Source organism: Coregonus clupeaformis, chromosome 9 (assembly GCF_020615455.1).
Source record: "Coregonus clupeaformis isolate EN_2021a chromosome 9, ASM2061545v1, whole genome shotgun sequence".
Taxonomy (NCBI): Eukaryota; Metazoa; Chordata; class Actinopteri; order Salmoniformes; family Salmonidae; genus Coregonus; species Coregonus clupeaformis.
This window is the reverse complement of record NC_059200.1, coordinates 3,741,666-3,813,754: the sequence shown is the minus strand read 5'-3', so window position 1 is coordinate 3,813,754 and position 72,089 is coordinate 3,741,666. Positions and strand designations below refer to the sequence as shown.

Below are 72,089 nucleotides of genomic sequence, written 5' to 3'. Positions count from 1 at the left end.
GGAGAGAAAAGAAAGAAGGGATACTGGTCTGTAGTTGTTGACATCAGAAGGATCGAGTGTTGGTTTTTTGAGAAGGGGTGCAACTCTCGCTCTCTTGAAGACGGAAGGGACATAGCCAGCGGTCAAGGATGAGTTGATCAGCGAGGTGAGGTAAGGGAGAAGGTCACCGGAGATGGTCTGGAGAAGAGAGGAGGGGATAGGGTCAAGCGGGCAAGATTTTATCTGGAGAGAGAGGGGAGAAAGAAGTCAAAGCATAGGGTAGGGCAGTGTGAGCAGGACCAGCAGTGTCATTTGACTTAACAAACGAGGATCGGATGTCGTCAACCTTCTTTTCAAAATGGTTGACGAAGTCATCCACAGAGAGGGAGGAGGGGGGTGATTCAGCAGGGAGGAGGTGGCAAAGAGCTTCCTAGGGTTAGAGGCAGATGCTTGGAATTTAGAGTGGTAGAAAGTGGCCTTAGCAGCAGAAACAGATTAATAAAATGTAGAGAGGAGGGAGTGAAAAGATGCCAGGTCCGCAGGGAGTCTAGTTTTCCTCCATTTCCGCTCGGCTGCCCGGAGCCCTGTTCTGTGAGCTCGCAATGAGTCATCAAGCCACGGAGCTGGAGGGGAGGACCGAGCCGGCCGGGAGGATAGGGGACACAGAGAGTCAAAGGATGCAGAAAGGGAGGAGAGGAGGGTTGAGGAGGCAGAATCAGGAGATTGGAGGGAGAAGGATTGAGCAGAGGGAAGAGATGATAGGATGGAAGAGGAGAGAGTAGCGGGAGAGAGAGAGCGAAGGTTGCGACGGCGCATTACCATCTGAGTAGGGGCAGAGTGAGTAGTGTTGGAGGAGAGCGAGAGAGAAAAGGATACAAAGTAGTGGTCGGAGACATGGAGGGAGTTGCAGTGAGATTAGTAGAAGAACAGCATCTAGTAAAGATGAGGTCAAGCGTATTGCCTGCCTTGTGAGTAGGGGGGGATGGTGAGAGGGTGAGGTCAAAAGAGGAGAGGAGTGGAAAGAAGGAGGCAGAGAGAAATTAGTCAAAGGTAGACGTAGGGAGGTTGAAGTCCCCCAGAACTGTGAGGGGTGAGCCATCCTCAGGAAAGGAACTTATCAAGGCGTCAAGCTCATTGATGAACTCTCCAAGGGAACCTGGAGGGCGATAGATGACAAGGATATTAAGCTTAAATGGGCTAGTGACTGTGACAGCATGGAATTCAAATGAGGAGATAGACAGATGGGTCAGGGGAAAAATAGAGAATGTCCATTTGGGAGAGATGAGGATTCCTGTGCCACCACCCCGCTGACCAGATGCTCTCGGGGTATGCGAGAACACATGGTCAGACGAGGAGAGAGCAGTAGGAGTAGCAGTGTTTTCAGTGGTAATCCATGTATTCGTCAGCGCCAAGAAGTCGAGGGACTGGAGGGTAGCATAGGCTGAGATGAACTCTGCCTTGTTGGCAGCAGAACGGCAGTTCAGAGGCTGCCTGAGACCTGGAACTCCACGTGGGTGGTGCGTGCAGGGACCACCAGGTTAGAGAGGCAGCAGCCACGCGGTGTGAGGCGTTTGTATAGCCTGTGCGGAGAGGAGAGAACAGGGATAGACAGAGGCATAGTTGACAGGCTGCAGAAAATGGCTACAATAATGCAAAGGAGATCGGAATGAAATGAACTAAACATCTGGGAAAGGAGAGAGCGGGGCCTCCCTCACCACAACACCCAAATATAACTCTCCCAACTTCCACCTCAGAAACTATAATTGTTGTAAACTACAGCGGTTCAATGTTTTCTAGGAATAGACTAACTTAGTTTATTCAGCTAGCTAACTAGGTACAGTATTCTTCCGTGAAAATCGTCCAGGGCACCTAGTCATAAGATGCCACAGCCAGCTAGCATGCCAGACTCCAACAACACGGTTTAGCACCAATACTCGGCCACAACAAACCACCAGTGTGTCAACACGCCAAGCAGATCGTTCGTGTCCGTGTCTAACGTTGTGTGTTAGTCCCGACAGCTTGAGCGAGTCCGCCGTCAACTTATTCAGCCAGTTAGTTAGCTAGAATAGTTAGCATACTAGCTAGCCATTGCTTTCAGACAAAGAAGAAACCCCTCCTTTCACGGCACGAACACACAGAGAGAGCAAAACTAACGTTAACTAGTCACCCATGTCCCGAATTCCTTGAACGACTCTAGCTACCAATATGTAAAAATAAAACACAAATGTAGGTTATGACTTACCCCTAGCAGCTACTGTTAGCTAGCCAAGTGCAAAGCTAGCCACTGAATTGCAACGGGAAGTAATAGTTGTACATTTTGATTAGGAAATGCTTAGCCTAATGTTTTTGTATTCTTATGATTGGGACCTACTGGCTTATTATGTCAGAGTGAATGGACTGCTTATCTTTAACATCATGCTGTGTGTAACTGCTTTCTTTCCATCGGCCCTATGCAGCGGTGTAGTGGTGCCTGTAGAAGTGGGTATACTTCAGTAGAAGCTCCTCAGAGTAGGAAGGGGAAGACCATCCTCCTCAGTGAATTTCATAAAAAATGTAATTGTAAAACAGTTAGAAAGTTATCCTTTTTAGATAAAACTATACTAAATATAATCACGTCACCAAATAACTGATAAAAACACACTATTATGCAAAGAAGGTCTACAGTAGCCTCAACAGCACTCTGTAGGGTAGCACATTGATGTAACTGGAGGACAGCTAGCTTCCGTGCTACTCTGGGCACATTGACTTCAATATAAAACCTAGGAGGCTCATGGTTCTCACCCCCTTCCATAGACTTACACAGTAGTTATGACAATTTCCTGAGGACGTCCTCCAGCCTATCAGAGCTCTTGCAGCATGAACTGACATGTTGTCCACCCAATCAAAGGATTAATCTAGTACTTAAAGCATAAGCTACAGCTAGCTAGCACTGCATTGTATAAAATGTCGTGAGTAGTTGTCTCAAAGAGAGAGAAAGACAATAGTTGAACAGTTTGAACAAATTAATTTCTTCCAAAATGAAGGAGAAGCTAGAGAGAAATAGAGACATTTCCTCATTCTTTTTACTTTCAGTTTCACTTACTTAGCTAGCAAATACAGCAAGCTAGTTTAGCCTACTGAAACACCCTGCTCAAACAGAGGGATGCTATGTTAGCTAGCTGGCTATGACTTTCCAACACAACACTGGAACTATTTCCAAGTCAAGGTAAGCGTTTGGCATTACTAATTTATTGCCACTGGGGCCCGCCGGTGTAACTGCTTACTGACTGTACACTAACGTTAATGCATGATTATAGCGGGTTTACTAACGCGTAAGTAATGCTGACTATGACGTTACTTTAGCTAATATGGTGACAACAATGTAGGCTGTGTGTAGCGGTTTGGTTTGGAAAGGTTATTTCGCTGGTCGCATACAGCTGATGTGTTGTGCATTGAAGTCCACAAGCGAAGGGAAGAGGTGAGAGGAGGAGAGTGCATGGATGCGAGAAGGAATACAACGTGGCTGCTATGAAAGTGAACTGTGTTTACGCGTGACCAGGGGTGTATTCATTCCGCTTCTTCTTAAACGGAAGCAAACGGAACAAAACGGGGATAAACATGCCTGATTTTTCGAATAGAAATTCTCGTTTGCAACTGTTGGACTATTGATTACACCCTATATCAGCTAGATGCAGGCAAGTGTGTGCAAGGCGGTACTGAATGTCACTGTCTGTCCATGTGTCACTGTCTGTCGCCTCAAATTTGTCTCTCGACCTGTGTGCACCTACGTTGTAAACTTTCATTCATAGGCTAGGTTGTAGCAACCTCATGATGGGTATAGGGAAAATTTGAGTATCATGTAGTAGCCTAAACCTATCGCTGTTACATTGAACTGGGTGAATGGAATATGAATGAGAGTCAACCAATATGCTGTAATAGAAATAAGGCCATGCTCATGAAAAAAGAAATGGTCCTCCCTCATCTTAAACGGCACTGACCGCCACTGGTATACTCAGATTTTGCCAAAGATTTCCCAAACAGCCTGCCCAGCGAAGGAAAGGTACCCTGTGTGAAAAATCCTATTTTTTCTATGTTTTTCATATTAGTTGTCCTATATCTTTTTCAGATTTGTACTCTCAAAATCAAACTTTTTTTTAAATAGAAAAACAACAAAAATGTAATGTACCAAGTCCACAACAATGCTTAAACCACATCAGGAGACCATTTTGGAGGTCTGGGAAAAATCCCCAAAATACATTTTTTGGGGGGTGGGGGGTGCTGAGTATTTTTGTAATATTATTGTATAAAAACAATTATTGGGTGGGCCTGTGTCCACCCAGGCCCACCCATTCTTACTCCCTTGATGCAAATGGGGCATGATTATTGAATTGTGCATCACAAATAACGTACTAACCAAGACTTCGGACGAAACATTTTAAATACCTGGTTTGCATACCCATTGTTGCCTTAGGTAGCATTTACTGGTAGATATCATAAGTTGAAACGCCTTTCCTACATACCTTACCGGCTCTTCTGTGAGCTGCTCCATGCCAAAACCCGTTGAGAGCTGTGTGCTCTTGCTGCCTGCAGATAATATTCTGCTGAAACTAGGCTATGTGGGCGGCGCCCGTGTGAATATATTTAACATGCTTTGCGATTGTGTAGGCTACTTTGTGCATGATTTCTGTAGTGTCTTAGCTCTTATTACTAATTTATATAATAAGAAAGACTCCGAATACAAGGAAGTGAACTGGAGCTTCACATTTACTAAAGCAAGTTAGTACAAGAATAACATAGAGCAACACTGCACATGACCAAGGGCGCTCCATTCTTAAAGGGGACATCAGTAATTAAAATAACATAATATTCCTTCTCTTTAACCAAATCTTTCTCAGAACTTGTTGTAGTTGCATCTTTGATTTGAACTTGAACAGTCTTAGTTTTTGGTTGTATTTGTTTGTTTAGTCTGTCTGGTGGACGGTGCCTTCGTTCCGGGTAGCGCCTTGGATTGTCTGGAGGCTCCTGCACATCCTCAGTGTGTGCTTGCTCCATTATCGCTTCTGCTATAACAGCACCTTCATCCACACGTTCCCTTGTTTCAGCCTGGGGTCTCTGTCCTCTACAGTTCCCTGTGTGTCACTCACAGGAGCTCTCTGTGCCTGTTCTCTCTCGATTGTTGTGCTGTTTTCCGTGGAATGCATTTGGTTAATGTGACGCCGCCACATTATGTCTGGGCTCACTTGAACCTGGTAAGTTCTGGGTCCCGTTTGTGCGTGTACGGTCCCTCTTGTCCATTTCCCTCCCCTTCTGTAGTCTCGCACCATTACTTCCTGTCCTGTTCGGAGATGGCGCTCCCGGCCACAGGAGAGCATCTTGGCTTGTTTGTTCAGCACTTCATTACGCCTGTTTGGCTTCATGATGTCCAGCTGTGTGCGGAAAGGCCGCCTGAACATCAGTGCTGCTGGGCTTTTATTTGTCATGGCATGTGGGGTGTTTCGGTAGGAGGCCAGGAACTTGGCCAGTTTTGTTTGCAAAGTCCCTTTGCCTCATTTTGCTGCACGGAGTCCTTACTTTACGATTTGCACAAAGCGTTCTGCCAGTTCATCGGTGGCATGGTGGTACGGAGCTGAGGTTGAGTGTTTGATTCCGTTTACTGACATGAATCTTGTAAACTCGTCACTTACAAAAGCTTGCGCGTTGTCGCTTACCAGCTGCAGAGGCAATCCGAAGAGTGCAAACGTTGTTCTGAGACGCTCTATAATCTGTGCTGAGGTGGAGGAGTCAGTGCAAAACACCTCTGTCCATTTGGAATTGACATCAACTATAACCAGAAACATGTGCTTTTCAAAGGGGCCGGCGTAGTCCACATGAATTCTCTGCCATGGCTCTGTGGGCCATTCCCATAGGTGGACTGGGGCAGAAGCAGGCATGTGAAGGGTTTCCAAACATCCGCTACAGATTTTGCCATGTTTTCTATCTTGATCCAGACCTGGCCACCAGAAGTGGCTCCTCGTGAGTAACTTCATTTTCAAATCAAATCAAATCAAATTTTATTTGCCACATGCGCCGAATACAACAGGTGTAGACATTACCGTGAAATGCTTACTTACTGCCCTTAACCAACAATGCATTTATTTCTTAATAAAAAAGTAAAATAAAACAACAACAACAAAAAGTGTTGAGAAAAAAAGAGCAGAAGTAAAATAAAATAACAGTAGGGAGCAGTGGCGGCTCCTGAAAAAATTCTCAGGAGGGGCAATTTTTCTGATGATTTAGGTGACCTACACACATTTAAAAAAAGATATGTCCAGCAACAACATGAAGACAGGGGCAGCATATAAGTCAATACCAGAAGCATTTATTGACTGATCTGGGGAGATGGATTCCAGTTTCTGTGACAGATTATAAATAATCTCTGATGCCTTTGTTATATTAGCTTTTGGTTGAATGTACTGTCGTAGTAAATATATAATGTTATAGCTTGGTCTGACTAAAATCTTGTGCATGACCCATTTTGTGTTGGGCGTTTGTTTTCAATCAATGCTGTTCCTATCCTATAACAATGGACAAAAGAGTCCTATCTTGTCAGCCTTGTCAGCAGGTGGCCAAGGACAACACCCACGCCATAGGTCTCTCAGTTCTTCCAACTCACGAGTTCTTGCTCTGAGGACACACACACACACACACACACACACACACACACACACACACACACACACACATCATCACTGATAACACACACACACACACACATCATCACTGTTAAACACACACACACACACACACAAAAATCCCCTCTCTTTAGGCTGAACATTTGAAGACAGAGAACCCGACTCAGAGCCAATGCAACAGTGGAGGGGACCTCGCCCAACTCATCAGGACCAATCAGAAGATCAGAACTACTAGATTCAACCTACATCATTTATTGTATAAAATGTCTGCACACAATGTTTTCGGGGCTCTCTTCAGATAGCTCCCTAAGAGTTTGACGAACGAGTCCGTGCACGCGATTCCAGATATCTTTACCTCTGAATAAACTGCCTTTATTATACCATATCCACCCTGTCCAAAGTCTCTACTTGGTCTCAGTTCTCCAGTAAACTTGTGATTATCAACAGTACACAACGGTAACAAACAATTGGGGGAACTCACGGGGCAGATAGTAAGGTCGCAGTGACACAGAAAGCAGTTCAATGTCGGGGGTACAGAGTCGCTCTCTTACCAGGATCGATTTTCCCTGTGACTCAGATCGCGGTCCGCTCTGACCAGGGTGAAGCCGGCCGGCTCCACTTCTCTGTCCGGGACTCTGTCATCCAGCCAAGTCTCCCAGCTGTATTGGATTCCGCTGCCAGCAGCGTTTTCATTATTTAGTCCGTTCGTAGCGGGTATGTACACGATCAACAAGATCAGTCCAAAACCCACCACTGGAAATCCATGGTTGGCAGAATGTTTGTAAACTAAGTGTACAAATTAAAAACATAAAATAACGCCACTAAGTGTACAAATTAAAAACATAAGATAACGCCACACTGCAGGTCGCAACAGAGACGCTGCTAGCCGCTATTTTCTTAGTTACGTTCATGGTTACGTCACGTATGACGAAAGCGCGTAAGTGCAAGCCCTCAGAAACACATAGAGATTGTATTGAAAGCTTTGAAATTTGAAAAAAATAGATTTTACATCAGAGTCTATGACAGACTTCTGGGCGATTTTCAACTTGACTGAAATCGCCCCAAAAATGGGCGGGGCCATTTGAAGCACGACTTTAGCCTGATTTGACATTTAGTGGCAGTCAGATCAGATTAGAACACTGATAACTACTGTTGCGTGATATAATTGATTAGAAAAAAAATCCCTTCCTTTTCCCGTTTGGCAGTGCGTCGCCCATATCGCCCTATTGAACACACCGCCCCTGGTAGGGAGGCTATATACAGGGGGGTACCGGTGCAGAGTCAATGTGCGGGGGCACCGGCTAGTTGAGGTAATATGTACATGTGGGTAGAGTTAAAGTGACTATGCATAAATAATTAACAGAGTAGCAGCAGCGTAAAAAGATGGGGTGGGGTTGCAAATAGTCCGGGTAGCCATGATTAGCTGTTCAGGAGTCTTATGGTTTGGGAGTAGAAGCTGTTGAGAAGCCTTTTGGACCTAGACTTGGCGCTCCGGTACCGCTTGCCGTGCGGTAGCAGAGAGAACAGTCTATGACTAGGGTGGCTGGAGTCTTTTGAGGGCCTTCCTCTGACACCGCCTGGTATAGAGGTCCTGGATGGCAGGAAGCTTGGCCCCAGTGATGTACTGGGCTGTACGCACTACCCTCTGTAGTGCCTTGCGGTCAGAGGCCAATCAGTTGCCATACCAGGCGGTGATGCAACCAGTCAGGATGCTCTTGATGGTGCAGCTGTATAACTTTTTGAGGATCTGAGGACCCATGCCAAATCTTTTCGTCTCCTGAGGGGGAATAGGCTTTGTCATGCCCTCTTCACGACTGTCTTGGTATGTTTGGACCATGATAATTCGTTGGTGATGTGGACACCAAGGAACTTGAAGCTCTCAACCTGTTCCACTTCAGCCCCATCGATGAGAATGGGGGCGTGCTCAGTCCTCTTTTTTTTCCTGTAGTCCACAATCATCTCCTTTGTCTTGGTCACGTTGAGCGAGAGGTTGTTATCCTGGCACCACACGGCCAGGTCTCTGACCTCCTCCCTATAGGCTGTCTCATCGTTGTCGGTGATCAGGCCTACCACTGTTGTGTCGTCTGCAAACTTAATGATGGTGTTGGAGTCGTGCCTGGCCATGCAGTCATGGGTGAACAGGGAGTACAGGAGGGGACTGAGCACGCACCCCTGAGGGGCCCCCGTGTTGAGGATTAGCGTGGCAGATGTGTTGTTACCTACCCTTACCACCTGGGGGCGGTCCGTCAGGAAGTCCAGGATCCAGTTGCAGAGGGAGGTGTTTAGTCCCAGGATCCTTAGCTTAGTGATGAGCTTTGAGGGCACTATGACGCTGAGCTGTAGTCAATGAATAGCATTCTCACGTAGGTGTTCCTCTTGTCCAGGTGGGAAAGGGCAGTGTGGAGTGCAATAGAGATTGCATCATCTGTGGATCTGTTGGGGCGGTATGCAAATTGGAGTGGGTCTAGGGTTTCTGGGATAATGGTGTTGATGTGAGCCACCACCAGCCTTTCAAAGCACTTCATGGCTACAGACATCAGTGCTACGGGTCGGTAGTCATTTAGGCAGGTTATCTTAGTGTCCTTGGGCACAGGGACTATGGTGGTCTGCTTGAAACATGTTTGTATTACAGACTCAGTCAGGGACATATTGAAAATGTCGGTGAAGACACTTGCCAGTTGGTCAGCACATGCTCGGAGTACACGTCCTGGTAATCCGTCTGGCCCTGCGGCTTTGTGAATGTTGACCTGCTTAAAAGTCTTACTCACATCGGCTACGGAGAGCGTGATCACATAGTCATCCGAAACAGCTGGTGCTCTCATGCATGCTTCAGTGTTGCTTGCCTCGAAGCGAATATAGAAGTGGTTTAGCTTGTCTGGTAGGCTTGTGTCACTGGGCAGCTCGCTTCCCTTTGTAGTCTGTAATAGTTTTCAAGCCCTGCCACATCCGACGAGCGTCAGAGCCGGTGTAGTACGATTCAATCTTTGCCTGTTTGATGGTTCGTCGGAGGGCATAGCGGGATTTCTTATAAGCATCTGGGTTAGAGTCCCGCTCCTTGAAAGCGGCAGCTCTACCCTTTAGCTCAGTGTGGATGTTGCCTGTAATCCATGGCTTCTGGTTGGGGTATGTACGTACAGTCACTGTGGGGACGACGTCATCGATGCAATTATTGATAGAGCCAGTGACTGATGTGGTGTACTCCTCAATGCTATCTGAAGAATCCCGGAAAATGTTCCAGTCTGTGCTAGCAAAACAGTCCTGTAGTTTAGCATCTGCGTCATCTGACCACTTTTTTATTAACCGAGTCACTGGTGCTTCCTGCTTTAGTTTTTGCTTATAAGCAGGAGTCAGGAGGATAGAGTTATGGTCAGATTTGCCAAATGGAGGGCGAGGGAGAGCTTTGTATGCGTCTCTGTGTGTGGAGTAAAGTTGATCTAGAGTTTTTTTTCCTCTGGTTGCACATTTTACATGCTGGTAGAAATGAGGTAGAACGGATTTAAGTTTCCCTGCATTAAAGTCCCCGGCCACTAGGAGCACTTTTTAGTTATGGCCTTATACAGCTGATTGTGCAATCTTAATGCCAGCATTGGTTTGGGGTGGTAAATAGACAGCTATGAAAAATATAGATGAAAACTCTCTTGGTAAATAGTGTGGTCTACAGCTTATCATAAGGTACTCTACCTCAGGTGAGCAGAACCTCGAGACTTCCTTAGTATTTGATTTTGTGCACCAGCTGTTGTTTACAAATATACACAGACCGCCACCCCTTGTCTTACCGGAGTCAGCCGTTCTATCCTGCCGAGGTAGCGTGTAGCCCGCTAGCTGTATGTTGTCCATGTCGTCGTTCAGCCATGACTCGGTGAAACAAAAGATATTACAGTTTTTAATGTGCCGTTGGTAGGATAAGCGTAATCGTAGGTAATCTAATGTATTTTCCAATGATTGAAGATTGGCTAATAGGATTGATGGAAGAGATCACCGTCGGATCCTTACGAGGCAACCCGACCTACGTCCACAATATCTCTGTCTCTTTCTCCTGCGAATGACGGGGATTTGGGCCTTGTCGTGTGTCTGTAGGATATCCTTCGCGGCCGCCTCATTGAAGAAAAAATCTTTGTCCAGTACGAGGTGAGTAATCGCTGTCCTGATATCCAGAAGCTATTTTTGGTTATAAGAGACGATGGCAGAAATATTATGTTCAGAATAAATTACAAATAACACGAAAAAACACACATAATATTACAATTGGTTAGAGGGCTGTAAACGGCAGCCATCTTCTCCGGCGCCATCATCCATGTTGACAATTCCAACATGCCCTTCATGTAGTTGCTCCAAAACCTGATGTTGGCATTTCTGGGGTATCGTGACTCTAATTTCCCACATCAAACATCCTTGGTACATTGTAATTTAGTTTCTCTGCTGGAAATACGGTGTCAGCTCCTTTCTGCCTGTAGCTGGCCATCCTGACATGGTGTAGGTGTATACTTTTGACAATGTCACATCTTTCCTTGTCTCCCTTTTGATAACTGTGCATGTGACAGGTAATGCCTCGATCTGAGAGGTATGGAAAATGTCCACTGCATCCACACTCCTTTGTCTTTCTCTTGTACAGGGCAGTCTGGATAATCCTTCTGCATTTGTGTGGAGGGACGACGGCTTAAACTCAATGTCATACATATGACCGGCAAGGAATAAGGCATATCGCTGTAACCTGGCCGCTGTCATTGCCAGAATGCCTTTCTTTGGACTGAAAATGGAAAGCAATGGCTGATGATCCGTAACCAGTGTGAAACGCTTGCCATATAGGTATGCGTGGAATGTCTTGATGCCCAACACTAGCGCCAGTGCTTCTTTGTCGATTTGTAAGTAGTTCTTCTCTGCATCATTCAAGTTCGTGACACAAAGGCCTCTGGCCTCTCTGACCCATCTTTCAGTGTGTGTGAAGGGACACATCACAAGCCATAAGGGGACGCATCACAAGCAAACTTCACTGGCAGTTTGGGGTTGTAATGCATCAGGACCTGTTCAGATGTGATGAGCCATTTTGCCTCAAGAAATGCATTTTCACACTGTAATGTCCACTGCCATGTCCTATTATTTTCCAGGAGCTGATTGAGAGGCTGGAGTACTGCTGAAAGGTTTGGGAGGAATCTTCTGTAGTAATTGATCAGTCCCGTGAAAGATCTCACTTCTGTCACATTTTGCAGTCGTGGTGCCTGTACCACTGCATCGATTTTGTCCTGAGTTTTGTGCAATCCATTGCGGTCGATTTCATGTCCACAGAAGACAATCTTGTCTTTGAAGAACTCACACTTCCTTAAGTTTGCCTGTAGTCCATACTCTTTCAGTCTTCTCAGGACCTCTTCCAGGTTAGCCAGGTGCTCTTTGTCTGTGCGTCCTGTTATGATCATGTCATCCAGGATACACTGGGTTCCTGGGATTCCTTGCAAAATATGGTCAATAGTTCGTTGCCAAATGGCTGGGGCAGATGCAATGACAAAAACCAGGCGGTTATACCTGTATAGACCTTTGTGTGTGTTTATTGTCAGGTACTGTTTGGAGCTCTCTTCAACCGGTAGCTGCAGGTAAGCCTGTTTCAGGTCGATTTTACTGAAGTGTTCACCACCAGCTAGTGCAGCAAAGATGTCATCCAGACGTGGCAGGGCCACTTGCAACATTGAATTCACAGTTACCTTGAAGTCCCCACACATTCGAACAGACCCGTCTTTCTTTACAATAGGAACAATGGGTGTGGCCCATTCCCTTCTGTCCACTTTCGTCAGGATCCCTGTATCCTGCAAGCGATCGATTTCCGCTTCCACCTTTGGTCTCAGGGAGCATGGAACAGATCTGCTTTTGCAGAAATTTGGGGTTGCCATCTGATTATTATTATTATTATTATCATTGAAAACGGTGTCGTATTTCTTCAGCAAGTGTTCCAATGTTTGGTCTGTGCCTTTCTCTTTAGGCTGGGACGTGTGGAGCATTTTCAAGTCACACCAGTTCAGCTTTATTTTGGACAGGGGGGAGGGGCAGTTCCCGGCACCACATACAGCTGTAACGGCTGTGTTTGCTCCACATAACTCACTCTGACCTGCAACACCCCCATTGGGCTCAATCTTTCTCCTGAGTATGTCTTCAGCAACACATGTGTTTTCTTCAGCTTGATAGCCTTGTAGTGCTTATTGTAGAAAGTCGTGGAAATTATAGACACTGCAGATCCTATGTCCAGCTCCATTTTGAGGGGTTTGCTGTCGATTTCTGGTGTCACCCATATTATGCTACTGCTGGGAGAAGTCACTGTGTTTAACTCCATTGTATCAATTATTTTTTCATCTGAATCACTGCCCCTGCATGTGTGCAAATCTGTCATCAAGGCAAAGGGTGGCTATTTGAAGATTCTCAAATATAAAATATACCTTTATTTGTTTAACACTTTTTTGTTTACTACATGATTCCATATGTGTTATTTCATAGTTTTGATGTCTTCTACAATGTAAAAAATAGCACAAGTAAAGAAAAACCCTTGAATGAGTAGGTGTGTCCAAACTTTTGACTGGTAGTGTATACTGTAAATATGGTTCATGATGAGAGCACTACAGAAAGGTTTGTTAAAATCTGTAAGAGATAAAATGAAGTAATAATGGCTCATTCAACAACATGAAATGGCATTTTAAAGAAATGTCTACATGATAGTTAGAGGGGGAAATATGATTAGCATGTTGTACTGTTAATAAATGTGTCACGCCATAGCGTGTAAGTAAGCAATTAAGTTCTCAGCAATTGGGGGAGGGGAGGGGGTGTAAATGACATGCATTTAACGTTGTGAGGGCATACCATTAATTTCCAATTAACTAACAAATCATTCTAAAGTAAGTTCTTATCTATGGCGAAGCAATTGAAATACATTTAACTTTGTGTGGGTCTGGTGTTTGAGTTAGGCCTACAGGGAGGCTACTTTCTCACAGATCCAGAAGAACAAATTGCTACATGTTTCATAATTCCAGCTCTGTAAGGGATCATTGAAGGTAGCAGGGTGCAATATAATCCTTAGTTCCATGCATGTTACTATGCTATCCAGAACCTAAAAACACACAATACAATCAGATTGTCAATGTTGCACCAGTTCTGTAATAGGCAAATGTGACACTAAAATAATTTTCTTACGTTATGGTCAGTGGTGTGCCGTCCACCCATGTCACGGTCGATTCAATTTCTATGTCAGCCAGACCAATCCAGTACCTCATCTTTTTGAATCCATGGATATATTCCTAGCATATTAGCAGAAAAATATATTGGCATACTGGCATCAACAGTACCACACTAGTTTCCCCCTTTTCTTTCTCTTCTTTCACTCTCACCTGTTCCTCTTTGCTGTTTATGATCACTAGGTCTACTCCTCTCCCCTTGCAGTCCTTTCTACTCTCCTCCCAGGATTTAGTCTCAGTTGAGATGTAATACCATCTGAAGCTGAAATACATCCATCCCTGTCTTGACATCTCTGTTGAAGAGCAGCATAACAGACCATTGGAAAAGTAGCACTCATGTCCATATTGACACAATAATCTCTTAGTGAATTATCCATTTATATATCAAAAAGAACATAATGGTAGTTTTTTAAGGATTCCAAGATGGTGAATCCATGACTGTTTACTCTCTCGCTCTCATTTTTCAGATACAGTACAACTCAACTAGAGCACAGAGTTAAACCTGGTCTCTCTTTAATCATGGCATCATTATTTGTCTTCAACTGGTCTATAGCTTTAATTAACTGGTCTCTCTCATTAGTTAACTGGTCTCTCTCTTTAGTCATGGCATTGAAACTGGTCTGTAGCTGGTCTCTCTCTGTCACGCCCTGGCTCTGGGACTCTGTTATGTTGAGCCAGGGTGTGTAGTTTCTATGTATTTGTGTTCTAGGTTCTTTATCTAGCTCATGTGTTTCTGTGTTGGCCGGGGTGGTTCTCAATCAGAGGCAACGAGTGTCAGCTGTTGCTTGTTGTCTCTGATTGGGAACCATACTTAGGCAGCCTGTTTTCCACAGTGTTTTGTGGGATCTTGTTCCGTGTATGGTTTGTGTCTGTTACCTAGGACTTCACGTATCGTTTTGTTGTTTTGTTTCGTGTGGTGAATCAAATTAAAAGTATGTTCACTCATCACGCTGCGCATTGGTCCACTTCCTCCAACGATCGTGACAGAAGATCCCACCAATACTGGACCAAGCAGCGTGTCCAGGAGTACACGCCGGAGGTAACTTTAGCGGATGTACACCTCGACTGGGTCAAGCAGCGTGAGGAGGAGATAGGTTGGATTTGGGAGCAGAGGATGGAGAGCCTGGCGAGAGCCATGGAGGCCATATCCACAGGGGAGAGACAAGCCCAATAAATTTTTAGGGGGGGGCTCACACCGTGGACGACGGGGCTGCTGGAGGCAGATAAGGGGCGAGTTAGTGGACGAGGAGAGAAGGCCACCGGGTTACAGGAGCCATTGGCGAGTAGAGGGAAGGAAAATGTAGAGGCACGGCGAGAGGTACTGAGGTGTGTTGCCAGTCCGGTCCGGCCCGTTCCTGATCCCCGGGTAAGGCCAGTGGTGTGTGTTCCCAGTGCGGTCTGGCCTGCTCCTGTCCCTCGCACCAAGCCTGTGATGCGCGTCGCCAGCCCGGTCCGGCCTGTTCCTGCTTCCCGCACCAAGCCAATGGTGCGCGTCGCCAGCCCAGCCCGGCCTGTTCCTGCTCCCCGCACCAAGCCAATGGTGCGCGTCGCCAGCCCGGCCCGGCCTGTTCCTGCTCCCCGCACCAAGCCAATGGTGCGCGTCGCCAGCCGGACCGGCCTGTTCCTGCTCCCCGCACCAAGCCAGTGGTGCGCGTCGCCACCCGGCCCGGCCTGTTCCTGCTCCCCGCACCAAGCCTGTGGTGCGCATCATCAGCCGGTCCGGCTCGTTTCCTGCTCCCCGCACCAAGCCAAGGGTGCGGCGTCGTCAGCCTGGTCCGGCCCGTTCCTGCTCCCCGCACCAAGCCTGTGGTGCGCCCGTCAGCCCGGTTCGGCCCGTCCCTGCTCCCCGCACCAAGCCTGTGGTGCGCGTCGTCAGCCGGTCCGGCTCGTTCCTACTCCCGCACCAAGCCTGTGGTGCGCGTCGTCAGTCCGGCACAGCCCGTGCCTGGGTCACCGGTGCCTGGTCAGGTACCGGTCAGCTGCTCCACATCGGAGCCTAAGCAATCCGCTCCACCGATGTCCAGTCCAGCTCCAGCCAGCGGGGCCAGACCGGACCAGGGGGCGCTACGGGGGATTGTTGGAGGGTGGTGGTCAAGCCCGGAGCCGGAACCGCCTCCGAGGAGGAATGCCCACCCGGCCCTCCCCTGTTCGGTTTATGTTCGGTCGCAGTCCGCGCCTTTGGGGGGGTACTGTCACGCCCTGGCTCTGGGACTCTGTTATGTTGAGCCAGGGTGTGTAGTTTCTATGTATTTGTGTTCTAGGTTCTTTATCTAGCTCATGTGTTTCTGTTTTGGCCGGGGTGGTTCTCAATCAGAGGCAACGAGTGTCAGCTGTTGCTTGTTGTCTCTGATTGGGAACCATACTTAGGCAGCCTGTTTTCCACAGTGTTTTGTGGGATCTTGTTCCGTGTATGGTTTGTGTCTGTTACCTAGGACTTCACGTATCGTTTTGTTGTTTTGTTTCGTGTGGTGAATCAAATTAAAAGTATGTTCACTCATCACGCTGCGCATTGGTCCACTTCCTCCAACGATCGTGACACTCTCTTTAGTCACAACATTGAAACGGGTCTGTAGCTGGACTCTCTCTTTAGTCACAACAATGAAACTGGTCTGTGCCTGGTCTCTCTCGTTAGTCACGGCAGTGAAACTGGTCTGTAGTTGGTTTCTCTCTTTTAAAGTGACATTGAAAAGGGTCCGTAGATGTTCAGCCTCTTCAGTTAGGTTATTGTAACTGATCTGTAACCAGTGCATCTGTGCAGAGTTGGCTGTAAGAAGAGATAAGCTATGGTTTAGATTGCAGAAAGAGGCTATGATTCATGAGCTGTTTGTTATTCTCAGCATTATATGTACTCCTTTATCTTTGGAGAATCTTAAACTGCATGTTTTTCACAGTTACAAGCATGCCATTACTGTAGTTTGTATAATTTTCCAGATTTTGCTCTCTAACTAGATTTCAAAGATTTTGTCAGAAATAATTTCACTCACAGAAAAAGAGGCGTAGGGAGACATTGAGTGTTACTTGTACAATGCACAGCAGACCAAAGCTCACAGCGACCAGTCTGTAGACTCTTCTCCCTGGCCCGGTATTCTCAGCTCCTGAGAAGGTCAGGAAACAGCAGAGGAAGGCACTGAATAACGCCTGTCTATTTCTTGACAATGACATTGACTGCACAACTAGCAAGGAAGTAACCTAATTGATATTTGTGTGGTCCCTAAAAATACAACGCATCCTCATGATGACACATTATAACAGGTTATAACATCCATTTGTCCAACAGGTGGAAGAGGAATTTATCCTTACAGGATGTTAGGATGTTGGTTTGAATCCAATTGCATCCTCTGCATTTAACAGAATACAATGTAATTTGGATAAGCTTACCCGTTTTTGCTGCCTCCTCTGAATAATTTGCTGCAGTGATAGTATTCATGTGTATATCCTTTGTTGTATCCTCAGAAAGGTTTCCATGATTCACATTGATTTCAGTGACAATGTCTGCCATCTCTTGTGATGAAGTATGCGTGGTGACAGTGTGGTTCTCCACAATGGACAAGCTCTGTGACAGAGGAACCTTTTTAATCCACTTGAAGATGGGAAGCTGGTATATCAGGGACAACATTTAAATTGTATCTTTTTTCTTATCATTATTCAGCTTCTTCCTCCTTCTATATATTGCCCTAGCTTTCAGGTCTCAACTTCTGTCAAAGTTTTCATGTGGTTTTGGCACAGAGGAAAAGATAGACAGTGACTTTGTTCAAATTTTCTTCATTCATATCCTGGAAAAGTGGTGGACTCTCTATTGATGTTATACTTTATTGGTACCATTGCTTCCCAGCATGATAATTATAAAAGTGTCAATAAACCCGTCATTCAAAGTAGTGGTAGATAGGAATGGGGAAATTATGTTGGCCTACTACAGTGTTAAATTGTTTTAAATCCATGAGTGGTGATTCATTGGAAGATGGTATTTACAAAACTAATCCATTTACACCAATAGTTGTCACAAGTGATGAAAACAGGTTTTTAGAATCTTTGGTAAGTTAATAAAAAATTAAAAACAGAAATACCTTATTTACATAATTATTCAGACCCTTTGCTATTAGACTCGAAATTGAGCTCTGGTGCATCTTGCTTCCATTGATCATCCTTGAGCTGTTTCTACAACTTGATTGGAGTCCACCTGTGGTAGATTCAATTGATTGGACATGATTTGGAAAGGCACACACCTATCTATATAAGGTCCCACAGTTGACAGTGCATGTCAGAGCAAAAACCAAGCCATGAGGTCGAAGGAGTTGTCCGTAGAGCTCCGAGACAGGATTGTGTCGAGGCATAGATCTGGGGAAGGGTACCAAAACATTTCTGCAGCATTGAAGGTCCCCAAGAACACAGTGGCCATAATTCTTAAAACAACTTAATCCATTTTAGAATAAGGCTGTAACGTAACAGAATGTGGAAAAAGTCAAGGGGTCTGAATACTTTGCGAATGAGTGTACAAAACATTAAGGACACCTGCTCTTTCCATGACACAGACTTATCAGGTGAATCCAGGTGAAAGCTATGATCCCTTATTGACGTTGCTTGTTAAATCCACTTCAAACTGGTGTATATGAAAGGGAGGAGACAGGTTAAAGAAGGATTTTTAAGCCTTGAGATAATTGAGATATGGATTGTGTATGTATGCCATTGGCAAGACAAAATATTTAAGTGCCTTTGAACGGGGTATGTTAGTAGGTGCCAGGCGCATCGGTTTGTGTCAAGAACTACAACGATGCTGGGTTTTTCACGCTCAACAGTTTCACGTGTGTATGAAGAATGGGCCACCACTCAAAGCACATCCTGCCGACAGTGGGAAGCATTGGTCAACATGGGCCAACATCCCTATGAAACGCTTTCGAAACCTTGTAGAGTCCATGTCCAGACGAATTGAGGCTGTTCTGAGGGCAACTCAATATTAGGAAGGTGTTCTTAATGTTTTTGATTATCGTCTTTATTTCACATGAATAGTGGAAGTGAAGTGAAGTCACTCTGACGAAGTTTAACTTCAGCGGACACAACTTTTAGCCATTCCACACCACATTCCACCTCCCACAATCCCATGGCGCAAGTGGAAACATGAATAATTGATGATGTGGTGCTGAGGAGTATTTCTGTCTGTAATTAAGCCCTTTTGTGGGGAAAAACTCATTTTGATTGGCTGGGCCTGGCTCCCCAGTGGGTGGGCCTGGCTCCCAAGTGAATGGACCTATGTCCACCCATGGCTGCGCCCCTGCCCAGTCATGTGAAATCCATAGATTAGGGCCTAATTAATTTATTTCAAATGACTGATTTCCTTATATGAACTGTAACTCAGGAAAATATTTTATGTGTTTATTTTTGTTCAGTATAGAAATAATGATACTCAAATTGAAAATAATTAGGCTAAACACTGAAGATCCAAACTATAACGCGATTTAAATTTAAAGTCAATGTTCCCGCTGGTAGAGACTGCATTTACAGTAGGCTAAACACTGCATATGTTGGCTCAATCGGAATTTACCTTTCAAATTAAATAATGCTAAAGAGCAGTTCTTCAACGCTACGGATTGAATCGAGCCACTAATCAAGTTGTAGATTACATCACACATTCCAGTGTTCAAACTTGTAATGCGGCTGCATTGGATTTCTACTAATGCAACTTGGTGCATCCAATGTCTGCGATAGGTATAACGCTGGGAGGAGCTTGTGGATTTGACAGCTCCAATGAAGTTACATCTCTGACACCGCCTAAACAAAAGCAATGATAAGTATGCGTTTGTTACCGTTGTTACCACCAATTTGATTGAATCCTGATCTAAAACACTAGTGATGACTTATGGTCTATAAGAAATATAGCCTACATGTATACAGTATTGCACAAAGTGTGCACAACTCAATGTAGCTGTCTTTTAAGAATGTACATTTTAATTCTGATTTGTTTATTAAATAGACTGGAGTAACATTTGCCAATATCTGTCTGTTGAAATATGAAATATGTAATCTCAAACTCTGTTCATCCCTTAATCTTGGCACTGTCACTTTTATTACTCTATATTGTTTGACTGGCCCCCATTTACATGAAAATCACATTATTTATTATACAATGCACAAGAACTTCATCTGTATTGTGTTGTTTTAACCTCAAATCTAATTATTGACTTTGATCATTTGTCCATTTGCAATAATATGAGCAGACCAATTCTATATAGCTTCTATATGATATGATACTGTATCATTATTTACTGAGCGGTGTTCTCTTCTATACTGTAGGTCTATGTTTCATGCTGTGCCAGTTTCAGAAGATTCCTTTCTATTTGAGTTCACAGATTAGTAGTCTCAGATTAGTAATTTACATGCATTTAACTTTGTGTGGGTTTGTTGTTTGAGTTAGGCCTAGGGGCAGGCTACTTTCTCACAGATCCAGAAGTCACATGTTCCATCATTCCAGATCTGTAATGGATCATCATCAAAATCAGGGTGCATCATCTCAGTAATGTCCTCATATCCATGAATGTCATTTGGCTCACCAATCTCCCAGAACCTTCGTTTTCAGAGGAAAATATAGACAGACTTATTGTTATTCATTCATATCCTGGAAAAGTGGTTGATTCTCCATTGATGTCATACTTTACTGAGAGGTATTCTCTGCTATAATACTGTAGGTCTATGTTGATCTTTGTGCTGCACCAACCTCCAGATTTCTTTCTCTATGTTATCACTGTATCTCTGTAAAGGATGCCATATTAGACATAACCACAGGCTGATTTGACATTATTTGGAAAGGCACAGACCTGTCTATATAAGGTCCCACAGTTGACAGTGCATGTCAGAGCAAAAACCAAGCCATGAGGTCGAAGGAATTGTCCGTAGAGCTCCGAGACAGGATTGTGTCGAGGCACAGATCTGAGGAAGGGCACCAAAACATTTCTGCAGCATTGAAGGTCCCCAAGAACACAGTGGCCTCCATCATTCTTAAATGGAAGAAGTTTGGAACCACCAAGACTCTTCCTAGAGCTGGCCGTCCGCCCAAACTGAGCAATCAGGGGAGAAGGGCCTTGGTCAGGAAGGTGACCAAGAACCCGATGGTCACTCAGAGCTCCAGAGTTCCTCTGTGGAGATGGGAGAACCTTCCAGAAGGACAACAATCTCTGCAGCACTCCACCAATCAGGCCTTTATGGTAGAGTGGCCAGACGAAAGCTACTCCTCAGTAAAAGGCACATGACAGCCCGCTTGGAGTTTGCCAAAAGGCACCTAAAGGACTCTCAGACCATGAGAAACAAGATTCTCTGGTCTGATGAAACCAAGATTGAACTCTTTGGCCTGAATGCCAAGCGTCACGTCTGGAGGAAACCTGGCACCATCCCTACGGTGAAGCATGGTGGTGGCAGCATCATGCTGTGGGGATGTTTTTCAGCGGCAGGGACTGGGAGACTAGTCAGGATCGAGGGAAAGATGAACGGAGCAAAGTACAGAGATCCTTGATGAAAACCTGCTCCAGAGAGCTCAGGACCTCAGACTGGGGTAAAGGTTTACCTTCCAACAGGACAACGACCCTAAGCACACAGCCAAGACAACGCAGGAGTGCCTTCGGGACAAGTCTCTGAATGTCCTTGAGTGGCCCAGCCAGAGCCCGGACTTGAACATGATCGAACATCTCTGGAGAGAACTTAAAATAGCTGTACAGCGACGCTCCCCATTCAACCTGACAGAGCTTGAGAGGATCTGCAGAGAAGAATGGGAGAAACTCCCCAAATAAAGGTGTGTCAAGCTTGTAGCGACATACCCAAGAAGACCCGAGGCTGTATTCGCTGCCAAATGTGCTTCAGCAAAGTAGTAAGTAAAGTGTCTGAATACTTATGTAAATGTTATCCCTTTTTTTATATAAATATATATTTGCAAACATTTCTAAAAACCTGTTTTTTTGTCATTATGGGGTATTGTGTATAGATTGATGAGGGGAAAAATGTAATCCATCTTAGAATAAGGCTATAACGTAACAAAATGTGGAAAAAGTGAAGGGGTCTGAATACTTTCCGAATGTACTCTATAATCATTTCCTTACCACATGGTCAGTGGTTTGCCGTCCACCCATTTCATGGTCATTTTCTTATCATGGTCAGACAGACCAATCCAGTATCTCTTATTTTCAATTCCATGGATAAATTCTCAGCATATTGGCAGAAAAATATACTGGCAAGAAAATAGGGCCCATCAACAGTACCACACTAGTTCCAGATCCCATCTCCCCCCTTCGTTTATTTTCTTTCACTCTCCTGCTCCTCTTTGCAGTTTATGATCACTAGGTCTGCTTCTCTTCCCTTGCAGTCTCAGTAGAGATGTAATACCAACTGGAGCTGAAAAACCTCCATGTGTTGACCCTGTTGAATGCTCATTCCCTGTTGAAGAGCACAGCAGAACACTGGAAACGTAGCACTCACGTCCACAGTAGCCCCGTTTATACCTGGTTCCAACATACATTCTTTGTCCTGATCTTGTCCACATTCTGATTGTGCCCATATTTTTAGACAGGTGTAGACAATTAAAAGACTCATTGTGATCCGATCTTTCTGACCACCTCCGGAGGTAGTCCGACACGCATTGTGTCTGGATAGTGTAGACGGATCTACAGTGAAACCATTTAAATCATTAATTGACAGATGATGCCATTGACTTATGGTATCAATAGTCTTAAAATAAATATACATTTTGAAAGAATAGCTGTCAAATAATATTCATACAGGGAGGGACCAGGATATCTGGTCACAGTGCAGACATATTTTACTACCACGTGTAGATGCAACGGCAACAATGTGGGCACAATCAGGATGTGGATAAGATCAGGACAAAGGACACATGTTAGTGTCGAGCAGAGTTCTAAGATCCCACAGCAAACACAATCAGAGGCAGGCCAGAGTAAAGGTTCTTTATTATAAATTGAGCTTTTACCATAATGACAACACAGTATCACCACGGCCCGATCAGAAACATAAAAGGGCTAGGATTTAGGGATATAGGCCAACTATGAGCTCCGGAGCAAACTAACACAGCAGTTCATTCACTCACGTAGCGGTGGCCAATGTTCGTTCGGCTCTACCCAAGCAGGGTTTCTTAGTTCGTTTAGTTCTACCCAAGCAGGGTTTCTTAGTTCGTTTAGTTCTACCCGAGTAGGGTTTCTTCGTTCGTTTAGCTCTTCCCGAGCAGGGTTTCTTCGTTCGGCTCTACCCAAGCAGGGTTTCTTAGTTCGTTCAGCTCTACCCGAGCAGGGTTTCTTCGTTCGGCTCTACCCGAGCAGGGTTCGTTCATTCGGCTCAACCTGAGGAGGGTTCGGCTCTTCCTCCGAACAGGGGTCGTTAGTCGATGGCTGGTTCGGTTGTCAATGGCAGGTCGCCGGCTGTCCCTAACTCCGCACAGGCCCGGCTATGTGGTAGCGTTGGGTGTAGTCTCTCGCAGCTGCGTCAGACGTGTCCCCAGTTTCTGTAGTCGCGGGGGACACAACATACAATTAGAGCATGTATTGGCGAACAGTTGGAGTCACACTCACACATTCGAAACAAGCACTTTCTTTTAGTAGTGCTATAGAGAGTGTTGTGATTTGTCTTTTTCCCACAGCAGGTGAACAGCGGCGAGAAGCAGCAGCAATGAGGTGGACGTCCGTCAGTCGAGAAGTCCCCGGTCCAAATGGTGCCCTGAAGGTAAGTTCCTTTTAACCTTTTAACTCGAGTTCTGGGGCGGGAGAAGGTGCTAGGGATTTGGCAACAGCTGTCTCAATGTCACTTAAGTCCATGTCAATCTGTGGAATCACAGCATACCATGCAAGCAAGCAAAATAGTCCATGCAATTCAATTCGATTTCACACGTGGGAATGTAAGGATGTAGTGAAAGGCAATCGTTGTAAACCGCACACGTGATTAAAAGGCATTCATAAATAGGCATGATATCAAATAATAAAACATGGTGATATGTAATATAAAGAGAATGGTAGTCTCTAGTTTAATAAAAGTAGAACCAGGTATAAATGAGGCTAGTGACACAAACCTGTTAGTGAATTATCCAGTCATATCAAAATGAACAATTATGTTTTTTAAGGATTACAAGATGGTATTTCAAAATGACTGTTTACTTTTTCGCCGTCTCATTTCTCAAGTACAGTACAACTCACGTAGCACACAGAGATAACCCTGAAACTGGTCTCTCTCTTTAGTCATGGCATTGAAACTGGTCTTCAACTGGTCGCTCTTGTTAGTTAACTGGTCTCTCTCTTTAGTCATGTCACTGAAACTGCTCTGTAGGTGGTCTACCGTTAGTCACAACATTGAAACTGATCTGTAGCTGGTCTCTCTTTAGCAATGACATTGAAAATGGTCTGTAGCTGGTCAGCCTCTGAAGTTAGATTGTTGTAACTGGTTCTCTAACCAGTATCTATGCAGAGTTGGCTGTAAGAGGAGAGAAGCTGGTTGAGTTGGCAGAAAGAAGCTTTGATTCATGGAAAATATTAACACTGCATGTTCACACGGCACTAACTGTCCTTCAGTGCGAAAGAGTTACAAGCATGTAATTAGTGTAATTGCTCTAACTATATTTCAAATACACTACATGACCAAAAATATATGGACAACTGCTTGTCTAATATCTCATTCCAAAATAATTACATTTACGTTTACGTCATTTAGCAGACGCTCTTATCCAGAGCAACTTACAAATTGGTGCATTCACCTTATAGCCAGTGGGATAACCACTTTACAATATGTTATTTATTTATTTATTTTTTTGGGGGGGTGGGGTAAGGGGGGGTAGAATGATTACTTTATCCTATCCCAGCATATCCTATCATGAGCATTATTATGCAGTTGGTCCCCCGTTTGCTGCTATAACAGCCTCCACTCTTCTGGGAAGGCTTTCCACTAGATGTTGGAACATTGCTGCGGAGACTTGCTTCCATTCATCCACAAGAGCATTAGTGAGGTTGGGCACTGATGTTGGGCGATTAGGCCTGGCTCACAGTCAGAGTTCCAATTCATCCTAAAGGTGTTCGATGGGGTTGAGGTCAGGGCTCTGTGCAAGCCAGTCAAGTTCTTCCACACAGGTCTCGACAAACCATTTCTATATGGACCTCGCTTTGTGGACGGGGAATTGTCATGCTGAAACAGGAAAGGGCCTTCCCCACACTGTTTCCACAAAGTTGGAAGCACAGAATCGTCTAGAATGTCATCATATACTGCTCCGTTAAGATTCCCCCTCACTGGAACTAAGGGGCCAAGCCCAAACCATGAAAAACAGCCCCAGACCGTTATTCCTCCTCCACCAAACTTTACAATTGGCACTATGCATTGGGGCAGGAAGCCTTCTCATGGCATCCGCCAAACCCAGATTAGTCCGTCGGACTGCCAGATGGTGAAGTGTGATTCATCACTCCAGAGAACACGTTTCCACAGCTCTAGAGTTCAATGGCAGCGAGCTTTACACCACTCCAGCCGACGCTTGGCATTGTGCGTGGTGATCTTAGGCTTGTGTGCGGCTGCTCGGCCATGGAAACCCATTTCATGAAGGTCCCGACGAACAGTTATTGTGCTGACGTTGCTTCCAGAGGCAGTTTGGAACTCGGTAGTGAGTGTTGCAACTGAGGACAGATGAGGTGTATACGCTTCAGCACTCGGTGGTCCCGTTCTGTTCTGTTTCCACTTCACAATAACAGCACTTACAGTTGACCGTGGCAGCTCTAGCAGGGCAGAAATGTAACAAACTGACTTGTTGGAAGGGTGGCATCCTATGACGGTGCCACGTTGAAAGGTATTGAGCTCTTTAGTAAGGCCATTCTACTGCCAAATATTTGTCTATGGAGATTGCATTGCTGTGTACTCGATTTTATACACCTGTCAGCAACGGGTGTGGCTGAAATAGCCGAATCCACCAATTTGAAGGGGTGTCCACATACTTTTGTATATATAGTGTATGTAGAAAACTACATAGAATTAAGCATAATGATTATGGCTCTAGATTGCAGGAAAAGGCTGTTTCAGTGTTTGAAAAATGCAAATATCGCCAGAGCCCCACTCCTCATTGATCATTTATCTCTTGGATTCACAGCATCTCTCAGTATGTATATAATATACCTATGACTGACTATGTAATGCTCTAGAACAACCCAAGCAGTGGTGAAATGTCTCACAATAGTTTGAAAAATCTTTTTTTCTGAAGCAATATACTTTTTTATTTCTTCTCTTTCTTTGAGAGAGAGGGAAAGGAGACTAGAAACAGTTACTTATTATTAATTCAATAATTGGTCACATTCATCATCAGCTTGTTTCTAGCAGGTCAGCAGCACCTTAAACACTTTCAACATAACTGTGTATACTCAGCATATTGACATTTTAAACCCACCTCATCTCTATATCTGAGTAATGTTGCCATTATGGAATGCTGGTATTACCGATGTGTGTTAATAATGGAATTGATCAACACACGTGTTTCTCTTCTGAACTTTTGGATTAATCGTGTACAGGCCCATGGCATGCCAGGAGTAAAGGTGAACTAGGGTTGCCAACTTGAGCAAAACTCAATCACCCCCAAGAGTCTATTTGAGGAGGCAATGCCAAACACTTGTAGTGCCTGGCCTGTGTCTACATGTCACTTATTAAATCTAACCATCCATGGCATGACATAGTATAGTGCACCTTTTACTTGAATGAAAAGTAATGTTCTTCATGGTCTTGAAGTTGACCAGTTCTGAAATGAATTTGGCTGTGCAATAATTCCATCTGAAGGGAAGTACTGTGTAAAACGCTAACATCATGGTATACTTCTGGAATCCTGAGGAAAGTTCAAAGGATTCTTTTCACGGATCTTAAACTATCCCCACATGAAGTATGGTGATAGGAAGATATGTTTTAATGACAGAGCAGAGAAAGTTCTCCACATTACAAGCCCAAGCCAGACATCCTTCATGCTTCTTACGAATGCTATTTGATCTGAGACTGGAAGCATTATAACCTCATTGCTGTTTTTATTGTACTACTGCAATATATTTGATAAGGATTGTAATTGTTTCACTAGTGAAAATACAATAGTAACATCAATATTAGATGAACCCCAGAATATATTATTAACTACTTCTCCCTCCCTGTTTTCTTTCACTGAGTTGAAACCAATATAAAATTATTGTCAGTCAGAGGGGATTTATCTAGTCATAAAATTGTATATACGCTACATGGCCAAAACTATGTGGACAACTGCTCGTCGAACATCTCATTCCAAAATCATGAGCATTTATATGGAGTTGGTCCCCCCTTTGCTGCTATAACAGCCTCCGCTCTTCTGAGAAAGCTTTTAACTAGATGTTGGAACATTGCTGCAGGGACTTGCTTCCTTTCAGCTACAAGAGCATTTGTGAGGTCGGGCACTGATGTTGGGCGATTAGGCCTGGCTCGCAGTCAGAGTTCCAATTCATCCCAAATGTGTTTGATGGGATTGAGGTCAGGGCTCTGTGCAGGCCAGTCAAGTTCTTCCACACCGATATCGACAAACAATTTCTGTATGGACCTTGCTTTGTGCACGGGGGCATTATCATGCTGAAATAGGAAAGGGCCTTCCCCAAACAATTGCCACAAGGTTGGAAGCACAGAATCATCTTGAATGTCATTGTACGCTGTAGCGTTAAGATTTCCCTTCACTAGAACTAAGAGGCCTATCCCGAACCATGAAAAACAGCCCCAGACCGTTATTCCTCCTCCACCAAACTTTACAGTTGGCACTATGCATTGGGACAGGTAGCGTTCTCCTGACATCCGCCAAACCCAGATTCGTCCGTCGGACTGCCAGATGGTCACTCCAGAGAACGAGTTTCCACTGCTCCAGAATCCAATGGCGGCGAACTTTACACCACTCCAGCTGACGCTTGGTATTGCGTATGGTGATCTTAGGCTTGTGTGCAGCTGCTCGGCTGCTCGGCTATGGAAACCCATTTAATGAAGCTCCTGACGAACAGTTCTTGTGCTGACGTTGCTTCCAGACGCAGTTTGGAAGTGTTGCAACCGAGGACAGACGATCTTTACACGCTTCAGCATTCGACAGTCCCATTCTGTGAGCTTGTGTGGCCTACCACTTCGCGTCTGAGCCGTTGTTGCTCCTAGACGTTTCCACTTCACAATAACAGCACTTACAGTTTACTGGGGCAACTATAGCAGGGCAAACATTTTACGAACTGACTTGTTGGAAAGGTGGCATCCTATGACGGTGCCACGTTGAAAGTCACTGAGCTCTTCAGTAAGGTCATTCTACTGCCAATGTTTGTCTATGGAGATTGCTTAGCTGTGTGCTCGATTTTATACACCTGTCAGCAACGAGTGTTGCTGAAATAGCCGAATCCACTAATTTTCAAGGGGTGTCCAGTGTCCACATACCTTTGGCTATATAGTGTATCGTTGTATGTATTCCAATACATTCTATGCTGTTCTAATACATTCTATGCTGCCACCCTTCTAAGGACTGAAATCGGTTAAGATTAAAACATTTCTCTTAACTCTACACAAATTAAATGGGGAAAAAACATTATTAATTATGATATTACTGTTTATTCCATTTAAATTAAAAATATGCAAATTAGGCGTCACTTTCAAAGGATATATATATACCAATATCTAGTTACATTTTACAAGGGAAAAGAGTGCTGGACATAGGTACATTTGTTGTGTATTTATAAATGTGTGTATTTCATTTAGTTGATCATACGGACTTGATACTGACAGTTTTTTCTATTAGTAGCTGAATCCGGTCAGTCAACTTAAATATTATAAGAACAGTCCTGTTGCGAGTGATTGGCCTACAGACCATTTACTTGAACTGGTTAAATGGCTTGAATGATAACAAAGAACCTGGTAGCCTGAATGCTACTGTAGTTTTTTGGCAACTCTGGAGCTGATCAGACTGGTATACAGGCTACACATGTTTTAGCTGTGATGATATTGGATGATTAATTATAAACATATTGATAAGAACATTTATGAACACAAAGAAAATGTACGTTTAGTTAGTACTGTACAACTCATGAATTTCAATAGTCAGTATAGTTAGAAACTTGGTCAGCTGTGTTTATTTATGTCACTCTAAAATTCAATTTTCAAATGGGCCACTTTTTATTATGTTTACAGTTATGTTTTATCCGATTCCCAAATGCCCAATGTCATGTACCTGCCAAATCAAACATTACTGCTTAAACTGGTCTGTGTGTAATGTTGTATTAGTTGTAACCAAATCTATCAAATCTATAACAAATTTAACCTTATTAAGCCTTATCCCCAAAACAATGGAAACCAGTATTTTGAAAATGAATTAATTTCACAAAAGACACAATACACACTGTTCGATTTGACTTAGGATGCAAATACTGGCGCTTGTTGACTTTGGCATTAAAGTATTATGACACATGCAACAGTCAGGAGTCTAACTGCAGCTTGTTGAATAGACGCAGTTAACTTATTGGTAACACTTGAATATTTCACAATATATGTGTTATGTCCTCTGTCACAATGTGGACAAGAAACTGTTGAGAAACTGTCAATTAGAGTACAACAACAAACTGTCTATTGTAGGTGGTTATTATAGGCACCACACCATTCTATATTATAGGCTTTAAAAACTAGTGGTACCTAAAATTGTCATTTATTTGTAGGCCTATAGCCAATTGTTTTTATTGTAACTTACTCCATTGGAATTGAGCCTTTTATTGCAATACATATGTGTTAGTTAAACACTAGTAGCTGTTTCTTTTATTGTCCTCTGTGGAAAGAGATAGAGGCTCTACTTTGCCCGTTATGTATATTGCCCTACCAAGCAAAAGAGCAGTAACTGCACATTTGGTCAGAAATTAGTTATTTCAATTTTTTATACATTAAATACACTGCTCAAAAAAATAAAGGGAACACTTAAACAACACAATGTAACTCCAAGTCAATCACACTTCTGTGTAATCAAACTGTCCACTTAGGAAGCAACACTGATTGACAATAAATTTCACATGCTGTTGTGCAAATGGAATAGACAACAGGTGGAAATTATAGGCAATTAGCAAGACACCCCCAATAAAGGACTGGTTTTTGCAGGTGGTGACCACAGACCACTTCTCAGTTCCTATGCTTCCTGGCTGATGTTTTGGTCACTTTTGAATGCTGGCGGTGCTTTCACTCTAGTGGTAGCATGAGACGGAGTCTACAACCCACACAAGTGGCTCAGGTAGTGCAGCTCATCCAGGATGGCACATCAATGCGAGCTGTGGCAAGAAGGTTGCTGTGTCTGTCAGCGTAGTGTCCAGAGCATGGAGGCGCTACCAGGAGACAGGCCAGTACATCAGGAGACGTGGAGGAGGCCGTAGGAGAGCAACAACCCAGCAGCAGGACTGCTACCTCCGCCTTTGTGCAAGGAGGAGCAGGAGGAGCACTGCCAGAACCCTGCAAAATGACCTCCAGCAGGCCACAAATGTGCATGTGTCTGCTCAAACGGTCAGAAACAGACTCCATGAGGGTGGTATGAGGGCCCGACGTCCACAGGTGGGGGTTGTGCTTACAGCCCAACACCGTGCAGGACGTTTGGCATTTGCCAGAGAACACCAAGATTGGCAAATTCGCCACTGACGCCCTGTGCTCTTCACAGATGAAAGCAGGTTCACACTGAGCACGTGACAGACGTGACAGAGTCTGGAGATGCCGTGGAGAACGTTCTGCTGCCTGCAACATCCTCCAGCATGACCGGTTTGGCGGTGGGTCAGTCATGGTGTGGGGTGGCATTTCTTTGGGGGGCCGCACAGCCCTCCATGTGCTCGCCAGAGGTAGCCTGACTGCCATTAGGTACCAAGATGAGATCCTCAGACCCCTTGTGAGACCATATGCTGGTGCGGTTGGCCCTGGGTTCCTCCTAATGCAAGACAATGCTAGACCTCATGTGGCTGGAGTGTGTCAGCAGTTCCTGCAAGAGGAAGGCATTGATGCTATGGACTGGCCCGCCCGTTCCCCAGACCTGAATCCAATTGAGCACATCTGGGACATCATGTCTCGCTCCATCCACCAACAGCACCACAGACTGTCCAGGAGTTGGCGGATGCTTTAGTCCAGGTCTGGGAGGAGATCCCTCAGGAGACCATCCACCACCTCATCAGGAGCATGCCCAGGCGTTGTAGGGAGGTCATACAGGCACGTGGAGGCCACACACACTACTGAGCCTCATTTTGACTTGTTTTAAGGACATTACATCAAAGTTGGATCAGCCTGTAGTGTGGTTTTTCACTTTAATTTTGAGGGTGACTCCAAATCCAGACCTCCATGGGTTGATACATTTGATTTCCATTGATAATTTTTGTGTGATTTTGTTGTCAGCACATTCAACTATGTAAAGAAAAAAGTATTTAATACGATTATTTCATTCATTCACACAATCTAGGATGTGTTATTTTAGTGTTCCCTTTATTTTTTTGAGCATGCTTTATCATGTGGAAAAATATCCTGCCTCCATTGTGTTGTGTTATGGAGAAAATTGGGGGTCATGTTTGCAGAAACTGCTAAAAGTTACAGTGAAACCAAGGAAAAAGGCAATAACTGACATCGCTCACATTAGTTACTGCCTTTGTTTCACTGAGCTTTGGGCTGCAGTGTCTACGGTTTACCTTGGAATTATTTATTGTTCTTCACTGTTACAAGTATCAAACTATATGACACTACCAACTACATACAAATAAATATATTAACACAAGTTTGTGTTTTATAAAAATTGTAATGGAAACGTATTCCAGTGGATGTACCAAGCAAGAAGGCAGTAACTGCCGTCCAGTGTCAAAGGTCATGTCAGAGGTCAGGATCGATATGCGATTTTCAGGGACCTGCACGGGCAGAGTGTAGTGGTGTATATAGATGACATTCTAATATACTCTGCTACACGCGCTGAGCATGTCTCCCTGGTGCGCAAGGTGCTTGGTCGACTGTTGGAGCATGACCTGTACGTCAAGGCTGAGAAATGTCTGTTCTTCCAACAGTCCGTCTCCTTTCTAGGGTACTGCCTGTCCGCGTCAGGGGTGGAAATGGAGAATGACCGCATTTCAGCCGTGCGTAATTGGCCAACTCCAACCACGGTAAAGGAGGTGCAGCGGTTCTTAGGGTTTGCCACCTACTACCGGAGGTTTATCCGGGGCTTTGGTCAGGTAGCGGCTCCCATTACCTCCTTGCTGAAGGTGGAACCGGTGCGACTGCAGTGGTCAGCTGGGGCGGACAGGGCTTTTGGTCACCTGAAGGCTCTGTTTACCTCGGCTCCCGTGCTGGCTCATCCTGATCCCTCCTTGGCATTCATAGTAGAGGGGGACGCGTCCAAGGCTGGGATAGGAGCTGTGCTGTCTCAGCGCTCGGGTACACCACCAAAGCTCCGCCCCTGTGCTTTCTTTTCGAAGAAGCTCAGCCCGGCAGAGCGAAACTATGATGTGGGGGACCGGGAGCTGTTAGCTGTTGTCAGGGCTCTAAAGGCGTGGAGGCATTGGCTTGAGGGGGCTAAACACCCTTTCCTCATTTGGACTGACCACCGCAATCTGGAGTACATCCAGGCGGCGAGGAGACTGAACCCTCGCCAGGCAAGGTGGGCCATGTTTTTCACCCGTTTTATTTTCACCCTATCCTACAGACCAGGTTCCCAGAACACTAAGGTAGACGCACTGTCCCGGATGTATGACACAGAGGAGCGGTCCACAGATCCCACTCCCATACTTCCGGCTTCTTGCCTGCGGGCACCGGTGGTATGGGAGGTTGACGCGGACATCGAGCGGGTGTTACGTACGGAGCCCACTCCCACCCAGTGTCCAGTTGGGCGTCTGTACGTTCCGTCTGATGTCCGCGATCGATTGATCTGTTGGGCCCACACGTCACCCTCCTCTGGTCATCCTGGCATCGGTCTGACAGTGTGCGGTCTTAGTGGTAAGTACTAGTGGCCCACTTTAGCTAAGGACGTGAGGGTTTATGTTTCCTCCTGCTCGGTGTGCGCCCAGTGCAGGGCACCTAGACACCTGCCCAGAGGGAAATTACAACCCCTACCCGTTCCACAACGGCCGTGGTCACACCTATCGGTGCACTTCGTGATGGATCTTCCTCCATCACAAGGTAACACCACGATCCTGGTCGTTGTGGATCTGTTTTCTAAGTCCTGCCGTCTCCTTCCTTTGCCCGGTCTCCCTACGGCCCTACAGACTGCGGAGGCCCTGTTTACCCACGTCTTCCAGCACTACGGGGTGCCTGAGGATATAGTGTCTGATCGGGGTCCCCAGTTCACATCGAGGGTCTGGAGTGCGTTCATGGAACGTCTGGGGGTCTCGGTCAGCCTGACCTCAGGTTTTTACCCCGAGAGTAATGGGCAGGTGGAGAGAGTTAACCAGGATGTGGGTAGGTTTCTGCGGTCCTATTGCCAGGATGGGCCGGGGGAGTGGGCGGCTTTCATCCCCTGGGCAGAGATGGCCCAAAACTCCCTCCGCCACTCCTCCACTAACATGTCTCCGTTTCAGTGTGTATTAGGTTATCAGCCGGTCCTGGCACCGTGGCATCAGAGCCAGATCGAGGCACCTGCGGTGGATGAATGGTTTCGGCACTCGGAGGAGACATGAGATGCTGCCCATGTGCGCCTGCAATGGGCCATCAGGCGACAGAAGGCGAGCACCGACCGCCACCGCAGTGAGGCCCCGGTGTATGCACCGGGGGACCGGGTCTGGCTCTCGACCCGAAACCTGCCCCTTCGCCTGCCCTGCCGGAAGCCTGGCCCGCGGTTTGTGGGGCCATTTAAAGTCCTGAGGAGACTGAACAAGGTATGCTATAGGTTACAGATCCCCCATGATTACCATATTAACCCCTCGTTCCATGTGTCTCTCCTCAGGCCGGTGGTGGCAGGTCCGCTCCAGCAGTCTGAGGTGCGGGAGGTTCCTCCGCCCCCTCTGGACATCAAGGGGGTCCCGGCGTATACTGTACGAGCCATCATGGACTCAAGGCCTCGGGCGAGGGGCCTTAAGTACCTCGTGGAGTGGGAGGGGTACGGTCCGGAGGAGAGATGCTGGGTGCCGGTGGAGGACATCCTGGACCCTTCCTTACTGCAGGAATTTCACCGTCTCCACCCGGATCGTCCTGCGCCTCGTCCTCCGGGTCGTCCCCGAGGCCAGTGTCGGCGCACAGCTGGAGCTGCGCGTCAAGGGGGGGTACTGTCACGACTTCCGCCGAAGTTGGTCCTCTCCTTGTTCGGGCGGCGTTTGGCGGTCGTCGTCACCGGCTTTCTAGCTGCCACCGATCTACGTTTCTTTTTCACATTTTTTTGTCTTGATTGTACACCTGGCTCCCATTACATTATATTATTTCCCTATTTAACCCTCTGGTTCCCACATGGTTTTGTGCGTGTTTGTTCTTTGTTTTGTGTCTGAGACTTATGTGAGCTGGTGTGTTTTCCCTGCGTGGAAATTAGTGTTGTTTATTTTTCGAGTAAAGTACGTTGTTTACTCAGTTCCGTCCTACCGCTGCACATTGACACTTGACATGTACGTTTGCCCACTGACAAAGAAATGATCAGTCTATAATTGTAATGGTAGGTTTATTTGAACAGTGAGAGACAGAATAACAACAACAAAATCCAGAAAAACGCATGTCAAAAACGTTATATATTGATTTGCATTTTAATGAGGGAAATAAGTATTTGACCCCCTCTCAATCAGAAAGGTTTCTGGCTCCCAGGTGTCTTTTATACAGGTAATGGGCTGAGATTAGGAGCACACTCTTAAAGGGAGTGCACCTAATCTCAGCTTGTTACCTGTATAAAAGACACCTGTCCACAGAAGCAATCAATCAATCAGATTACAAACTCTCCACCATGGCCAAGACCAAAGAGCTCTCCAAGGATGTCAGGGACAAGATTGTAGACCTACACAAGGCTGGAATGCGCTACAAGACCATCGCCAAGCAGCTTGGTGAGAAGGTGACAACAGTTTGCGATTATTCGCAAATGGAAGAAACACAAAAGAACTGTCAATCTCCCTCGGCCTGGGGCTCCATGCAAGATCTCACCTCGTGGAGTTGCAATGATCATGAGAACGGTGAGGAATCAGCCCAGAACTACACGGGAGGATCTTGTCAATGATCTCAAGGCAGCTGGGACCATAGTCACCAAGAAAACAATTGGTAACACACTATGCCGTGAAGGACTGAAATCCTGCAGCGCCCGCAAGGTCCCCCTGCTCAAGAAAGCACATATGCAGGCCCGTCTGAAGTTTGCCAATTAACATCTGAATGATTCAGAGGAGAACTGGGTGAAAGTGTTGTGGTCAGATGAGACCAAAATCGAGCTCTTTGGCATTTTTTTTACATTTTAGTCATTTAGCAGATGCTCTTATCCAGAGCGACTTACAGTTAGTGAGTGCATAAATTTTTCATACTGGCCCCCATGGGAAACGAACCTACAACCCTGGCGTTGCAAGCGCCATGCTCTACCATCTGAGCTACAGGGGACCACCATCAACTCAACTCAACTCGCCGTGTTTGGAGGAGGAATGCTGCCTATGACCCCAAGAACACCATCCCCACCGTTGAACATGGAAGTGGAAACATTATGCTTTGGGGGTGTTTTTCTGCTAAGGGGACAGGACAACTTCACCGCATCAAAGGGACGATGGACGGGGCCATGTACCGTCAAATCTTGGGTGAGAACCTTCTTCCCTCAGCCAGGGCGTTGAAAATGGGTCGTGGATGGGTATTCCAGCATGACAATGACCCAAAACACACGGCCAAGGCAACAAAGGAGTGGCTCAAGAAGAAGCACATTAAGGTCCTCGAGTGGCCTAGCCAGTCTCCAGACCTTAATCCCATAGAAAATCTGTGGAGGGAGCTGAAGGTTCGAGTTGCCAAACGTCAGTCTCGAAACCTTAATGACTTGGAGAAGATCTGCAAAGAGGAGTGGGACAAAATCCCTCCTGAGATGTGTGCAAACCTGGTGGCCAACTACAAGAAATGTCTGACCTCTGTGATTGCCAACAAGGGTTTTGCCACCAAGTACTAAGTCATGTTTTGCAGAGGGGTCAAATACTTATTTCCCTCATTAAAATGCAAATCATTCATAACACTTTTGACATGCGTTGTTCTGGATTTTTTGTTGTTATTCTGTCTCTCACTGTTCAAATAAACCTACCATTAAAATTATAGACTGATCATGTATTTGTCAGTGGGCAAACGTACAAAATCAGCAGGGGATCAAATACTTTTTTCCCTCACTGTACCTTATTTACATAAGTATTCAGACCCTTTGCTAAGAGACTCAAAATTGAGCTCAGGTGCATTCTGTTTCCATTGATCATCCTTTAAATGTTTCTACAACTTGATTGGAGTCCACCTGTGGTAAATTCAATTGATTAAACATGATTTGGAAAGGCACACACCTGTCTATATAAGGTCCCACAGTTGACAGTGCATGTCAGAGCAAAAACCAAGCCATGAGGTCGAAGGAATTGTCTGTAGAGCTCAGAGACAGGATTGTGTCGAAGGCACAGATTTGGGGAAGGGTACCAAAAAATGTCTGCAGCATTGAAGGTCCCCAAGAACACACTGGCCTCCATCATTCTTAAATGGAAGAAGTTTGGAACCACCAAGACTCTTCCTAGAGCTGGCCGCCCGGTCAAACTGAGCAATCGGGGGAGAAGGGCCTTGATCAGGGAGGTGACCAGAACCTGAGGTCACTCTGACAGAGCTCCAGAGTTCCTGTGGAGATGGGATACCCTTCCAGAAGGACAACCATCTCCTCAGCACTCCAGCAATCAGACACCTAGGACTCTGACCATGAGAAACAAGGTTCTCTGGTCTGATGAAACCAAGATTGAACTCTTTGGCCTGAATGCCAAGCGTCACGTCTAGAGGAAACCTGGTACCAGCCTACGGTGAAGCATGGTCGTGGCAGCATCATGCTGTGGGGATGTTTTTCAGCGGCAGGGACTGGGAGACTAGTCAGGATCGAGGGTAAGATTTACAGAGCAAAGTACAGAGAGATCCTTGATGAAAACCTGCTTCAGAGCGCTCAGGACCTCAAACTGGGGAGAAGGTTTACCTTCCAACAGGACAATGACCCTAAGCACACAGCCAAGACAACGCAGGAGTGGCTTCGGGACAAGTCTCTGAATGTCCTTGAGTGGCCCAGCCAGAGCCCGATCGAACATCTCTGGAGAGACCTGAAAATAGATGTGCAGCGACGCTCCCCATCCAACCTGACAGAGCTTGAGAGGATCTGCAGAGAAGAATGGGGAGAAACTCCCCAAATACAGGCGTGTCAAGCTTGTAGCGTCATACCCAAGAAGACTCGAGGCAGTAATTGCTGCCAAAGGTTTTTCAACAAAGTACTGAGTAAAGGGTCTAACTACTTATGTAAATGTTTTTTTGTTTTTTTTTGCAAAAATGTCTATAAAACTTTTGCTTTGTCATTATGGGGTATTGTGTGCATATTGAATACTTTCCGAATGCACTGTATAATAATGTTCTTACCACATGGTCATTTTCTTATAATGGTCAGACAGACAAATCCAGTATCTTATTTTCAAATCCATGGATAAATTCTTAGCATATTGGCAGAAAAATATACTGGCAAGAAAATAGTGGGCATCAACAGTACCACACTAGTTCCAGATCCCATCTCCCCCTTAGTTTCTTTTCTTTCATTCTCCTGCTCCTCTTTGCTGTTTATGATCACTAGGTCTGCTTCTCTTCCCTTGCAGTGTTTTGTCCTCCCAGGATTTAGTCTCAGTAGAGATTTAATACCAACTGGAGCTGAAAAACCATGTGTTGACCCTGTTGAATGCTCATTCCCTGTTGAAGAGCAAAGCAGAACACTGGAAACGTAGCACTCACGTCCACACTAGCCCCGTTTATACCTGGTTCCAACATAAATTTGGATTGTGCCCACATTTGACAGGTGTAGACAATTGAAATACTCATTGTGATCCGATCTTCCTGACCACCTCCAGAGGTAGTACGACACGCGTTGTGTCTGGTTATCTTACAAGTGGAGTTGGATCTACAGTGAAACCATTAATTCGCCCTCTAAAATCATTGACAGATGACACTTGACTTATGGCATCAATAGTCTTAAAATACATATACATTTTTTAAGAATAGCTGTCAAATAATGTTCATACAGGGAGGGACCAGGATATCTGGTCACAATGTGGACATATTTTACTACCATGTGTAGATGCAACGGCAACAATGTGGGCACAATCAGGATGTGGATAAGATCAGGACAACGGACACGTTAGTTTCAAAAGCAGAGTTCTAAGATCCCACAGCAAACAGAGGCAAGCCAAAGTAAAGGTTATTTTATTATGAATTCAGCTTTTACCACAATGACAACACAGAATCACTACAGCCCAATCAAACATAAAAGGGCTAGGATTTAGGGCTACAGGCTAACTATGAGGGGATACAACATACAAATAGAGCATGTACTGGCGAACAGTTGGAGTCACACTCATGCATTTGAAACAAGCACTTTCTTTTAGTATTGCTATAGAGAGTGTTGTGATTTGTCTTTTTCCCACAGCAGTTGACCAGCGGCGAGACACAGCAGCAACGAGGTGGACGTCAGTCAAGAAGTGCCCGGTCCAAATGGTGCCCTGAAGGTAAGTTCCTTTTAACTCGAGTTCTGGGGTGTGTTTAGGAATTAGTTTGGGGAGGGAGGAGGTGCTAGGGAATTGACAACAGCTGTCTCAATGTCACTTAAGCCCATGTCAATCTGAAGAATCACAGCATACCATGCAAGCAAGCAAGCAAAATTGTCCATGCAATTCAATTCGATTTCACACGTGGGAATGTAAGGAATCGTTGATATCAAATAATAAAACATGGTGATATGTAATATAAAGAGAATGGTAGTCTCTAGTTTAATAAAAGTCAGTGTCACTTGTGACATTAGCACCAGGTATAAATGAGGCTAGTGACACAAACCTGTTGGTGAATTATCCAGTCATATCAAAATGAACAATTATGTTTTTTAAGGATTACAAGATGGTATTTCAAAATGACTGTTTACTCTCTCGCCGTCTCATTTCTCAAGTACAGTACAACTCACCTAGCACACAGAGATAACCCTGAAACTGGTCTCTCTCTTTAGTCATGGCATTGAAACTGCTCTGTAGCTGGTCTCTCATTGGCAATGACTTTGAAACTGGTCGGTAGTTGGTCAACCTCTAAAGTTAGATTGTTGTAACTGATCTCTAACCAGTATTTGTGCAGAGTTGGCTGTAAGAGGAGAGAAGCTGGTTGAGTTGGCAGAAAGAGGCTTTGGTTCATGGAGAATATTAACACTGCATGTTCACACGGCACTAACTGTCCTTCAGTACAAAAGAGTTACAAGCATGTAATTAGTGTAATTTTCCTGATTTTGCTCTCAAACTAGATTTCAAATACACTACATGACCAAAGGTATGTGGACACCTGCTCGTCGAACATCTCATTCCAAAATCATAGGCATTAATATGGAGTTGGTCCCGCCTTTGCTGCTATAACAGCCTCCACTCTTCTGGGAAGGCTTTCCACTAGATGTTGGAACATTGCTGCGGTGACTTGCTTCCATTCATCCACAAGAGCATTAGTGAGGTCGGGCATTGATGTTGGGCGATTAGGCCTGGCTCGCAGTCAGCGTTCCAATTCATCCCAAAGGTGTTCGATGGGGTTGAGGTCAGGGCTCTGTGCAGGCCAGTCAAGTTCTTCCACACGGATCTCGACAAACCATGTCTGTATGGACCTCGCTTTGTGGACAGGAGAATTGTCATGCTGAAACAGGAAAGGGCCTTCCCCAAACTGTTTGTGGACAGAATTTGAAAGAAAAAGCTTTTTGTGCGTATGGAAAATGTCTGATCTTTTATTTCAAATCATGAAACATGGGACCAACACTTTACATGTTGCGTTTATATTTTTGTTCAGTATATGTTGGCCTACTACAGTGTTTAATTGTATGAAATCCATGAGTGATAATTCACTGGAAAATTGTCTTTACAAAACCCTTTACACCAATGGTTGTCACAAGTGCTTCCGGAGGGCCTACCCCCAAAAGAGCAAGCAGAGGACACAACTTTTTGCCGTCCCAGACACCACACTACACCTCCCACAATCCCTTAGGTTGGAGTTTGCGCAATACACAAGTTACGGGGCAGGGTTTGGGTTGTTGTTGCAGAAAAAAAGAGGTGAAGAGATTATTTCTGTGAAGCTGTATGAGGTAGGTCATGGTGACTAAATTCTCGATTATCTGGCCTGTCTTTGATCCAATTAGCTAAATCATCTAAATTCGTTGTTAGCTAACGAGCCAGTTGGGCAAGTTAGCTTGCTTGCACCGTTTGCATTTGGACGATTTGCCTGGGTAGCTAACCATCTAGCTAGCTATAATTCTATGTTTGTTTGACACCTAGCTAGCCAATGTTACTACTGAACGTCTGTGTACTAACTTTTTTTCAAGTAACTAGGTATGTAGTTAACTACAGTTGGTTGTATGTGTTCTCGTAACTAGCTAACGTTTCAGTGTTGTCTGCCTCAAGACGCAGCAGCGTTCCTAGAATTGTGGCAAAACAACGTTTCAATCATAACTGTCTAACAACAGATGGCTAGTTAGCTAGATACAATTAATTTAGAAGTGTCTCTAACATCACTTGATAAGGTAACTGGCTATTCAACATAACAATGTCACACACAAATGCACATGTATATTGACTCTACACACACACCCACTCACATTCAAATCAAATGTTATGTCACATGCGCCGAATACAACAGGTGAATGCTTACTTACAAGCCCTTAACCAACAATGCAGTTTTAAGAAAGAATACCAACAACAACAAAAAAATATATACAGTATCTCACAAAAGTGAGTACACCCCTCACATATTTGTAAATATTTTTGTATATATTTTCATGTGACAACACTGAAGAAATGACACTTTGCTACAATGTAAAGTAGCGAGTGTACAGCTTGTATAACAGTGTACATTTGCTGTCCCCTCAAAACAACTCAACACATAGCCATTAATGTCTAAACCGCTGGCAACAAAAGTGAGTGCACCCCTAAGTGAAAATGTCAAAATTGGGCCCAATTAACCATTTTCCCTCCCTGGTGTCATGTGACTCGTTAGTGTTACAAGGTCTCAGGTGTCAATGGGGAGCAGGTGTGTTAAATTTGGTGTCATCGCTGTCACACTCCCTCATACTGGTCACTGGAAGTTCAACATGGCACCTCATGGCAAAGAACTCTCTGAGGATCTGAAGAAAAAAAAATGTTGCTTTACATAAAGATGGCCTGGGCTATAAGAAGATTGCCAAGACTCTGAAACTGAGCTGCAGCACGGTGGCCAAGACCATACAGTGGTTTAACAGGACAGGTTCCACTCAGAACAGGCCTCGCCATGGTCGACCAAAGAAGTTGAGTGCACGTGCTCAGCGTCATATCCAGAGGTTGTCTTTGGGAAATAGACATATGAGTGCTGCCAGCATTGCTGCAGAGGTTGAAGGGGTCGGGGGTCAGCCTGTCAGTGCTCAGACCATACGTGGAGTTCAAACATGAACTCCATGCCCAAGAGGGTTAAGGCAGTGCTGGAAAATGATGGTGGCCACACAAAATATTGACACTTTGGGCCCAATTTGGACATTTTCACTTAGGGGTGTACTCACTTTTGTTGCCAGCGGTTTAGACATTAATGGCTGTGTGTTGTGTTATTTTGAAGGGACAGCAAATTTACACTATTATACAAGCTGTACACTAACTACTTTACATTGTAGCAAAGTGTCATTTCTTCAGTGTTGTCACATGAAAAGATATACTCAAATATTTACAAAAATGTGAGGGGTGTACTCACTTTTGTGAGATACTGTATGTGTGTATATACACTCCTCAAAAAAATAAAGGGAACACTTAAACAACACAATGTAACTCCAAGTCAATCACACTTCTGTGAAATCAAACTGTCCACTTAGGAAGCAACACTGATTGACAATACATTTCACATGCTGTTGTGCAAATGGAATAGACAACATGTGGACATTATAGGCAATTAGCAAGACACCCCCAATAAAGAAGTGGTTCTGCAGGTGGTGACCACAGACCACTTCTCAGTTCCTATGCTTCCTGGCTGATGTTTTGGTCACTTTTGAATGCTGGCGGTGCTTTCACTCTAGTGCTAGCATGAGACGGAGTCTACAACCCACACAAGTGGCTCAGGTAGTGCAGCTCATCCAGGATGGCACATCAATGCGAGCTGTGGCAAGAAGGTTTGCTGTGTCTGTCAGCGTAGTGTCCAGAGCATGGAGGCGCTACCAGGAGACAGGCCAGTACATCAGGAGACGTGGAGGAGGCCGTAGGAGGGCAACAACCCAGCAGCAGGACTGCTACCTCCGCCTTTGTGCAAGGAGGAGCAGGAGGAGCACTGCCAGAGCCCTGCAAAATTACCTCCAGCAGGCCACAAATGTGCATGTGTCTGCTCAAACGGTCAGAAACAGACTCCATGAGGGTGGTATGAGGGACCGACGTCCACAGGTGGGGGGTTGTGCTTACAGCCCAACACCGTGCAGGACGTTTGGCATTTGCCAGAGAACACCAAGATTGGCAAATTCGCCACTGGCGCCCTGTGCTCTTCACAGATGAAAGCAGGTTCACACTGAGCACGTGACAGACGTGACAGAGTCTGGAGACGCCGTGGAGAACGTTCTGCTGCCTGCAACATCCTCCAGCATGACCGGTTTGGCGGTGGGTCAGTCATGGTGTGGGGTGGCATTTCTTTGGGGGGCCGCACAGCCCTCCATGTGCTCGCCAGAGGTAGCCTGACTGCCATTAGGTACCGAGATGAGATCCTCAGACCCCTTGTGAGACCATATGCTGATGCGGTTGGCCCTGGGTTCCTCCTAATGCAAGACAATGCTAGACCTCATGTGGCTGGAGTGTGTCAGCAGTTCCTGCAAGAGGAAGGCATTGATGCTATGGACTGGCCCGCCCGTTCCCCAGACCTGAATCCAATTGAGCACATCTGGGACATCATGTCTCACTCCATCCACCAACGCCACGTTGCACCACAGACTGTCCAGGAGTTGGCGGATGCTTTAGTCCAGGTCTGGGAGGAGATCCCTCAGGAGACCATCCGCCACCTCATCAGGAGCATGCCCAGGCGTTGTAGGGAGGTCATACAGGCACGTGGAGGCCCACACACTACTGAGCCTCATTTTGACTTGTTTTAAGGACATTACATCAAAGTTGGATCAGCCTGTAGTGTGGTTTTCCACTTTAATTTTGAGGGTGACTCCAAATCCAGACCTCCATGGGTTGATACATTTGATTTCCATTGATAATTGTTGTGTGTTTTTGTTGTCAGCACATTCAACTATGTAAAGAAAAAAGGATTTAATAAGATTATTTCATTCATTCAGATCTAGGATGTGTTATTTTAGTGTTCCCTTTATTTTTTTGAGCAGTATATAAACAGTACCAGCACCCAAAATGAGTACCAGAACCTATTTCAGTCCAAGTCAAGCACTGATAAGAAGTAATCTGGTAGTTTCCACTGGATCAGAGCATGAAATTTTTCCCTTTCAAGCTGAGTGGTTAATGAAAGGGAGAGAGCTGGAAAGATTTTTCAAATACATTGAGGAACTATTGTAAAAATACTTTGTTTGGTTGCTGTTTGAGGTGAAGAAACGTTCCTTTGAGAAGCTCCACAGGTGGTGCGTTAAGCCAATCAGAAATACTATCAGATCCTCAAATGGGCTCATTTATATGCCTACATTTGCGCGCAGGCCAGGTAGTCTATAGGCCTACTTCAATGCGTGCACGTCCTTTCTCAACATTGACAGGAGTGCTCCAATCAAAAGACAATGACTAAATTGACAAAACTCGTAAATTGAATTAAATAAACCAAAACTTGTTTCTCTCAAGTGTAGCATAGGTTGTGCACTCTGCAAACAATGTGTCCACTCCGACAATGATAACTGAAGACTGGAATAATAATATTGAATGGATTAACAGAAATTACCATAACCAAAGTAACAAACACACTACCGCTCAAAAGTTTTAGAACACCTACTCATTCAAGGGTTTTTATTTTATTTTTACGATTTTCTACATTGTAAAATAATAGTGAAGACATCAAAATGATGAAATAATACATATGGAATCATGTAGTAACCAAAAAAGTGTTAAACAAATCCAAATATATTTTACATTTTGAGATTCTTCAAATAGCCACCCTTTGCCTTGATGACAGCTTTGCACACTCTTGGCATTCTCTCAACCATCTTCACCTGGAATGCTTTTCCAACAGTCTTGAAGGAGTTACCACATATGCTGAGCACTTGTTGGCTGCTTTTCCTTCACTCTGCGGTCCGACTCATCCCAAACCATCTCAATTTGGTTGAGGTCGTGGGATTGTGGAGGCCAGGTCATTTGATGCAGCACTCCATCACTCTTCTTCTTGGTAAAATAGCCCTTTTACAGCCTGGAGGTGTGTTGGGTCATTGTCCTGTTGAAAAACAAATGATAGTCCCACTAAGCCCAAACCAGATGAGATGGCGTATCGCTGCAGAATGCTGTGGTAGCCACGCTGGTTAAGTATGCCTTGAATTCTAAATAAATCACAGACAGTGTCCCCACACCATAACACCTCCTCCTCCATGCTTTACGGTGGGAAATACACATGCGGAGATCATCCGTTCACCCACACCGCATCTCACAAAGAAACGGCGGTTGGAACCAAAAATCTCAAATTTGGACTCCAGACCAAAGGACACATTTCCACCGGTCTAATGTCCATTGCTCGTGTTTCTTCGCCCAAGCAAGTCTCTTCTTATTATTGGTGTCAATTAGTAGTGGTTTCTTTGCAGCAATCGACCATGAAGGCCTGATTCACGCAGTCTCCTCTGAACAGTTGATGTTGAGATGTGTCTGTTACTTGAACTCTGTGAAGCATTTATTTGGGCTGCAATTTCTGAGGCTGGTAACTCGAATTAACTTATCCTCTGCAGCAGAGGTAACTCTGGGTCGTCCATTCCTGTGGCGGTCCTCATGAGAGCCAGTTTCATCATAGCGCTTGATGTTTTTTGCCACTGCACTTGAAGAAACTTTCAAAGTTCTTGAAATGTTCCGTATTGACTGACCTTCAGGTCTTAAAGTAATGATGGACTGTCCTTTCTCTTTGCTTATTTGAGCTGTTCTTGCCATAATATTGAGTTGGTCTTTTACCAATTAGGGCTATCTTCTGTATACCACCCCTACCTTGTCACAACACAACTGATTGGCTCAAACGCATTAAGAAGGAAAGAAATTCCACAAATTAACTTTTAAAAAGGCACACCTGTTAATTGAAATGCATTCCAGGTGACTACCTCATGAAGCTGGTTGAGAGAATGCCAAGAGTGTGCAAAGCTGTCATCAAGGCAAAGGGTGGGTATTTGAAGAATCTCAAATATAAAATATATTTTGATTTGTTTAACCCTTTTTTGGTTACTACATGATTCCATATGTGTTATTTCATAGTTTTGATGTCTTCACTATTATTCTACAATGTAGAAAATGGTAAAATAAAGAAAAACCCTTGAATGAGTAGGTGTTCTAAAACTTTTGACCGGTAGTGTATATTAGAAATGATAGGAATTAACAGTAAATGTACTACTGGTGATATATGTAATGGGGAATTTATATTCACTAACAATCAAATGCACACAATGAAGTTATAAAACAATGAATGTGCACAAATTGGCGGGAGAGAGTGCATTCTGCATCTGGGCGCATGGTCAATCCAACGTCTGCATTGGCCATGCAGCATTTATGGTGATACAGCCTCAGCAGAAGTCAGGGCATTCATACTTATTGCGCTTCACGGAGCAGTGCAGAGCTGTTGTCAAGGAAGTGAGTTTGTGTTTTCTACAGGATGTACCGCCCCCACCTACCGTCAACTAATCATGTCAATGCGGAGCTATACAGAGCCCTCCGCATTGTATATGTATGTTACTGCTCGACTAAAACCGTCTTGGTTGACGAACAGCCTAACGACTAAACAATCGACCAGTCGACTAATTGGGGTCAGCCCTACTTTCAAGAGATCTTGGAACTTAAAAAAATAGGTCAAATCATGACCGCAGTGATTTTCAGGTCGGAAAGTCGGAGCTCTAGAAAGATGCCAGAGTTTCTTTAGTTGAATGGCCGTTCAAAACGATTTTTCCAAGTTGTCTTCTAGGAACATACATCTCTGTATATTCCTAGGTTGTCTTGAACGCACTGAAGTCTGAGATTTCCGAGTTCCCAGTTGTTTTGAACGCAGCATAAGGGTTGGAGAGCCCTGCTCTAAATATTTGACTGCGTGATGTGACTGATGATGTCACGGGTTGCTTGGTGTGCTCCTCCTTGCCATGATGTCACAGGTTGCTTGGTGTGCTCCTCAGTGTGAACCTGCTTTCATCTGAGACTTGGAGCAAAGTGAACCTGCTGCTCTAACTTTTTTCATGTGTGGTGTCACAGGTTGCTAGGTGTGCCCCTCCCTGCCATGAGAGCTGACCAGGTCCCCAGCCCCTCCTCCTTCTGCAGTTGATGGATCTGCAGCTGGTCTGGAGATGACAGACAGTGTCAGGGCCTTCCTCCGCAATGTTGCGACGGTCAGACAGCAACACAACACACCCTGTCTGTCCACATACAAGCACAAGTGATAGGCCTACACATGGGGTTAAAGGAGGGTACAGCTATCTGTCTGAACCATGAGATGGTGAACCAACTACCAAGCTCTGTTTAGATCCATTGGGAATTATGTTTTCTAGTTGATGCCATCCACTTGGCCCATTTTAACATTTAGTCTAGTAAGTTAGTATGTTTTTACATAAGACAAATTAAATGTTTTAATAAAGTTTAAACTTTTTATTTTGTGTTTTTTCTTGTTTGCTCTAGAGCAAACGTTGCTTTGGGGTAAAACCATAGTAGCCTACATTTAATGTCTTAACCAAATGTTTACCGTTATCTTGTGTTGTTTACCTTGAACCTCATCACCTTACTTCCAGATGGTGATCCCCTCCACAAAAGCAGTGCAAAGATTAGCCTTGTTTTTTTTTGTATAGTTAATGTATTTTTTATTTAAACTGTGCTACTAGGTAACCAAGTGAATTTAAGCACAAGTTACCTGACTGCAATGATTTAAAAGGAACTTTTCCACCCATGTATGTATACACATACCAAGTCTAGCGTACAACATTAGAATAATGTGCTGTGTTGATTTCCTTTTATAAGGCATTTACCCCAGTCTTAGTGTGAATTTTCTGTGTGTCCTACAGGGGATTAAGGACTCCATTTTGGGGATCGGAACTATCTCCAAGCTGGATGCCCGCATCCAGCAGAAAAGGGAGGAGCAGCGAAAGAGGAGAGCCAGCGGCGCCCTGGCTCAGAGACGGGCCCAGAGTGAGGAACGCAAACAGGAGAGGTAGACACTGGCACGTAGGAGTTTAATACCCTATTCACACTGCCGAGCCAAGCTGGACTGAACCATGCTGGAAAGGGTGATATGGAAGAAAAAAAATGTCAGAGCCAGCACAATTCTGTTTTGGTATCTCCCTCAGCCTGAGGAGCTACTTGATACACATCATAAAAGGCAACTTATTATGCTCGTTCTAGTTGTGAAAGGTTCATATTAAGAGTTATGAGTAAAGACCTTTCATATGGATCCTTGTATGCTGTCCAGTGTTCACGGTAGGCTTAGACCTATACCTTTTTGTGCTTATTAATGACGATGGTGGGTGACAATGTGTTGTCATACTCTCTCTTTCAGTGAACCCAAATTAGCCAGTAGGATTTTTCAGTGCTGTGCGTGGAATGGGGGAGTGTTCTGGGTAAGAAACATACTTTTCTATATTTTAAAACTGTTTGAAAAATGCATATCATGCAAATACTGAATTTCTTTGAGCGGGGCAAAGAAGTAATAATACAAAGACATTGTTCATGTTAGTAATCCCTCCTCCAATTATTTTTGCAGCTCAGTCTGTTCCTCTTCTATCGGGTGTTTATTCCACTGCTGCAGACTCTGACAGCAAGAATCATCGGTATGTATGCATGCCTGGAACTGTGGGGCGGGTTCACTCTATTATCACATGCTTCATAGTGATTTGTTAAAAACTGGTAAAACCTGTCACTCAAAGAGACATTTCCTGCCAGGTGACCCCTCTCTCCATGGCAATGTGTGGTCCTGGCTGGAGTTCATATTGACCTCAGTGTTCAGTGCTCTCTGGGTGCTCCCACTGTTTGTGCTCAGCAAGATAGTCAACGCCATCTGGTTCCAGGTGAGGCCTCTGTTAGTTAGTACACAGGTGATGACAGATGTTTTGTGGTTGTCGTTGTAACAAGGGTGGGATATACAGTGGGGAAAAAGTATTTAGTCAGCCACCAATTGTGCAAGTTCTCCCACTTAAAAAGATGAGAGGCCTGTAATTTTCATCATAGGTACACGTCAACTATGACAGACAAATTGAGAATTTTTTTTCCAGAAAATCACATTGTAGGATTTTTAATGAATTTATTTGCAAATTATGGTGGAAAATAAGTATTTGGTCACCTACAAACAAGCAAGATTTCTGGCTCTCACAGACCTGTAACTTCTTCTTTAAGAGGCTCCTCTGTCCTCCACTCGTTACCTGTATTAATGGCACCTTTTTTGAACTTGTTATCAGTATAAAAGACACCTGTCCACATCCTCAAACAGTCACACTCCAAACTCCACTATGGCCAATACCAAAGAGCTGTCAAAGGACACCAGAAACAAAATTGTAGACCTGCACCAGGCTGGGAAGACTGAATCTGCAATAGGTAAGCAGCTTGGTTTGAAGAAATCAACTGTGGGAGCAATTATTAGGAAATGGAAGACATACAAGACCACTGATAATCTCCCTCGATCTGGGGCTCCACGCAAGATCTCACCCCGTGGGGTCAAAATGATCACAAGAACGGTGAGCAAAATTCCCAGAACCACACGGGGGGACCTAGTGAATGACCTACAGAGAGCTGGGACCAAAGTAACAAAGCCTACCATCAGTAACACACTACGCCGCCAGGGACTCAAATCCTGCAGTGCTAGACGTGTCCCCCTGCTTAAGCCAGTACATGTCCAGGCCCGTCTGAAGTTTGCTAGAGTGCATTTGGATGATCCAGAAGAGGATTGGGAGAATGTCATATGGTCAGATGAAACCAAAATAGAACTTTTTTGGTAAAAACTCAACTCGTCGTGTTTGGAGGACAAAGAATGCTGAGTTGCATCCAAAGAACACCATACCTACTGTGAAGCATGGGGGGTGGAAACATCATGCTTTGGGGCTGTTTTTCTGCAAAGGGACCAGGACGACTGATCCGTGTAAAGGAAAGAATGAATGGGGCCATGTATCGTGAGATTTTGAGTGAAAACCTCCTTCCATCAGCAAGGGCATTGAAGATGAAACGTGGCTGGGTCTTTCAGCATGGCAATGATCCCAAACACACCGCCCGGGCAACGAAGGAGTGGCTTCGTAAGAAGCATTTCAAGGTCCTGGAGTGGCCTAGCCAGTCTCCAGATCTCAACCCCATAGAAAATCTTTGGAGGGAGTTGAATGTCCGTGTTGCCCAGCGACAGCCCCAAAACATCACTGCTCTAGAGGAGCCAAAATACCAGCAACAGTGTGTGGAAACCTTGTGAACTTACAGAAAACGTTTGACCTGTGTCATTGCCAACAAAGGGTATATAACAAAGTATTGAGAAACTTTTGTTATTGACCAAATACTTATTTTCCACCATAATTTGCAAATAAATTCATTAAAAATCCTACAATGTGATTTTCTGGAATTTTTTTTTTCATTTTGTCTGTCATAGTTGACGTGTACCTATGATTAAAATTACAAGCCTCTCATCTTTTTAAGTGGGAGAACTTGCACAATTGGTGGCTGACTAAATACTTTTTTTCCCCACTGTAGCTGGTCAAGGAGAACTGTTGCACAGTTGGCACCGGAGAGCACTAGTCGTATATACTTTTATCATAAACCAATTACGGTTTCTATTGATGATATGTATAACTTTCCAGCAATGTTCAGGGGATGGAGTATTGGATTTAATACAGTTGAATGAATGCTTGGCTATGTTTTCCTTTTGTCTCACAGTAGTTACAAATTTCCCATGTCTTATTGCTATGCTGTCTATATTCCCTTCCAGTATTTTAAATGTTATTGCCTGAGGATCTTGTGAGATGTTAACATGTGTCACACAGTGAAACGGGAGGATAACACGCCCTCTGGTTGTCTGCTGTAGGACATAGCTGACCTGGCGTTTGAGGTGTCTGGTCGGAAAGCCCAGCCTTTCCCCAGCGTCAGTAAGATCATCGCTGACATGCTCTTCAACCTCCTCCTCCAGGCTCTCTTCCTCATTCAGGTAGTACTGCAATAGACGTTCCCATGTGTCTTCAATTTCACAAAGAAGACTCACTATCAATCATGACCTGTCGAGGGTTCACAAAGGTTGTGTTGGAATGAAAACATACAGGGGTCTTTGGGATCAACACAGAGCTGTAATTCATTACACCCAATGGTGGAAGTTAGTAGTCAATGTATTAGCTCATCATCTTGTCTTTGTTGTGGTCCTCTAGGGTATGGTTGTGAGTCTCTTCCCCATCGATGCCATTGGACAGATGGTCAGCCTTCTTCACATGTCTCTGCTCTACTCCCTCTACTGCTTTGAGTATCGCTGGTTCAACCATGGTGTGCTTCCTATGTACTCAAATATGTATTTATTCTCGAAGTATTCTACTCATTTTAGGTAATAGGAACTGAACAAAATCTCAACCCATTTGTAACCGTTTCATCCAAGGCATTGAGATGCACCAACGGCTGTCCAACATTGAGAGGAACTGGCCCTACTACTTTGGGTTTGGTCTTCCCATGGCTCTGTTGACTGCCCTCCCCTCTTCATATATTATAAGGTAACGCCACTAGTGTCCCCTCGTTCAATCCAAGCATGAGGACTCTTCCAATATGCAGACTTTCAGTCCTACTGATATCCGTAAATCATTTGAATGATCCATTCAAATTATATATTTTTTCTGCTTTAGTGGCTGTCTGTTCTCCATCCTCTTCCCGCTGTTCATCATCAGCGCTAACGAGGCCAAGACCCCAACAAAGCTATAGTGAGTTTGGTGCACTGCAAGCCCTAACAATGACCAGTGATCAAACAGATTTACTTGTGTGAAAAGAGCCAGTGAAATCCTCTTCCCTGCTCACTCACTCTCTTCTCCCCCTGTGTCTTTTCCACACACAGCCACTTCCAGCTGCGCCTATTCTCTCTGGTTGTGCTGATTAGCAACAAGCTGTTCCACAAGACGGTCCACCTACAGTCGTCCCTGACTTCGTCCACCTCCACCGAGAAGCTGCCCCCCTCTCCCCACGCCTCGCCTGCCCGCCAGAGACCAATACCCTCCCAGTAATGACCACCGGGGGTGACAAAGGAGCAGCTTAGCAACTGCTTAGTAAACCAATGGAGGAGCAGTTGATTCTTTCTGTGGAAGGATCTCTCTCATCCGGACAGGAAGAGGAATTATGTTTGTTTTAGTTAAAGGGGGGTTTTATGTGATTTTAATGATTCTACTACAGCCCTTCATATTCTTTTGGAGCACCTGCCAGGTGTGTTTTTAATGTGAATGACGAATATGGAGATTTGACTGCCCTGTGCCTCACGCTCAAACACACATGAATATTATATATCTTTCTCATAATTTGTTTTAATTGTTTTTTATGTATGATGTGCCATTTGAGTGCTTTAAATACAGCACAAGCAGTCATATACATTGTTTTCTTCAGTTTTTTTGTTCTGCTCTTTTCAATTCCAACTACAATGTTTGCTACCTATTGTTTGTTTAATCTGTTAATCACCCAGTGACTGATCCCAGACTGCTTTGTATAAAACACTTGATGTGGAAAAGGAAAAGGTTAAATTTTTTACAGGACTGATGTTATCAGTGCTTGACTTGGACTGAAGTACATGCCGTGCCGGTATTCATTTTGGGTACCAGTACTGTTTAGGTGCAGGAGCTCCACAATACTTATGAGATAATATTTTATAAGAGAAACAGGAGCTGAAGGCTCCGGTGAGCTCCTGCCCAAGTCAAGCACTGCATGTTATGTTACTATATGTTCTGAATGACAGACGGAGCCTTAGACACTGGTCACATGATCCTTGGTATTCCTTTGTTTGAGGAATTAGCACAGAGACGCAGCCAGTGACTAGACATTCATCCAAGTTTGTGTGAATAAAATGAGTCTGTTCTCCTTTTTCAGTGAAGGGGGTGACATGTTTGCGATGTTCAAAAGTAAAGCACAAGAGTAATTTTTCTGTGTTGCAAGTGACATTCCGTTCACCCTGATAGGATGCTGTCTTGTTCATGAATAGCTGTTTCGCTGTAAAGCCAGGGCGGCACTGCTACTCCTCTGGCCAAGGAATAATCTTGTGCGGTGAAAACAAAGGGACACTAATTTTTTGTGCTTTTTTTAGAGGATCTTAATTTTTACGCTTTCAGCATGGAGCTGGGACTGTATCCACGTAGGCTGCAAAATACCAATTAGTGGGAAAAATATCAGAATTGGGTTGCATATGTAAACGCAGCCAAAGCGTCGCTGATCTAGGATCTGTCCATACAATCTTATATATATTATTAGTCCAAACTGATGCTAGATCAGCACTCCTACTCCTGAGACACTTTGTGAATACTTGGCCTGATCTAAACATCACACAACAAAGGAAGAGCATCCTTACTTAACAAATCCAAATATTAAATCACTGGTTGTTGTGTGGTGAAGCTAGCTATTTTGAGGAAGCAGTTTTCTATAGGGGTGTAATAGACTGCGTTTCACAGGCAGCCCAATTCAGATATGTTTTTCACTAATTGGTCTTTTGACCAGCTCTGAAAAAGAGCTGATGTGAAAAGATCTGATGTGATTGGTCAAAAGACCAATTAGTGGAAAAAATATCAGAATTGGGCTGCCTGTGTAACCGCAGCATTAGACGGACAGGTGAAGCTGTATGACTGCTGCTGGGTCAGATCAGATGACACTGCCAAACTGCTTTATCTACTACTCTGTTTGACTAACTTCTGCTTCGAATCAATTGGACACCAAGCACTGTAGTGTAGGAACTAGGAAGACGTCACTGAGCTGAACTTCTGACAGATTTTCTCTTCAAGTAACAGACAAGGGAGAAGCCCTCTGTGCTTGTTATGTTCCCCCTTGAGCAGTGGCAAAAAAAATGTGGGGGCTTCTTGTTTTACGTGATGTCACTTGGCTCTAATGTTCAACCAAATCCTCACCATGGGGATTACCATCATCTAGCTTTCACCTAGTCATCTTATCTCATGGGTTGCGGGGGAAGCGTTTTTGAAACGGTATGTAATAATTGTATGAAGTGCATAGTGTTTATGTATGCAGATTGATATTTGTGAGTTAGGTTTTCTAAAAGTATTGCCTAAATAAAAACATCTACTTGGAAGTAATCTTGATTGACCCAATTTTCTTTGTCTGAAATGGTATTCTATGGTTAGCTGCTTTGTTGCTAAATGTTTCCCACCCAGGGCCGGTTCCAGTCATAAGCGACAAAAGCGGTCGCTTAGGGGGCCCCAACCAACGAAACAAAAAAGTTTAATTTGTATTTTTTAGGAACTCAGTCAGGGTCTCAAATTACTATTGAGAGTAAAAATAGTAGAATACACCAGTTGCAATTTAGAATTGTGTTTGGGCATCAGCAGTTTTTCTCATGTCAGTCACTCAATTAGCCATGTTAGCTAACCATTTTTAGATTGGTAGTTAGTCTAGCCAGCCATCTAAACTTAGTAATCATGTCCAAATACCAACTGGGCATGCAGGGCACATGCCAAGAGGCCCTGACCTCCAGGGGTTCCCCATTGATTTTGTTAGTCATTCTCACTCAGATATCATATTAACATGTAAAAAGTCATTACAAAATGTGTAGAATTGCAGGAAATTAGCTATAAAACTGCAAACATTTATCTCCACCCCATGGTAAAATGAGTACAATTGAATGAAATGTGTTATAAAATTGCAACGTTTTCTCTGTGCCCCATGGCAAAACGTGTAGAATTACAGGAAATTAACTTTCCCACCTGGATATTTAATTAAAAAATCTCAACATATGTAAGAGAATTCACAAAATATTCTGGCCTTTTATTAATGTCCCAATGTGGGTGATAATGTAATGCATAGCTGGTTGGAAATTATTAGAGATATTTATCAGTGTTGAAAACCGACTATGAGCGTCGCTGTTCATACTTCCAGACCTTTTTTTAATCAAGCTCTTTTTTTAAACATTTTTATTTTTATTACAAATTACAATAACAAAAAAACAGGACATCACTACACGTATATTTTCTCTAAAGAAACATAAAATAACATTAAAGTAAAAAAGTAAACAGAAACAAGAAATAAAAATCACTGCACATTAATGCAAGTTCTTCTTTTATTCTCAGCAGTAAGGACACGTCACTGGAATGAAGAGCGACTGCGCGGCCTGTATGAAAGATAGCTGATAAACGAATCAGGAATGAGAGTTTACTAAGGGCCGGTGCAAGGCCAATAAACACGTTGCATAGTGTGGTTGGGCGGGAACACACGGTTGTGAGTATATGTGTAACAGGAACGGAGTGGTAAGTGCCGCTTACTCAACATAGGTAGCTAGCTATTCAACGAGAAAGATAATTGAACTGCGCTATGGCTCTGTTTGTATGAATATTCTGAAATGAATCACAAGATGTAACTTTGAGAATAAGTGAAAGCAGATCTTCTGTTCATTCATACAGCTAAAGTTAGCATGTAAAAAGAAGGCTCAGCCCTCCTTGAATGGAATCTGCTCTGTCTATTACAGGAACGGAAAACCCATCAGATTACTACATATTGCGTTTAACTAGATCAATACATACATGCAGACTATTTGCTAACAAATTAAGCTACATTAACTAGCTAGCAAAGGCTGGGTGCCAGATTTGTCACTTGTGTTGCTATTTCTTGGTCATTTCTACATACAACACGAATGTCTTAATATTTGGTAGGTCGTGAGTTGGTCAAGGCAGAGAAAGAACCAATGATGTGTTGGAAAGAACTGTATGAATGATCAGGAACGTTTGCAGTCTACACGGAGTTGCATCCATTTCCTGGTTTGATTCTTCGCCACATCAACCTGGCAGTGCTCATGTCCTTATCTGGAGCGTTCTCATTACGCCGATTCTGTTGCAAAACGTCTCTTAAACGGAAGCAAACGGGGAGGGACATACCTGAATTGTCCAATATAAACTCTCGTTTTAGTTGCAATGCTTGGACTAATGCTTACACCCCTGGTTGGAACAGACTGGGGCACGTCTTTTAAACCCAGTCAGTGATTTCATTAGGCAAATAATGTTGGTGTAAGATAACTGGTTAATAGATCGTGTGACGTGTTTAACATTGTTCAAGTTAGTTTTCCAACAGAATTGGGGTTTAGTTTTTGTAGACTGAAGCTCCATGTTTTAAACCCTGAAATACTATGAAAATAACTTTTATGGAATAGATTTGCCTCATGGCCAAGCTAGTAAAAACTGACTGGTTGGGAGTCTCATTTTTGTGCTGCTCTGATTCATGCACAAGCAATGCAAGTCTGGAAGTTTGGAATGGAGCTTGCTGCCTCGTACCTACACTGCTAATGTAGATTATCTTCCCAACAGAGATAAACCAAGTTATCACTCCCTGTGCGAAGATGACAAAGTTGGGCTTCCTGCGGCTGTCCTATGAAAAACAGGACACGCTGCTGAAGCTGCTCATCCTGTCTATGGCTGCAATCCTCTGTAAGAACACATACACTTTACATCCCTTTCCGTTACTCTACACTTGTATTCCATACTATTATTACTATGAGGGCCATTGTCGCTTGACTTTGATGGTACAACGAGTAGACATGGTTTAGACTTGTTCTTTCTCCCCCTTTCTCGTCAGCGTTTTCCACCAGGCTTTTCTCTGTGTTGAGGTTCGAGAGTGTCATCCATGAGTTTGATCCGTAAGTCCACTACCTGTTGTATGATGGTTCCTTAATCCTCAGATTCATGGTGTTTTTTTTTGTTTTTTTTAGCAAAATGGTGTTTAAAACCAGAAATGGTGCATGATTTGCATGCTTTTCTGCTTCATCCTCAGGTACTTTAACTACCGAACAACCCGCTTCTTGGTAGAAGAGGGGTTCTACAACTTTCATAACTGGTTTGATGACAGGGCATGGTACCCTCTGGGGAGGATCATCGGTGGCACTATTTACCCAGGTAGGAATGTTCAACACAAGACTGTACTTTACATTATAGGGTGATTATCTAGACATTAAAATGTTCTCTCTAAAAAAAAAAAAATGTCCTGTGTTTAGGTGGCTTTGGGTAATCAAGTCCTTCTGTCACCCTTTTTTTTCCTCCTCTGTCATATAGATCCTTTCTGTGATTGTTTTGGCCTATCCCACACATTCTTTGGCAACAGCAAGCTGACACTGCTAGTAGCTACAGTACTTGCCCTTTGTTAACTCTTTCTGTCCTGTTCCTCCAGGCCATTTTCCGTACCTCATTGCAGTAGGCAGGTTGGCAGGTGTGGACTTGTCCTGTGTTCACTATTTGTGTCCTGCCCTGTTCCCCCAGGCCTGATGATCACCTCTGCTGCCCTGTACCACGTCCTGAACTTCTTCCACATCACCATCGACATCCGTAATGTCTGTGTCTTCCTGGCTCCCCTCTTCTCCTCATTCACTGCCATAGTCACCTACCACTTCACCAAGGAGCTCAAGGTAGGTTGCAGCACACCTGGGTCCTGTTCAGGAGGTAGAAAACATAAAGAAATTGTGGGAAACAGGGAGGTAGCCTACAACGTGAAAATGCTCAAGAGCTCTGAAATGTACTTGTTTCCATGGCTTTCATATCTACTGTCTACTTCTTGTAGGATGCAGGAGCTGGGCTCTTGGCTGCTGCCATGATAGCGGTGGTACCTGGCTACATTTCCCGTTCTGTCGCAGGCTCCTATGACAATGAAGGTACAGAAATAGCCTCATCCCCATGGACATGCCCCTCTAAAGGACTTGGCCCTTGTTGTGGTCTTTAATATAATGTATTGTTTTTCTGTCCAGGTATTGCCATCTTTTGCATGCTGCTGACGTACTACATGTGGATCAAGGCAGTCAATACAGGCTCCATCTACTGGTCCTCCATGTGTGCCCTGGCCTACTTCTACATGGTGAGACTAACGAATAAATAAATGATGAGGAACTTTAACAATCGAGAGTACTTAGAAACTGAATGTTACAGTAACTTAGTCCCTGCTAAAGGTTGTGACGCTCCTCTCATGGTGCTCATCTGAAGGAGGCTTTCCTTGGCTGCGTTCAAGATGAAGAAAAAATATAAAACGGTTTGCATCGTTATAATACGTAGCAAAAACGTTAAACCAACTGGACACACCCTTTGTCTTTGTGTCTGTAGGTGTCCTCCTGGGGTGGCTATGTGTTCCTGATCAACCTCATCCCCCTCCACGTGCTGGTCCTCATGCTCACCGGCCGCTTCTCCCACCGTATTTACGTGGCCTATTGCACCGTCTACTGCCTGGGAACCATCCTCTCCATGCAGATCTCTTTCGTCGGCTTCCAGGTAAAAAAACCTTCTCCCTTCCTTCGCATAGACACAGCAGCTGCCCAGATGTTGCTCCGACTGGAGCAGTCAGTTGTTAGACTGCATGTCCATTGCATGTTATCTTGTGAAGACCGCATGGGTCCATGAATATGTTGGCCCAATATGATTATTTACAATGATTAAGCCATTATATATTGTATGATCAGTCATTTTTGCTGGTGGAGAGATATTGGGAACACACACACAGTTCATTCACCTGCTTGTCTCCCTCTCATGGCCATTGAAGCCAGTGCAGTCGTCTGAGCACATGGCAGCATTCGGGGTGTTTGGCCTGTGTCAGATTCATGCCTTTGTGGACTACCTGCGCAGCAAGCTAAACGCCCAGCAGTTTGAGGTCCTATTCAAGAGCATCTTATCCCTGGTGGGCTTCGTACTGCTCTCTGTGGGCACCGTGCTCATGCTAACTGGTAAGAGGCTCGCCAAGGATCCACTCATGAAAATACACTCAATCAAGTACAGTTCAAGTATTTGAACGAAAACCAATACTGCTGTATTTTAATTCAGGTCTGCCACTCGGACAGGCCTGGGCGATGCCTCTACTCTACTCAGTAATGTAGGCTTCTATTTACAGGCCTGTATGCAGTGGTGGAAAAAGTACTCAATTGTCATACTTGAGTGAAAGTAAAGATACCTTAATAGAAAATGACTCAAGTAAAAGTGAAAGTCACCCAGTAAAATACTACTTGAGTAAAAGTATTTGGTTTTAAATATACTTAAGTATCAAAAGTAAATTGAATTGCTCAAATGTACTTAAGTATCAAAAGTAAAAGTATAAACCATTTCAAATTCCTTATATTAAGCAAACCAGACGGCACCATTTTTTTTTTTTTTTATTGACGGCTAGCCAGGGGCACGCTCCAACACTCCAACATAATTGACAAACTAAGCATTTGTGTTTAGTGTGTCCGCCAGATCAGAGGCAGTAGGGATGACCAGGGATGTTCTCTTGATAAGTGTGTGAATTGGACCATTTTCCGAGTACTTTTGGGTGTCAGGGAAAATGTATGGAGTAAAAAGTAACATTATTTTCTTTAGGAATGTAGTAAAGTACAGATACCCCAAAAAACTACTTTAGTACTTTTAAGTATTTTTACTTAAGTACTTTACACCACTGCCTGTGTGGTCGTTCAAAGCTCGTTACATTTCTCTATCAACACATTTGCCCTATACATTTGAGATTCTCCTGATTTTAAAATGCCTTTTTTTTAGGAACATATCGATATGATTTAAGAAAATGCAAAACAGTATACCCGTTAAGTATCAGACCTACAGTAAGTGGTTTGGTAGTGCCTTTTTATTCGACATGACTTTGTTGTGATTGTTGCGTTTCTCAGGGAAGATCTCCCCCTGGACGGGTCGTTTCTACTCGCTGCTGGACCCATCTTACGCCAAGAACAACATCCCCATCATCGCCTCTGTGTCTGAGCACCAGCCCACCACCTGGTCCTCCTACTACTTTGACCTGCAGCTGCTCGTCTTCATGTTCCCAGGTACATACAGTGAGAGAAAAAAGTACAGTGGGGAAAAAAAGTATTTAGTCAGCCACCAATTGTGCAAGTTCTCCCACTTAAAAAGATGAGAGAGGCCTGTAATTTTCATCATAGGTACATGTCAACTATGACAGACAAAATGAGAAGAAAAAAATCCAGAAAATCATTGTAGGATTTTTAATGAATTTATTTGCAAATTATGGTGGAAAATAAGTATTTGGTCAAAAAACAAAAGTTTCTCAATACTTTGTTATATACCCTTTGTTGGCAATGACACAGGTCAAAAGTTTTCTGTAAGTCTTCACAAGGTTTTCACACACTGTTGCTGGTATTTTGGCCCATTCCTCCATGCAGATCTCCTCTAGAGCAGTGATGTTTTGGGGCTGTCGCTGGGCAACACAGACTTTCAACTCCCTCCAAAGATTTTCTATGGGGTTGAGATCTGGAGACTGGCTAGGCCACTCCAGGACCTTGAAATGCTTCTTACGAAGCCACTCCTTCATTGCCCGGGCGGTGTGTTGGGGATCATTGTCATGCTGAAAGACCCAGCCACGTTTCATCTTCAATGCCCTTGCTGATGGAAGGAGGTTTTCACTCAAAATCTCACGATACATGGCCCCATTCATTCTTTCCTTTACACGGATCAGTCGTCCTGGTCCCTTTGCAGAAAAACAGCCCCAAAGCATGATGTTTCCACCCCCATGCTTCACAGTAGGTATGGTGTTCTTTGGATGCAACTCAGCATTCTTTGTCCTCCAAACACGACGAGTTGAGTTTTTACCAAAAAGTTATATTTTGGTTTCATCTGACCATATGACATTCTCCCAATCCTCTTCTGGATCATCCAAATGCACTCTAGCAAACTTCAGACGGGCCTGGACATGTACTGGCTTAAGCAGGGGGACACGTCTAGCACTGCAGGATTTGAGTCCCTGGCGGCGTAGTGTGTTACTGATGGTAGGCTTTGTTACTTTGGTCCCAGCTCTCTGCAGGTCATTCACTAGGTCCCCGTGTGATTCTGAGATTTTTGCTCACCGTTCTTGTGATCATTTTGACCCCACGGGGTGAGATCTTGCGTGGAGCCCCAGATCGAGGGAGATTATCAGTGGTCTTGTATGTCTTCCATTTCCTAATAATTGCTCCCACAGTTGATTTCTTCAAACCAAGCTGCTTACCTATTGCAGATTCAGTCTTCCCAGCCTGGTGCAGGTCTACAATTTTGTTTTTGGTGTCCTTTGACAGCTCTTTGGTCTTGGCCATAGTGGAGTTTGGAGTGTGACTGTTTGAGGTTGTGGACAGGTGTCTTTTATACTGATAACAAGTTCAAACAGGTGCCATTAATACAGGTAACGAGTGGAGGACAGAGGAGCCTCTTAAAGAAGAAGTTACAGGTCTGTGAGAGCCAGAAATCTTGCTTGTTTGTAGGTGACCAAATACTTATTTTCCACCATAATTTGCAAATAAATTCATAAAAAATCCTACAATGTGATTTTCTGGGGGAAAAAATCTCAATTTGTCTGTCATAGTTGACGTGTACCTATGATGAAAATTACAGGCCTCTCTCATCTTTTTAAGTGGGAGAACTTGCACAATTGGTGGCTGACTAAATACTTTTTTTCCCCCACTGTATTTGATCCCCTGCTGATTTTGTACGTTTGCCCACTGACAAAGACATGATCAGTCTATAATTTTAATGGTAGGTTTATTTGAACAGTGAGAGACAGAATAACAACAAAAACATCCAGAAAAACGCATGTCAAAAATGTTATGAATTGATTTGCATTTCAATGAGGGAAACAAGTATTTGACCCCTCTGCAAAACATGACTTAATACTTGGTGGCAAAACCCTTGTTGGCTATCACAGATGTCAGACGTTTCTTGTAGATGGCCACCAGGTTTGCACACATCTCAGGAGGGATTTTGTCCCACTCCTCTTTGCAGATCTTCTCCAAGTCATTAAGGTTTCGAGCCTGACGTTTGGCAACTCAAACCTTCAGGTCCCTCCACAGATTTTCTATGGGATTAAGGTCCTGGAGACTGGCTAGGCCACTCCAGGACCTTAATGTGCTTCTTCTTGAGCCACTCCTTTGTTGCCTTGGCCGTGTGTTTTGGGTCATTGTCATGCTGGAATACCCATCCACAACCCATTTTCAATGCCCTGGCTGAGGGAAGGAGGTTCTCACCCATTTGACGGTACATGGCCCTGTCCATCGTCCCTTTGATGCGGTGAAGTTGTCCTGTCCCCTTAGCAGAAAAACACCCCCAAAGCATAATGTTTCCACCTCCATGTTTGACGGTGGGGATGGTGTTCTTGGGGTCATAGGCAGCATTCCTCCTCGTCCAAACACGGCGAGTTGAGTTGATGCTAAAGAGCTCGATTTTGGTCTCATCTGACCACAACACTTTCACCCAGTTCTCCTCTGAATCATTCAGATGTTCATTGGCAAACTTCAGACGGCCCTGTATATGTGCTTTCTTGAGCATGGGGACCTTGCGGGCGCTGCAGGATTTCAGTCCTTCACGGCGTGGGGTGTTACCAATTGTTTTCTTGGTGACTATGGTCCCAGCTGCTTTGAGATCATTGACAAGATCCTCCCGTGTAGTTCTGGGCTGATTCCTCACTGTTCTCATGATCATTGCAACTCCACAAGGTGAGATCTTGCATGGAGCCCCAGGCCGAGGGAGATTGACAGTTATTTTGTGTTTCTTCCTTTTGCGAGTAATCGCACCAACTGTTGTCACCTTCTCACCAAGCTGCTTGGCGATGGTCTTGTAGCCCATTCCAGCCTTGTGTAGGTCTACAATCTTGTCCCTGACATCCTTGGAGAGCTCTTTGGTCTTGGCCATGGTGGAGAGTTTGGAATCTGATTGATTGATTGCTTCTGTGGACAGGTGTCTTTTATACAGGTAACAAACTGAGATTAGGAGCACTCCCTTTAAGAGTGTGCTCCTAATCTCAGCTTGTTACCTGTATAAAAGACACCTGGGAGCCAGAAATCTTTCTGATTGAGAAGGGGGTCAAATACTTATTTCCCTCATTAAAATGCAAATCAATTTATAACATTTTTGACATGCGTTTTTCTGGATTTTTTTGTTGTTATTCTGTCTCTCACTGTTCAAATAAACCTACCATTAAAATTATAGACTGATCATTTATTTGTCAGTGGGCAAATGTACAAAATCAGCAGGGGATCAAATACTTTTTTCCCTCACTGTAGATTATTCTCAATCAGCCTTGAATATTCGTCAATCTTGCTGGTGAAATTATGTTTAGATTAATGGATTGATCAGAATACCTTTGGGACAAAGGTACAAAAATCACTTGTGAAGAAAAACATTGCACTGCTGCTTTAATGAACCTGCTTTGCTTCCTCCTGACAGTGGGTCTGTATTACTGCTTCAACAACCTGTCTGATGCAAGGATCTTCATCATCATGTATGGAGTCACCAGCATGTACTTCTCAGCTGTCATGGTAAGTCAGCTAGCAGATTAGCTCTTGAATGAGAGGAATATTTTAAATGTATGGTGTCAAATATTCCAATCTTTCTGCTGTTGTGAGTAGTAATTGCACATGGTACCTAACTGTCAGAGGTCTAGTGTTGTCATGATACCAGAATTCAATACGATACCAGGTTTAGTATCAAAATACTCAACCAAAATTATACTCGATGCCGAAACGAATAAATAAAAATAATAATGTATGCACTCACTAACTGTAAGTCCACAGCAAGAAAAATAAAGTGTATTAGCTAAAGTCACAGAATAATCACTGGCCTTTTATTTTTCAACGTTGAACAATATGTTGATAACTGTTAGAAATAGAATATCTTATATTCAATTTCTTTTAAAAATAAAACACCATATTAAGTAACATTTACATTTTAGTCATTTAGCAGACGCTCTTATCTAGAGCGACTTACAGTTAGTGAGTGCATACATTATTATTTTTATTTTTTAAATACTGGCCCCCTGTGGGAATCGAACCCACAACCCTGGCGTTGCAAACGCCATGCTTTAACAACTGAGCTACATCCCTGTGGGCCATTCTCCCGGTCGCGGCCGGCTACGGCAGAGCCTGGATTCGAACCAGGATCTCTAGTGGCACAGCCTTAGACCACTGCGCCGCAGTGCCTTAGACCACTGCGCCACTTGTGAGAACAGAAGAATATCTTAAATGTCCTTATGGAAAACCATATGAGACACAGCATACAAAATAATTTTACAATTGCATCTAAACTGTTTTTAAATGTAATTTGATACATATCAGGGTTTACATTAATTTGACCTATGATTTCAATACAGCTAAATAATTGTATGTATTATTTGAATAGTTTAGTTCCAAAACGACAAACACTTTGAAACTCATTTTGTTAAGTTTACACACAATGGATTTTATACAGCATACTACGATTCCGAGTGCATTTCAACTCCCAGGGTGCATTGCTACGCCCAGGGCTGCTGGCTGGCTAGTGGCTACTGCTAGCAAGCCCAGACAAACATGAAGTAGTCTAAATATATTGCTGTCATAGTTAAATGATGAGTGCATTTCACATGAATGTCATGCTGAATATACTGTATGTTAATGTCATTGCCACTCAAAAATAATTAGATTTTAGTTGCTAGTAGAATAACATTACAATGCAAAATGTCATTTGTAAAATTGTTTGTCGTTTTGCCACTAAACCTCCCTTGCACTGCTTTGTAACACCTTTTGCATATTGGGTTCGGTGGGCTGGCCCTCCTCTGCTCTGGAAGCAAAATATTCTCAGTTGTCCCCCACAATGAAATCTGGGAGGGGACTGTGGATCGTTCTCAGTTCGTTCGTCACGCGCGATATCACAGACAGCACTGGCCTGATTTTGATTAAACTTGGGTGAATGAAATGTCTTGCCATAGAGATCCGGATTTACAAAATTACACCGATTGGCCCAAGGCGGGAGCTATAGTAATTAACTGAAATTTGTGAGTCACACCAGAGAGGAAGAGGCGACGCGAGAGGGATAACTGGGCCCAAAATCTGTCTTCTCCAGCAGGTGGTGATTTTTCTTTGGCACGACATGGAGTACAGGGAGTGGATTAGGTAAAAAGACTGGTACCCAGTGGTGTAAAGTACTTAAGTAAAAATACTTTAAGGTACTACTTAAGTCTGGGTTTTTTAGGATCTGTACTTGGAAAACATACCCAATTTGTCATACATAAAGCTACCTTAACAGAAAATGACTCAAGTAAAAGTGAGTCACCCAGGAAAATACTACTTGAGTAAAAGTATTTGGCTTTAAATATACTTAAGTATATTTTAACAATTACATAAATAATTTAAAAATTCCTTATATTAAGCAAACCAGACGGCATGATTTAAAATTTAAAATAATTACGGATAGCCAGGGGCACACTCCAACACTCAGACAATTTACAAACGAAGCATTTGTGTTTCATAAATCCGCCAGATCAGAGGCAGTAGGGATGACCAGGGATGTTCTCTTGATAAGTGCGTGAATTGGACCGTTTTTCTGTCCTCCGACGCATTCGACATGTAACTTTTGGGTGTCAGGGTAAATGTATGGAATAAAAAGTACATTATTATCTTTAGGAATGTAGTGAAGTAAAAGTTGTCAAATATAATTAGTAAAGTACAGATACTGCTATCATCCTATTTTACCACTTCAACAAATATTTTCCCAAACATTACTTTTCTGGCCCTCCCTTCTCTTTATTTTCAACTCTCCATTTCGCAGTTTCTTATTGAATTGAACTCCAACATTGTCTTTTTTGCCTCCGTGGATCGACGTTAACTTTTTCTGCCTGTTCCCAAAAGCATTTGGCGATTGGCGTGTAAGCTATTGGGTGCGTGTACAGTTAGGCCCTAAAGTTTACACACTAATGCCAGATAGCCTAAAATAATGTAAGAAAAACCTCAATGTAGCCTATAGATATCAATTGCAATGCGAGATTAGTGTTACCCTATTGCCTTTTGTGCAAGCAGATGAGCTCCCAGAAAGAGACTACGGAGTGGGTGTGTTTAACTGATCCGGCTGCTTCTCTCCTCAGGTGCGTCTGATGCTGGTCCTGGCCCCAGTCATGTGCATCCTGTCAGGCATCGGTGTGTCCCAGGTCCTCACAACTTACATGAAGAACCTGGACATCAGCCGACCAGACAAGAAGAGCAAGAAGCAGCAGGACGCCACCTACCCCATCAAGAACGAGGTAAGAGAGGAAGGATACTTCACATTTTATTTGTCACATGCGCCAAATATAATAACGAGGCTATCTACAAGGGGTACCGGTACCAAGTCAATGTGCAGGGATATGGGGTAGTCGAGGTAATATGTACATGTAATAATATAATTAATAATATGCCATTTAGCTGACGCTTTTATCCAAAGCGACTTACAGTCGTGCGTGCATACATTTTTTTGTGTATGGGTGGTCCCGGGGATCGAACCCACTACCTTGGCGTTACAAGCGCCGTGCTCTACCAGCTGAGCTACAGAGGACCACATGTAGGTAGGGGTATTTGACTATGCATTGATAATAAAGAGTACCAGCAGCGTGTGTGAAAGAATTGGCCCCCAGATGGCACTGTACAATAAATGTTTGTTCATAACACTGAAATGCAGCGCTGAGAATGTATCCATTGATACTGGGTGTCATTCCAACTGATGAAGTCAGGGGACACATTTAATAAGGGTGCAGTGATCTAGTGAGATCTAGGCCCGGTCCAGTAACAACCCCTAACCCCTAGGCATTTGTGTAGATCTGAAAGTCTTTCTATTATTCGTTCCACTAATATCCTGTACCATTTTGTCCACCAGGTGGCCAGTGGGATGATTCTTGTCATGACCTTCTTCCTCATCACCTACACCTTTCACTCCACCTGGGTGACCAGCGAGGCCTACTCCTCCCCCTCCATCGTCCTGTCAGCCCGCGGTGGAGACGGCAGCCGCATCATATTTGACGACTTCAGAGAGGCCTACTACTGGCTCCGCCACAACACCCCAGAGGATGCTAAAGTGATGTCATGGTGGGATTATGGCTATCAGATAACAGCCATGGCCAATCGAACAATTCTAGTGGACAACAACACGTGGAACAACACGCACATCTCCAGAGTGGGCCAGGTGAGGTGCTAATTTATTTTTTACATTTACATTACATTTTAGTCATTTAGCAGACGCTCTTATCCAGAGCGACTTACAGGAGCAATTAGGGTTAAGTGCCTTGCTCAAGGGCACATTAACGTCATTTAGCAGACGCTCTTAGCCAGAGCGACTCACAAATTGGTGCGTTCACCCTATAGCCAGTGGGATAACCACTTTACAATTGGGGGGGGGGTAGAAGGATTCCTTTATCCTATCCCAGGTATTCCTTAAAGAGGTGGGGTTTCAAATGTCTCCGGAAGGTGGTGAGTGACTCCGCTGTCCTGGCGTCGTGAGGGAGCTTGTTCCACCATTGGGGTGCCAGAGCAGCGAACAGTTTTGACTGGGCTGAGCGGGAACTATGCTTCCGCAGAGGAAGGGAGCCAGCAGGCCAGAGGGGGGATTCAGGAGGGAGGAAAATGTGGCAAAGAGCTTCCTAGGGTTAGAGGCAGATGCTTGGAATTTAGAGTGGTAGAAGGTGGCCTTAGCAGCAGAAACAGATGAAGAAAATGTAGAGAGGAGGGAGTGAAAAGATGCCAGGTCGGTAGGGAGTTTAGTTTTTCTTCCATTTCCGCTCCGCTGCCCGGAGCTCTGTTCTGTGAGCTCGCAGTGAGTCATCAAGCCACGGAGCTGGAGGGGGAGGACCGAGCCGGCCGGGAGGATAGGGGACACAGAGAGTCAAAGGATGCAGAAAGGGAGGAGAGGAGGGTTGAGGAGGCAGAATCAGGAGATTGGAGGGAGAAGGATTGAGCAGAGGGAAGAGATGATAGGATGGAAGAGGAGAGAGTAGTGGGAGAGAGAGAGCGAAGGTTGCGGCGGCGCATTACCATCTGTGTAGGGGCAGAGTGAGTAGTGTGGGAGGAGAGCGAGAGAGAAAAGGAAACAAAGTAGTGGTCGGAGACTTGGAGGGGAGTTGCAGTGAGATTAGTAGAGGAGCAGCATCTAGTGAAGATGAGGTCAAGCGTATTGCCTGCCTTGTGAGTAGGGGGGGACGGTGAGAGGGTGAGGTCAAAAGAGGAGAGGAGTGGAAAGAAGGAGGCTTGATGACTGATGACTTGACATGGGACTGATAAGTGGGAAGATTCTATCATCTGTTAATTGCTGGTTGGTACCAGTAACTGCTGAACTTCAATTAAACTGTTTCTGTTGACCGTTAGGCCATGGCGTCCACCGAGGAGAAGGCCTATGAGATCATGCGGGAGCTGGATGTCAGCTACGTCCTGGTCATCTTTGGTGGACTGACGGGATACTCCTCAGACGGTATGTCTACAAAGCCAGTGGAAACTATCAATGCCCATCACTCTATGGATAATCACTTTGTTGAATTATTACATCTTCTTATTACTACAGCTTCTTAACATATATATTTCAGATTAAGTTATTTAACTCATGATCATTAGAGTTGTCAATGCCTAATACATACATTAGATGGAGCACTTTTTGCATGTCCGTAAATAAACTTGAGAATGTTACTCATGCTTTAGGTCTGCTAACGCTCCTCTGTCCTCTGTGCAGACATTAACAAGTTCCTGTGGATGGTGCGTATAGGGGGCAGCACAGACACAGGGAAGCATATCAAGGAGCACGACTACTACACCCCCACTGGAGAGTTCCGTGTGGACCGTGAGGGCTCCCCCGTCCTGCTCAACTGCCTCATGTACAAGATGTGCTACTACCGCTTCGGCCAGGTCTACACAGAGGCCAGTGAGTAACCCTGCATGATTATAATCCATATGGCAGGTCTACTCTGAAACCATCTAGTATACAGTAAGGGGTGGGATTTTTCCTAATTAATCAGGAATTCCTGCTTGTCTGACATCTTCCTCTATCCCTTGAAAATAATATCCTATTTCTCCTGATTTTCAATGATTTCCTGAAGTATCAGAGTGGTATTATACCTCATAACAAGTTTCCACAGAGGACTGTGGGTGTCAAAATATGATATTCCTCTTCATCATCTTGGCCCTTGTCCTGATGTTCTAACCCTTGTTCCAGAGCGCCCCCCTGGCTATGACAGAGTGAGAAACGCTGAGATCGGCAACAAGGACTTTGAGCTGGACGTGCTGGAGGAGGCCTACACTACAGAGCACTGGCTGGTCAGGATATACAAGGTAAACAACCCCCTTTCTTTCTGTGACTACTGTCTTACTCTCCTCTGTATTTATTCAGTCACGCCTGTAGAGTACCAGGCAAGTTATTTATATAAAATGTCTCTAGGTGAATGTGTTGTTTTCACCTTGTCGGCTTGGGTATTCGAACCAGATATCTTTCGGTTACTGGCCCAACACTAACCGATAGGCTACCTGCCATTACATGTAAACCCCTCAAACTCCAGTCTGGACCTCGAAGCGAATCCCACAGCATTTTTTTCATTGTCCCCCCCAATCAGGGACTGATTTAGACCTAATTAATTATCAGGTAGAACAGAAAATCAGCAGGCTACAGACCTCTTAGGGTAAGAGTTGAATACCCCCTGATGTACACTTATTTTTAAACAACACATTATTAACACTGTCCTGTGTTTACCCCTTTGAGGTGAAAGACCTGGATAACCGAGGGCTCTCACGGACGTAAAGCCCTCCAACCCATCAGCGTTCATGCACCTCTTTTAGCACACAGCACTGAAAAGCGTTCCCCTGTTGTCTACAGATGAGTGTGAAATTAAACTTTTTCATTTTGTTTGTAGACATTTTTTGTAGACATTTGTGTTTTCATAATGTCCAATCAAATGTCAAGAAGTGATTTCTGCAATCAATGGCCAAAATAATATTGTCTGTCAGTGAGCTTTGAATTTTTACAATGTGGTCAATTAAAGAGGCATAAATGTGACAGTGGCATGTTGTCTGTCTTTCTGTTTTTGCTTTGTACAATACCATGCAATCTTTGGCAGATTCGTTTTTCCCAAGAGCTTTATAGGAGTCAATATTTGGCAACCTTTTCAACTCAGAATAATTTTTGATTACTGAATACCAAGACGATGGTATGATTTGAACTGTGGGGAAAAAAAGTACTATATAGGCAGTGGTAATTGTGGTCACATTTCACAGAAAAGGAACACAAAGGTTTTTCTAAATGGGACACCTACACTCATTTCTCAAGGTTCAAAAGCCTTGTTCACATTTGCAGTTTGAAGTGACAAAAACAAAATGCATATCCGATTCTAATCTGTTATTTTTCCTGCAGTCTGATCAGCCAAAAAGCACATGAAATCGGATATTTCAAGCCACAGATGGTTATTTAGCATAGACTGTTTATTTGGCATATCTTGTTGCTTGCTAGCTACTCTGTTGAAAGTTTGACAAGAACATGCGGTAGCTAACTAGCTTGTTAATTGTTTACAAACAAATTAGTGACTGTGCTAGAAAGCTTAACAGATGCCTAGCTAGCTAGTTGACTGCTGTGGCTAGCCAAAAATGACTTGTTTTGAAAGGTGGATCATCTTATCTTTTGAGGCTTTAGGTATTCTTAAACTATGATTTTTAACATTCAAAGCAACTGGGAAACTTCCATGGCAGGCATTGTTGGCACCTTAGCTTGCTAGATAACTTCTGAGTGATGGTAAGCACGAGCAAAAACAAAACTGATTTGAGCATTAAGGCCTGCAGTGTGAACAAGGCTTAAGTAACAGAAGATGTTCAAGACCGGTCTGTTGTCTTGTAAGGCACTATTTGTAAACAAATAATAATAAAAAATCTGAATATGCATGGAAGGTATAAAAAAAGCCATCTAATTTCTAATCTAATTTTGCTAGATCGGGAAATGTATTAGGCTCTAGTCATGAGCATCACATTTTTCCTCTGCTTGCTCTTGCAAGTTGCAAATATTTTTATAACTAACCCAAGATAGACCACAGCCTGTCATTTCCAATGGGAGCAAATGAATCAAATTGGGCAGAAAAAGCAAGGAGGTGGGCAGAGCAAAGCACAAGCTAGCGAGAGCCTACTGGTGCTTTCTATCATGTACAGTGGCTTGTGAAAGTATTCACCCCATTTTTCCTATTTTGTTGCCTTACAACCTGGAATTAAAATGGATTATTCGAGGTGTTGTATAATTTGATTTACACAACATGCCTACCACTTTGAAGATGCAAAATATACTTTGTAGAGCCACCTTTTGCAGCAATTACAGCTCCAAGTCTCTTGGGGTATGTCTCTATAAGCTTGGCACATCTAGCCACTGGGATTTTTGCCCATTCTTCAAGGCAAAACTGCTCCGTCTCCTTCAAGTTGGATGGGTTCCGCTGGTGTACAGCAATCTTTAAGTCATACCACAGATTCTCAATTGGATTGAGGTCTGGGCTTTGATTAGGCCATTCCAAGACATTTAAATATTTCCCCATAAACCACTCGAGTGTTGCTTTAGCAGTATGCTTAGGGTCATTGTCCTGCTGGAAGGTGAACCTCTGTCCCAGTCTCAAATCTCTGGAAGACTGAAACCGGTTTCCCTCAAGAATTTTCCTGTATTTAGGACCATCCATCATTCCTTCAATTCTGACCAGTTTCCCAGTCCCTGCCAATGGAAAAACATCCCCACAGCATGATGCTGCCACCACCATGCTTCACTGTGGGGATGGTGTTCTCGGGGTGATGAGAGGTGTTGGGTTTGCGCCAGACATAGTGTTTTCCTTGATGGCCAAAAAGCTAAATTTTTGTCTAATCTGACCAGAGTACCTTCTTCCATATGTTTGGGGAGTCTCCCACATGCCTTTTGGCAAACACCAAACGTGTCTGCTTATTTATTTTTTTAAAGCAATGGCTTTTTTCTGGCCACTTTTCCGTAAAACCCAGCTCTGTGGAGTGTACGGCTTAAAGTGGTTCTATGAACAGATACTCCAGTCAGCCAAAATCTCGCTCCATCTTCTCCCACTGCCGGCCACTGGGCTTCCTCTCATCACCATATTTGGTGGTGAGTGGGAATTCCACCCGGATGCTTCAGATCTATACATCTGGTGAAACATCTGGCTCATTGTTCTATCTGTGTATGTGTAACAGCTGTCCAGCGAAGACAAGAAGACTGGTCTTGGCACCAGTGTAACAGATGTGATCGGACTTCGTAACTCTCTTGGGTTATGTTTTTAACAAAAGCACTGTCCAGCCAGCGATCCCAGTTGATTTGTGTTTAAGCTAACGATAGACACAAGGAAGCACATTACATGTGCAGGACAACAGTATGTTGATGGCTGTAGATTTGTAATTCGTCGCTTGCATATCAATATCAGACTGGGAAGAATTTACGTTTGCAATGTCCCCCTATCTGCAAGCATGACCAATGTCATAACACCTTAATGATATCTAACTTCAACCAACCAATATGAATACATATTGCAGTGTCAAGTGAAAACATAACCAACCCTGTTACATATGCAGTCTCTTGAACACTTTGTCAAACCACATGTTGACTTCATGAATCATTATAAAAAGTATGGAAAAGAAATAGCAAGTATAATTGAAAGAGAGAAGTTAGATGACATGATCTTTCAATAATGACACTTGATGTGGTACACACACCCCACCCCCCCAACAAAAAAAAAACATCAGAATTTTCCAAACGCATACAGTGGGGGAAAAAAGTATTTAGTCAGTCACCAATTGTGCAAGTTCTCCCACTTAAAAATATGAGAGGCCTGTAATTTTCATCATAGGTACACGTCAACTATGACAGACAAATTGAGATTTTTTTTCTTCAGAAAATCACATTGTAGGATTTTCTATGAATTTATTTGCAAATTATGGTGGAAAATAAGTATTTGGTCACCTACAAACAAGCAAGATTTCTGGCTCTCACAGACCTGTAACTTCTTCTTTAAGAGGCTCCTCTGTCCTCCACTCGTTACCTGTATTAATGGCACCTGTTTGAACTTGTTATCAGTATAAAAGACACCTG

General features: G+C 44.1%; 2 protein-coding genes across 2 annotated transcripts; both read left to right on the top strand.

Annotated features, from left to right (window-relative positions):
• The first annotated feature begins 40,001 nt into the window (after positions 1-40,001).
• LOC121573586 (etoposide-induced protein 2.4 homolog) lies at positions 40,002-53,374 on the top strand. Its single transcript, XM_041885677.2, has 11 exons — positions 40,002-40,094; positions 46,366-46,499; positions 47,166-47,311; positions 47,657-47,717; positions 47,861-47,927; positions 48,040-48,164; positions 50,153-50,272; positions 50,487-50,598; positions 50,708-50,819; positions 50,949-51,023; positions 51,155-53,374. The coding sequence occupies exons 2-11, from the start codon at positions 46,458-46,460 to the stop codon at positions 51,318-51,320; spliced, it is 1,026 nt and encodes a 341-aa protein (XP_041741611.1). The 5' UTR covers positions 40,002-40,094; positions 46,366-46,457; the 3' UTR covers positions 51,321-53,374.
• Positions 53,375-54,443: 1,069 nt separating this feature from the next.
• LOC121573585 (dolichyl-diphosphooligosaccharide--protein glycosyltransferase subunit STT3A) lies at positions 54,444-69,040 on the top strand. Its single transcript, XM_041885676.1, has 17 exons — positions 54,444-54,545; positions 55,596-55,715; positions 55,864-55,924; positions 56,059-56,180; positions 56,541-56,686; positions 56,839-56,929; positions 57,023-57,129; positions 57,372-57,536; positions 57,805-57,985; positions 58,913-59,068; positions 62,451-62,542; positions 65,119-65,274; positions 65,883-66,188; positions 67,364-67,466; positions 67,722-67,910; positions 68,202-68,317; positions 68,742-69,040. Exons 2-17 carry the CDS (start codon positions 55,628-55,630, stop codon positions 68,778-68,780), a joined length of 2,118 nt encoding a protein of 705 aa, XP_041741610.1. The 5' UTR covers positions 54,444-54,545; positions 55,596-55,627; the 3' UTR covers positions 68,781-69,040.
• The last annotated feature ends 3,049 nt before the right edge of the window (positions 69,041-72,089 follow it).

Coding starts and splice junctions, on each gene's coding strand:
- LOC121573586 (XM_041885677.2), top strand. CDS start 46,458: ATGACAGACAGTGTCAGGGCCTTCCTCCGCAATGTTGCGACG. Junction 50,273..50,486: donor AGGCTCTCTTCCTCATTCAG/GTAGTACTGCAA, acceptor GTGGTCCTCTAG/GGTATGGTTGTGAGTCTCTT. Junction 51,024..51,154: donor AAGACCCCAACAAAGCTATA/GTGAGTTTGGTG, acceptor TTCCACACACAG/CCACTTCCAGCTGCGCCTAT.
- LOC121573585 (XM_041885676.1), top strand. CDS start 55,628: ATGACAAAGTTGGGCTTCCTGCGGCTGTCCTATGAAAAACAGGACACG. Junction 57,537..57,804: donor TCTCTTTCGTCGGCTTCCAG/GTAAAAAAACCT, acceptor TGGCCATTGAAG/CCAGTGCAGTCGTCTGAGCA. Junction 59,069..62,450: donor GCTCGTCTTCATGTTCCCAG/GTACATACAGTG, acceptor TCCTCCTGACAG/TGGGTCTGTATTACTGCTTC.